Consider the following 72,089-nt stretch of genomic DNA (forward strand, 5'->3'; position numbering starts at 1 on the left):
CCTTAAAACTTTATTTACTGCCATTCCTGGCGCCTGATACCTTCTCCTGCGTCTGTGGCCACTTACTTTTTAATATTTCAATACCTGTAAGTTGTAATTGCAGCGAGTTCTTAAACGTCCTTAATTTATTGCCATTCTTGGCGTGTAAGGCCTTCAGCCGTGATCACAGTGGCTTGTTTTTTTAAGCATTATCTGTATCTGTATTTTATGGTGATTTACTAAATTGTAACGCACTGAAAACACTATTATTAATACAGTTGTTTATTCGTTCATTAATAACGTGTGGTACTTTTATAGTTATTGTTTGTGGAATTACTGTTTTAAAAATAAATATGAGTAACTGTAAAAGGCAAGCAACAGTAACTGATTACAGCCCCGTCCACAATCGTAACCGAATGCTGCCTTCCTTTAACTATGAGTTTCACTATGTTTATATTATGTGATGTATGTTTTCAGACACAATTAAATTAAATAAAACTGTGGCACATACGTTGCTGGGGTAGTTATTATTTTATTTATCTATTTCACACGCTTTATTACATCGTAATATTACATGCGTATCTGGAATGATCATCAGTGCCGGTGAACGGTTGAGAACTTTGTACAAATTTATCAGTTCAAGAGAAGAGTTCTTCTGGTTATCTCAAATAAATGTGAAATAATGACATTTTTTTCTTATTATCAAGACGATAGTACCCCAGTATGGCAGTGAAATAGTCAGCCTCAGGTACAAGCAAAATATTTCCAGTCAACAAGTGTCACTTCTGAGGGGACAAAGGGTGCCAAAGTGAGTGGTAATTATGTACCAGACGGGCGCCAGCTCGGAGTGCAGGACGAGTAAGTACTTTATCCAAACAGTACCGTGACGTATCCTTTAGTGTAACTTTATGGAGGCGCCAGCACAGCCTAGAGGTAAAGGTGTAGGTCAGATTTATGACAGACCACGGAAGTAGCGCGCAGAATTCTTCCAATAACGCAAGTTTTTAACGTGATAACTGCGTTCACACACTTCTGGGTCCTACAGCGAAGGGCACGTGCCAGACGGGAGCAGCCCCTGAAAATTTAGTCTCGTTTGGAAACTTTATTTTTGGTCATTACAGCGGGAACATGCCTAATCGTTCTCAACAGCAGCCGGAGTATCACAGAGACACTAAAGAGAAGTATAACTGTAACTAGAATAATAGCACCAACAACATCTAGTAAGAGCAGCTGGAACCACGAGAGATCAAGAGCTCCTGAACGCATATGTTGAGCTCCTTTGTGTCTTATGACGTATTCTACCCAGTAAACTGCTTCTTCCAGAGGAGTCCTTGGACTGTCATGGAACAGCCGAGATCTGTACTGCGCTGCTTCTCGATAACTGGAATCAGTACAGACATATCATTACCAAATCCAGAAAATTAATTCCATATGTTCAATACTAAAACTAGGGAACACTTTATTACATTACAGATCGAACAAAGGAAATTTAAAAGAGACAAACGCTGTTCGTACCTGGAAGTTTCCAGTACTTCACTGACGGCCCAAGTAATTGACTCCAGAGATATGTTTGCAAATGTGATTTTAATCCCAAATCCAAGTTCCTCAGCTCTGTTCATATTGTGGAATTGGTCTGCGAAGACAGGGAATCCTATGACCGGTATTGCATGGTATATTGCCTCTTGAATACTCATGAGACCGCCGTGAGTCATAAATAAACGAACATTCTTATGAGCTGTAACAAAGTTAAGGAAAATTAGTCGCCGGCTCAAACTAAAGTCAATGGCATATAATATAAAAAATTCAGACCCCCGCTAGGCTTATTTATATGATGATTTTTTAAAATAATTTATCGTTGGCATTTGAGACACACACACAGATCAACAAAAAATCTGCAAAGATGTGAAGGAGTCGTTCTTCATGATTAGGAGTAAAATACAAAAATAGACCAGTTTGCAGTAAGAGGGCAACTTAATAACTGAAATGTTCAAATATGTGTGAAACCTTATGGGACTTAAGTGCTAAACTGCTAAGGTCATCAGTCCCTAAGCTTACACACTACTTAACCTAAATTACCCTAAGGACAAACACACACACCCACGCCCGAGGGAGGACTCGAACCTCCGCCGGGACCAGCCGCACAGTCCATGACTGCAGCGTCTGAGACCGTTCGGCTGATAGCGCGCGGCACTTAATACCTGACACAGATATAATATTCTCAAGATGTTGCGTGGTTGGCAGCTCAAGAAATAAAATAGAATAACGTTCAAAAGGAGAAACACGAGTTTTCAAGTTGAAAGGCGTCTGCTATTGAAGATTTCCATCTCATGTATTCGTACAGGACTTGCTAAGCACTTGTATGACTCAAAGACCGTCTAAGCAATATTTCTTTGAATTTTATCGATGTCCGCCGTGAATCCTATGTAGTAAAGATCAAACACCACGCACCAGTACTCTGGAAGAGAACGGACAAGTGTAGGGTGGATAGAGTCTTTAGTATATTAGCTGCATCTTCTAAAGGTGCTGCTAATAAAACGCAATCTTTGTTTCGCATTCCCACGAGATTTTACATATGATGCTTCCAGTTTGGTTCCCTAGGTATTTAACTTTGTTGATTTATTGTGTAATCAAAATCTGACGGAAGCTTTTTAGTATTCATGTAGTCGACCGTACACTTTTTAATGTTTAGTATCATTCGCCACTTTTCGTACAGTATAGATGTCTTGTGGAAATCATTTTGTAAATGGTACTACTCCATTAATGACTTTGGCAGACGGTAAACGACAACATAATCTGTAAACAATCGAGGAAGGCTGCTCGGATTGTCTTCTATATTGTTTTTGTGGAATATAAACAGCAGAGGGTCTATAACAATTCGCTGGGCAACGCCAGCTACCAGTTTTGTTTCACTCAATGACTTTCTGTCAGTTACTACGGACTATGACTTTTATGACAAGAAATCGTGAATCCAGTAGTATAATTGCGATGATACTCTACTCGATTACAAGTCGCTTGTGAAAACGGTCTTGATAGCCTTCTTGAAATCTAGAAATATGGAATCAATCTGAGATACCTTGTCGATAGCTCTCAGTTCTTTGTGTGAACAAAAAGCCTATTGTATTTCACAAGAACGATATTTTCTGAATCCGTGATGATGTGTCAAAAGATCGCATTCTTCGAGGTATTTCATGTGTTCTAACGGACCTATAATTCAGTGGATTACTCCTATTTCCAGTGTATTGGCTTGACCTGTGCGACTTTCCATTGTTTCCTACTGAAAACTGACGTGAAAAATTTGCGTCTATAATTCAGCGGATTACTTCTATTTCATTTCCTGAGTATTGGTGTGGCCTGGACAACTCTCCCGTCCTTAGATACAGATATAAGTCGAGTGGGTAGTTGTATAGGATTGCTAATATGAAGCTGTTACATCAGCATACCTTGAAAGGAACCGAGTCTGGACCGGGAGACTTGCCTCTGTTAAATGAATTATGTTGTTTTCTACACCGCGAGTATCTACTTATAATGATGAAGCACAGATTAAGTGCAACATGGCAGTAAAACCTCTAAAAGTTTTAGACCAATTAACTAAAAAATTTTTCGTTGGTCTAATAAGCATTCAGACGGCTACAGGATACGTTTTTTAAGTATATACAATGTATAAATATATAAATAAATGGGAAATGTTACTAACAAATGTTATGAAAAGTTCTTGACCGACACGCTTCAGATTATTACATGACATAGGCTATATGCTTTTTTAAACAAAAATGTACAGGTTTCCTGTTAAAACATACTACAAGGGAAATGCTGACCTAAGGAGGGATGCAAAAATGTGCGATTTAATTTTCTTTCTCGCAGTCCGTTTAACTACTATAGTAGGACTATCACTAGAAAATTTGTTTTTCCCATATATATTCTTTCTCCTTGAACATAATTGTAAACAAAAATTTTATGCACAACAGTATGTTGCTTTGTTTCTTTCCTCACAGTCGGTTTTAACGGAAAACGGGAAAAGAAAATTGCATTTACGGTTTATCAGTTTGTGATTACGAGACTACGGAATCTGCATCGTCCGAAACTTTCTAATCCTACGCGTTCGCAGATTGAAACCATGTGAAATACTGTCTCTGGAGCTACTAACCTCAGAAATCCAGCAGCTAGAGATGTCTCTCTAATACTCCATATGCCAATGAGCCCAGACGATTTATAAAATCATTTTAAGCGACTACAGTCCCCAGTCAAAGTTTCTCTTGCAGTATCAATGAACATAGCACAAGGTGAGAGAGGGGTGGGAGACGATATAGAGAGAGACGGGGGGGGGGGGAGGGAGAGGAAATTGAATAGAGGGAGGAAAGGAGGAAATGGTCAGGGAGGCGGACGAGACTGAGATGAAGAGACAGAAGGGATCGAAAAGATGGAGAGAGAGGGTAGGAGGAGGTGGAGAGGGTAAAGGGAAAGGAGGAGATGGGTGGAAAGAGGGAGAGGAGAAGGAGGAGATGGACAGAGGGAGCGGGAGAAGCAGATTAGCACGTATATCCAATTACAATACATATTTAGCAAATGCGGAGTGTTGCTGCAATTCGTGGGTAATGTTCTGCGCACATATACACTCTAAGAAAAAAAAGTCGCGCCAAGAAGGAATTATCCGAATGGGATCGAAATCAGTAGATGTGATAAACATGAACAGACAAACAAATGATTACAATTTCAGAAAAATTGGATGATACATTCAAGAGAAAGGGCTTCACAAACTGAGCTAGCCAACGGCGCGTTCTTCCTCCTCTGGCCGTTGTGGAAGTAGTTACTCAACTTGGCACTGACTGAGAGTTGTTGGTTGTCATCTGGGGAGATATCGTGCCAAATTCTGAACAACTGGCGTGTAAGATGGTCAAAATCTTGAGCTGGTTGGACGGCCCCGTCCATAATATTCCAAATGTGCCCAATTGGGGAGAGAGTGGGTGACTTTCCTGGCTAAGGTAGTGTTTGATAAGCACGAAGAAAAGCAGTAGTAACTCTCGCCGTGTGCGAGCGGGCGTTAGCTTTCAGGAATGTAGGCCCAGAATGGCCTGCTATGAAGGCAACAAAACGAGGCGTAGAATATCGTCGACGTACCAGGGCCCTCCAACCAGCAACTGGATTTTTGACGATCTAACGCGCCAGTTGGACAGAATTTCGTACAATATCCCTCACGAGGACATCAAATCAACGCTGTCAATCAATGCCAAGTCGAATAACCACTTTGATAAGGGACAGAGGTGGACCAATGTGTTTTTGACTTTTACCATTTGTGAAGCTCTTCCTGTTGAGTAAATCATTGATTTTTTTTCTGAAATTGTAATCATTGGTTTGTCTGAACATGTACATCACATCTACCGATTTCCAGACCATTCGGTTAGCTCCTTCGTGGTGATTCGTTTTCTTTTTTTATCTTTTTTTGGAGTACTTCAAGCCGAGCTGCGTGGAACGGAAGAAGAAGGAAACACCACCATGCATCCCTACTGCTACAGAGTCAAATGTGTTGCGGTGTAGCCACTACACGCAAGTTATGTGAGCTTTTCATCCATAGAAAAGAACACTTATAGCACCTGATATGGATCAGAAATCACTGCTTCAAGCACAAACAGACAGATCACAGCAACCAAAAATCTAACACAGCACTCAAAATTGTCTATTGAAGTGCTGCTGCAGACAACGTTCTTCGTTCACCGAGGCAGTGAACCGAAAGAAAACACTTATTGTCAGTATGGCTAAATCAGAACTATTGGCCCCAGTGAGAGAAAAGTTTCCCATCTTGTGATACATGATCATCTCAGGATAAAGGAATACATTAACCAGATCGCCTTCGAACTGCGAGCTAACATCCCAACGATGTTCGGGCTCACATGTCAAATGTCTTGGCTCAAACTCATCTAGGGGTTGAACTGCACGTGTCGCATTACACGCCCTAAATTAGACACTTGTGACGATTTGGTTAAATTGTCTGGCTGATGGCAAGTTTGCGAAATACAAAGTTAACATATAATAACAGTAATAATAATATCGGGAACTAAATCAACGACCCGTAAATGATGTAGGTTACACAGTTGCGATTTGGTTAGAATAATGTTTATTCAGAAAGCAAACTAATAGCGAAAGTGGTCGTATTTAGCGTTACTGTTACACTCGAGCACATATACATTTGACGCAGTTTGATCATTCACATTCTCATCGCGGAATACAAGTTATCTACGTGAAAAGTTGGAGTTCACACCAGGCGCGCGGCTGCACACCGCTCAGAGACGAAGTCCCGCGATACCACACAACACGAAAATTTCAAGTCGTTTCACTTCCTAGCTGCCTAAAGACCGACTGTCCACTTTCGCGTCTCAATCCGAACTGTCCCCTTTGGTGTCTCTAGCCGAACTGTGCCCTTTGGTGTCTAGACCAGAACTCCCTCTGCCCGTCCCCAGTCGCGCTTCCCGCGCGCCGAACATACTCTCTCAACCGACTAGGGCAGTTCCCCTTCCTGAAGATGTCCATCTGATTGGCTACAAGTTATTCTAGATTATATTACATTGTAACATTTTAAATAATCAACGCTTGACCACTTTCACGTTCTAAATAAAGTAACAATATATTCATTGTTAAATTCTTTTACATAAAACCAATGCAATTTCCTTCTTAACTTTGAATATCACGGCCAGTAGCCTTGCGCCAGTGTGCTTTCTGATAATTAAATTAAGAACAAAAGTAACTATTATGCACTAAACTTTACAACAAATGTTCTATTACCTAATGATTCAATAAGGTGTCATGCTGTCATCGTTCAGTGTGTTTTGTGTGGAGGAAATGACGATCTGATGCTTAACTGAAAATTTAAATTTACTATATATTTTAAACAAATAAAGTCACAGAGTTTATATTTACAATGTCTGTCTTTTTACTTATGCTCTTCTATATGAAATATCGATCGTTCAGATCGATCAAAGCATTCAGACTTCAGCATTCAGGTCTTTGTTGCAAACCTTGTTAATTTCAATTTAACAGTAAATATTATAGATATGATCAATATTAAAATTTTATTGGGATCACCATGAAAATTTATGGAGGAGGGCAGATTAAAATTACTGTGGCTTGTTTCCCTGCATTACTACAGAATTAAATAGTTTTCATAAATGTTTCCCTTTATGGCCGATCTTAGGTCCGCCATATTTAACGCTGCTACATCTCCTTGGCCACAAACGGCTGCTACTGGGTTTCCCTATAACGTAGGTTCTCATCTGTCTCACTCGCACACTACATCGCTTAGGCCTCAATAGACAACAGACGCCTGTGAGTTTCCCATCTCGTGGTGAATCTGCGTCCTTTGTGGCACGCGGTCCTGGACCGCAGGGTTCATTTCCCAATTCCTGTAGGCTCACTCTTTTGGCCATATATTTAAATGAGAGAGCAATGCTCGTTAACTCACAGAACCCAGTAACAGATTTATTGGCTACAACCCACACCAAGACAACTAATGTACATCCAATGAGATGAATACAATCCAACAGAAATATGTTTCTTCAGCGTAGATACAAAATTATGACAACGATTACCAATACATGTTCGAAAAAAAGGATATGTCACAGGTTTCGAGACAGTGGTAATGTAGAAAATGCTGCATTTTTCTTACCTAATATATCTTGCTGTGGTAACCATTTGGATGTCATAACATTACTTGGTTGTTTTGGCAGCTCGTCCTCATCGACCTTCCACAATACTCTCTGCTTCAGACGCGAGAAAGCCTCAGCGAAGGCCAATTTCGTCTCGTTTTTCATGTCTGTACTTTTAACATTGGTGCCAAGACTGAAATATATAGCTCCATTCTCTGCGTCATCAAGAAACTTCTGTATATTCTGTGGAAATACAATTTCAGCGGGTTTTACTTTATAAGTCTTTAGACAGACAGCACACAGTACAAGTATATAGAAAAGAAGTCAGTCGAATGAAACAACTGTCTTACTGTTGAAGATAAAATCTTCTAGGATATTAGGCTACGCCATGGCCCTCTATAGTTTCTTCCTGGCGAAGAACGTTTCGACCCCTTTGCTGGGATCCGCTTCAGAATCTACTGACAGTGTTCACCTAACTGTGAACACTAGTATGTCCGGAAGAAACTGAAGAGGACCATGATGCGGCCTAATGTTCTAGAAGATTTGATCTTCAATAACAGCAGCTGCGAAAGTCTACATACTTAGACAAGGTTACTGTTACCAGTCACTATGTGTTTGTTTCCAGGACTCGTTTCGCAAGTATAAACATCCATCACGAGGTAGATTTACGTGTATTAATATGGCGTGAATGTGTTGTTACGACTTTGGGGAACTTGTGAAGCTGTGTGGTAGAGAAAAAAAAAATTAATTTGATAACGGTTCCTATAGTTTTGTGGAAGTCTTTGTCTGAAAGGATAAACGAAAATATAGATGTAAACATAAGAGAAAAGAAATAAAAATACCTCTAGTGGTCACAAGATCCGATTCCTATTGTTTCACATCATTTACACTATTAAATTTTGTAAATACTGAAGGGAGTAGAGATGGAATGTAGCAGTTCAAAGACAGATGGCAAAGCAAACCACTATAGTCTCATAGCATTGTGAAAGTCTTCGGCTGCACAGATGAACATAAATGTATGTATAAATATCTCTAGCGGTCACAGATTCTGATCTGTTGACATAAGTTAATACCTCGTACAAATTTAAGCAATCAGGATGACATGTTAGAAACGTCAATTGTAATAATTATTTTGCCAAGAGTGACAAAATTACTATATAAGGAATAATTTACTTATTATTACTATTTTACATGTTTGTGTATGCGTGTAATGAGTATGTATGTGTGTGTGGGAGGGTGGGATTGAGGAGCAGAAAGTGAAAGGTATGAGAAGGAGAGTGCAGGTTTAGCTATGACAGAGTTGTGGGTTGTTAAGAGTACATGTGTCGGTATGTCTAAGTGATGGTTGAAGTAATAGATGGGCTATGATTTTAAAAATATTTACATATTCCTGACCTAGGTAGAAACAGTCACGATCAATACAAAGTTTTGCATACAACTTTATAATGTAGTGGATGTCTTATTCTGTTGATATACGGGAAATTTCTGACCAGTATTGTCAGTGGTAAAATATTTTTTATGCCCTTATTATATATATTGTTCTCGTGGTCTTCAGCCCAAAGACTGGTTTGATGCAGCTCTATGTGCTACACTATCGTGTGCAACCCTCTCGCTTGGTCTCCCTCTGCGATTCCCTCCCCTCCCCCCCCCTCCCATTCTTCCCCCCAGTACTAAATTGCTGATCTCGTGATGCCTCAGAATGTATCCCACCAATCGATTCCTTCTTTTAGTCAGGTTGTACCACAAAGTTCTGTTCTCCCCAATTCTATTCTGTTCCTCCTCATTAAATACATGATCTACCAATTTTATCTTCAGCTTTCTGCTGTAGCACCACATTTCAAAAGCTTCTATTCTCTCCTTCTCTAAACTGTTTATCGTCCATGTTTCACATCCATACATGGCTACGCTCCATACAAATACATTCAGAAAAGATTTCGTGACACTTAAATCTATACTCGATGATAACAAATTCCTCTTCTTAAGAAACGCTTTCCTTGCCATCGCCAGTGTACATTTTATTTTCTCTCTACTTCGACCATTATCAGTTATTTTGCTGCCCAAATAGCAAAACTCATCTACTTCTTTGAGAGTCTCATTTACTAACCTAATTCCCTCATCATCACCTGATTTCATTCGACTACATTCCATTACCCTCGTTTTGCTTTTGTCGGTGTTCGTCTTATATGCTCCTTGAAAGACACTGTCCATTCTGTTCAACTGTTCTTCCAAGTCGTTTGCTGTCTCTGGCAGAATTACAATGTCATCTTCCCCCTGGATTTTAATTCCTACTCCAAATTTGTCTCTTTTTTCCTTAACTGCTTGTTCAATGTACAGATTGAATAACACCGGGGATAGCCTACAACCCTGTCTCACTTCCTTCTCAACCACTGCTTCCCTTTCATGCCCTCGAATCTTATAACTGCCATCTCATCTCTGTACAAATTGTATATCGCCATTCGCTTCCTGTATTTTATCCCTGCCATGTTTAGAATTTGAGAGTATTCCAGTTAACATTGTCAGAAGCTTTCTCTAAATCTAAAAATGCTATAAAAGTAGGTTAGCTTATCCTTAATCTAGCTTCTAAGATAAATCTTAGGGTCAGTATTGCCTCGCGCGTTTCTTCACCTCTACGGAATCCAAAATGATCTTCTCCGAGGTCGGCTTCTACCAGTTTTTCCATTCGTCTGTATAGAAGTCGTGTTAGCATTTTGAAACCGTGTCTTGTTAAACTGATAGTTAGGTGATTTTCACACCTGTAAGCATCTCCTTGCTTTGGAATTAGAATTATTATTTTCTTCTTGAAGTCTAAGGCTATTTCGCCTGTCTCATACATTTTGACCACCAGATTGAAGAGTTTGGTCATAGCTGGCTCTCCCAGGGCTATCAGTAGTTCTAACGGAATGTTTTCTACTCCCGGACCCTTATTTCTACTTAGGTCTTTCAGTGCTCTGTCAAATTCTTGACGCAGTATCATATCTCACGTCTCGTCTACATCTACGTCCTTCTCCATTTCCATAATATTGTCCTCAAGTACATCGCCCTTGTATAGACCCTCTATATATCCTTCCACCTTTTGGCTTCTCCCTGTTTGCTTAGGACCGGCTTACAATCTGAGCTCTTGATATTCATATAGATCTCTTTTCTCCGAAGGTCTCTCTATTTTTTCTGTAGGCGGAATCTCTCTTATCTCTAGTGATATGTGCTTCTACATCCTTACATTTGTCCTCTAGCCATTCCTGCTTAGCCTTTTTGCACTTCCTGTCTATCTCATTTTTGAGACGTTTGTATTCCTTTTTGCCTGCTTCATTTACTGTATTTTTATATTTTCTCCTAACATCTATTAAATTCAATATGTCTTGTGTTAACCAAGGATTTCTACCAGCCCTCTTCTTTTTACCTACTTGATCCTCTGCTGCCTTCACTATTTCATCTCTCAAAGCTACCCATTCTTCTTCTGCTCTATTCTTTTCCCCCGTTCTTGTGAATCGTTCCCGAATACTCCCTCATAAAGTCTCTACAACCTTTAGTTCTTTCAGTTTACCAGGTCCCATCTCCTTAAAATCCTGCCTTTTTGCAGTTTCTTCAGTTTTAATCTACAGTTCAAAACCAAGAGATTGTGATCATAGTCCACATCTGTCTCTGGAAATGTCTTACAGTTTAAAACCTGGTTCCTGAATCCCTCTATCTTACCATTATATAATCATTCTGAAACCTTCCGGTATCTCCATGTCTTTGTTTCCTTTTATAGTTAATATAATTCTTTCTTTGTAACAAATTGGAATGTAATGCTCTGTTATTTGAACACTGTACATGTCGTCATTTTTGTATATTTATATCCGTGTAAATACTGTCTGCGTAAGTCGCCCCCCCCTTTTTATCTCCGTTTGAAATAAATGCAAATTTGCAGATAATGTGATGTACGCCGAAGGTGCGATTGTCACGGAGCCAGATATCGATTGCGAGAATCGACACGTAATGTGCGGCGAAGCAAGCAACTTTTCCAATACGACATGAAACTAGTATCTCGTGTTATGTTAATATGAAGATATGATAGTAATTGCGTCGATTTGATGTATTTAAAAACGGCCTGGAGTTTTACAGTGTTGTCGGTATTTTTATTACCTCTACCAAAGTACAGCGGCATAATAAACTCCGAAAGACGAGTTCATTTACGTTTGATAATGGGGCTATGTTGGTGGATGGATGAATGTAAGTGGATTCGTTTTTATTGTCAAAAGTAATAACACATTCGGAGAAGAAGCAAGGCTGTAAATATGATCACAGCTCGTTTCAGTCACAGCAATTAAATATGTGCTATTAGGTTCCTGCCTAACTATGTCCTCGAAAATCGTGGCATATTGCTGCGACATAATCAAGCAGTAATAATATTTACTGTCCTGCTTCTCCTCTAAATGTGTTATCACTTTTGGCAATAGAAACTGATCCACTTACCTTACCTTGCATATCCACCCACCCACCTGGCCCCATCATTTAATTAAAAAAAAAAAACACTGATCATTTTAAATGGAGACTGCTTGGCTGGCTATACACAAAATCCTTGTTGTTCATGTTTTGTCGTTAGAGTTGTAATCGCTGTAAACAAAATCGATTTCTGACTCCGTACCTTGGATATAGTAGGTGTAGAAGTATGAACAGGAATTTCCCTATAGATGGTGCTAACCACCAGTGTAGGGCCTGTGAGGCCGTGTCTACAGCGCCATCTGCCTCCTGAAACAGCTGACGACAAATGTCAACACACAGTAACCCGAGTTCCATACATCACTATCTGCTCAAAGCCCGTAAACATGTCGAGTCTTGTGCCTACAAACTACGACTGGCGGACAGATCGGCTTTTATTATCATTTGAAGAAATGATAACAGAAACCACCAAAAAAGTTGAAAGACAACGAATTGCAGGCCTTATTGGGTGAAGATAATACTCAAACTCAACAGGAACTCAAAGAACATTTCGCTTGAAAGCTATGGGAACGGTGCAAAAAGTGGGAAAATGGGTTCCGCATGAACTGAACGAAAGACAGCAAGCAGATCGAAAGACCACTAGTGAAACGCTGCTCGCCAGGTACAAAAGGAAGTTGTTTCTCCATCGAGTAGTTACAGGTGATGAAAACTGGATATATTCTGAGAATCCTAAGAGTCGTAAACCATGGGTGAATCCAGGCAAACCATCCACATACAAGACCAAATCGCTTGGGAAAGAAGACAATGCTCTGTGTTTGGTGGGATCAGAAGGATGTCATTTATTATGAGCTGCTGAAACCTGGTGAAGCCGTTAACACTGATCGCTACCAACAGCAAATGATCGATTAAAATCGAGCATTATGTGAAAAACGACCGGAATATGGAAAAACGCAGCACAGTCATATTGCTCCATAATAACGCCCCATCACACACAGATAAACACGTCAGGGAAACGATCGAGGCGTTCAGTTGGCGGCCTATTCTCCAGACCTGGCTCCATACGATTATCATCTATTTGCATCACTGGGACACACTCTCGCTGAACAACAATTCAATTCGTATGAAAGTGTACGAAAATGGCTCGCTGACTGGTTCTCTTCAAAAGAAGAACTGTTATGTTGGCATGGCATTCATAGCCTGTCGGAGAGGTGAAATGAAATGATCGTATGGCGTTGTTGGCCGGGATATCCCAGTCGTGTCCGGCCGCCAAGTGAAAGTCTTAATTCGGTCGGCGCCATATTTGGCGACTTGCAGCCCTGGTGAGGGTGAAATGATGATGAGGGCAACACAACACACAGTCCCCGAGCGGAGAAAATCTTCAACCCGGCTGGGAATCGAACCCAGGCGCAGTGCATGGGAGGCAAGCAGGTTGCCACCCAGCTAAGCAGGAGGACTGTCGGAGAGGTTGGAGAAAAGTGTGAATGGCAATGAAGGTTATTTTGAATAAAATATTGTTTATCAGTTACAAACAACAGACGTGAAATTATTGAAACGAAATTTTGATTTCATACTTCTGCACCTGGTATGTCTCGCGAGCTTTCTTCCAAATTACCGTTTTGCTGAACATTTGGAAGAGTTTAAACATTTCGTTTCTGGCGAACCAGTCATTGTTGAAGTAATGCAAAGAGGGTAATCTGTACAAAGAATCGACAGCAAACAGTTTTGTAAGTTTCTGTATGAACCTTAAGGGAAGACGTGTTTGATTTTCGGTTCAGCGAGCCAATCACAGCGCTGCCCGTCAAGCGAGGAACTCTTGGTGGAGTTTCGATATAGTCTGTCGTATGCTGGTCGCTGTTTAGGTGAGACGTTGCCGAACTGAATGGGGCCGGTCGCTGGTTTCCGTGTTTGATAACGTTTCTTATTTATTGGAGTTATCCACGGGTATTGCTTATCATCAAAGTGAGTTTGTTAGGCATTCGTGGACATTTCCATCTCGTGGGAAAATTTTCGCTGATTTACGGAGCAAAGTTGGAATGAACGCGCCGAATGAAATTTTGCTCCGCCTGTCGTTGCTAAGTGTTTGTTTTACGAGATCAGTAAACAAAATACAAATTCAATCATTTAGTAGTCTGAAGAGTAGTTCAATGAACTCATTCACTCTTCCACTCAGATGAGATTGTTGATGTTGTAAACCGTGTATAGAATTACGCTAATATGATGTTTACTAATCGGGCCCACTTGCAAATGTCTTTGTATGTATGAGGGTCGTACGTCAGTCTGTTCAGCTGCATTTTGAATTAATTGTATAACGTGAAAACAAATATTTTCTCTCGATTAAAGATCCTGGTCAGTGACTTTCAAGTGCGTTGTCATAACTTCTACCCTCCTATCATTACTTGATCGCGGTTTCTGAAACGCAACCTTATCTCTGATAACTGACGCATCTGCTAATTTCGTGTAACATTTCATGTGAAAGATAGCATCCTGTATTCCAGACATTACGTATTCCCGTTTTACTGCCTGCATTTTACAGCAAATAAGGTAGGCTGCTACTTGGAGGGACGCCGTACGTGGTTCTTCAGAAGTGCTCATGGCCAGTGTTTCATGTTTGGCTGCTATAACCACAGAAACGAGGTTAACATCTCCACTGCACCGCAATTGACAAGTCGGGTTGCCAACGCACATTCATTATTACTGAAATATTAGAGACGATTTGCAGATTCACTTGTGTTTAATTTGTCGATGCTATGCCTACTGTTTTCAATCAGTACGATTTACATAGGTGAGTTCTGCTCAGTAAACTTTTATTGGTTGCGTTTATAAAGTAATTAGCTGGGTCATTATTTGTTTTGTTATAAGGAATAGGTCATTTAAATCAAGGCACTTCTAAAAGCGGAGACATTTTACGTCTTTAGCTCTCAGGACTAAATAATATTTAATTAAATTATTCATTTTTAAGAAGTAGAACCGCCACATGCTTGTACAGGGTCTCCCAACAGGGATGGTCCATATTCAGAGATATGACAGGAACGATCATTCTAAGTAAAAAATAGTCTAGTAAACATGGGCTCTAAAATGCATGCCTTAGGACCTATGAGCACTTGTTCATCTTCACTACTGTGAAACTGTGAACAAGTGCTCATAGCTCTTACGGGTGCGTTCTAAAAACTATGTTTACTAGACAGTTTTTTCATGTTTTTGTCCATACGACATCCTATAGTAATATGGAAATCGATGAGCTCACTTTAAAAGAGATTTATTTCATAGCACCGAAGATAAAGTGTTCATACTCTTAAGGTATGCATTTTAGAGCCCCTGTTTACTATTCGAGGATCACTGCAAAATAAATGAACCCTATTTTCGTAAAAATACAGTTTTCATCCTGCATGTGTGAAAGTTTTACAGTGTGTAGATACATCCTTCCCGCTTGCTTTCAAACTTAGTTCAACCTGTTCCCGTGAGTGGCGCTGTCACAACATATCTTCAAGGTGGCTGCTACACTTGACGTTCGTCAGAAGCAACGTGCTGTCATAGAATTCCTGTGCTGTGAAAACGAGACAGTGGGAAATATCCACAAGAGATTGAAAAAGGTATATGGAGATGCTGCTGTCGATCGCAGTACAGTTAGTCGGTGGGCAAGCAGCTTACTTGATGAAAGCGGGCACGGCAATATTGAGGATTGTCCTCGCAGCAGCAGGCCTCATACTGCACACACTCCAGACGATGTGCAGAGAGTTAACGAATTGGTGACTGCTGACAGACGCGTCACGGTGAACGAATTGTCACGCTACGTTGGAATAGGGGAAGGAAGTGTTTGCAGAATATTGAAAGTGTTGGCGTTAAAAAAGGTTTGTGCCAGGGGGTTCCCAGGATGTTGACAGTGGCTCACAAAGAAACAAGAAAAACGGTATAGAGCGAACTTTTGGAACAGTATGAGAATGGTGGAGATGAATTTCTTGGAAGAATTGTGACAGGTGATGGAACAGGGCTTCATCATTTTTCACCAGAGACGAAGAAGCAATCAATGGAGCGGTATCATGCAAATTCACCCAAGAAAAAAAAAATCAAAACTACACCATCTGCTGGAAAAGTTATGGCTACGGTTTTTTTCGATTCCGAAGGACTCTTGCTTGTGGACATCATGTCAAGTGGAACAACCATAAATTCCGATGCATATGTGACGACACTGAAGAAACTTCAAGCTCGACTGAGTCGTGTTCGACCACATCGTCAAAAGCAGGATGTTTTGCTGTTGCACGACAATACATGGCCACATGTCAGTCAAGAAACCACAGAAGCGATCACAAAACTCGGATGGACAACACTGAAACACCCGCCTTACAGTCCTGACCTGGCTCCATGCGACTATCATCTCTTTGGGAAACTGAAAGACTCTCTTCGTGGAACAAGGTTTGAAGATGATGACTCCCTTTTGCACGCTGCCAAACAGTGGTCCAGAATTTTACCTGTTGTGGCGTAGCAAGACAGCCACGCCACGGAAGTAGCCGAAAGGCACGCGTTTAGCAGGCAAGAGATAGGTCTGTAACAGGATACGTAATGAATGCTATAAAGAAAAGTACGTAGCTTCTGGAATACTTAACTTTAATCCATCCTTAGTACATCGCTATTGACGATATAAGTGAGACTCCATAGATACATGCAATGTTACTAATGGCGCCTTGCTAGGTCGTAGCCATTGACTTAGCTGAAGGCTATTCTAACTATCTGCTCTGCAAATGAGCGAGGCTTCGTCAGTGTGCATCGCTAGCTACGTCGTCCGTACAACTGGGGCGAGTGCTAGTCCGTATCTCGAGACCTGCCTTGTGGTGGCGCTCGGTCTGCGATCACACAGTGGCGACACGCGGGTCCGACATGTACTAATGGACCACGGCTGATTTAAAACTACCACCTAGCAAGTGTGGTGTCTGGCGGTGACACCACATTACCGTGCGGGTGTACAGGCACTGGTTCCAAGATGGCGTAAGGCAGTTGAGAGGGATAGAAATTATGTGGAGAAATGAAAATATTGTTCATAAAGGATGTATCTATACGCTGTAAGACTTTCAAACATGTAAAATGAAAGATGGATTTAAAAAAAAAAATAATGTGCATTTCTTTTGGAGTGGCCCTCGTACATTTCTGATTCGAGTGATGGTTCCTGTCGTATCCACGAATACTGACCGTTCCTCCTGGGACACCCCGTGAACTTCGCTTACTGTTTTAGGTGCCTTCAGTGCCGCCAGCTGTAATTCATTCTCGAGGCGTCATTGCGTTTTGGTTCATCAGTGTGTGATGAACGTAGGGTACACACCATCAAAAGAAACTTTTAGTGCATTACCTGTGGGAGAGCCTTAGGAGCCTTTATGTGCATTCCTCCATAACCAACAACGTTGGGAAGCATGGGCCGCGGGCGGTTGAAGCTGAGATGCCAGTTGATCATGATCAGGGACGTGGTGCGCTCGAGAGCGGACAGCGGCGGAGCGCCGGGCACGTACTTCTGCACGACGGCGTCGACGGCGGGCAGGTAGACGTGGCGGCGGTACGCCCTCACCAGGGCGCCGTAGGCCGCGTTGAGCGCGCGGTCCAGCAGCGAGTCGAGCCGGCCGTAGTCCAGCAAGGCGTAGGGCACGGAGGCGGGTGGCTGCGGGTTGGCCACCATGTCGTCCATCCAGGGCGCGCCCTCGAAGGGGCAGGTCCCCACTATGGGCACACGGAACTTGTGGGCCAGCACCAGCAGGCAGTCGTTGAAAAACAGCTCCGTGATGAGCAGGTCGAAGCTATCGTCCGGCGACGCCAGCAGTCGCTGCACCTCGGGCTCTTCCATCAGCCTCGGACACGAACGCTCGCCGTACCGCATCAAGCGCCTTATCATACCGATCTTGTCCGCCCCGAAGGAGAAAACATCTATGTATGTGCCTACAAGGGAAGGGCGTTAGTGAGGAGGGCGCAAGTGCACTTCTAGGATTCGTACCTGTGGTGGAGGGTGGAGCGCGTAACAGTTTGTTGTTGTCTCGCAACAGAAATATAAAATATTTCACTGTATTATATATACACTACTGGCCATTAAAATTGCTACACCAAGAAGAAGCGCAGATGATTTACGGATATTCATTGGACAAATATATTATACTAGAACTGACATGTGATTACATTTTCACGCAATGTGGGTGCCTAGATCATGAGAAATCAGTACCCAGAACCACCACCTCTGGCTGTATTAACGGCCTTGATACGCCTGGGCATTGAGTCAAACAGAGCTTCGATTGTGCGTACAGGTACAGCTGCCCATGCAGCTTCAACACGATACCACAGTTCATCAAGAGTAGTGACTGGAGTATTGTGACCAGTCAGTTGCTCGGCCACCTTTGTCCAGACATTTTCACTTGGTGAGAGATCTGGAGAATGTGCTGGCCAGGGCAGCAGTCCAACATTTTCTGTATCCAGAAAGGCCCGTACAGGACCTGCAACATGCGGTCGAGCATTATCCTGCTGAAATGTAGGGTTTAGCAGGGACCGAATGAAGGGTAGAGCCATGGGTCATAACACATCTGAAATGTCCACTGTTCAAAGTGCCGTCAATGTGAACAAGAGGTGACCGAGACGTGTAACCAATGGCACCCCAAACCATCACGCCGGGTGATACGCCAGTATGGCGATGGGGAATACACGCTTCCAATGTGCGTTCACCGCGATGTCGCCAAACACGAATGCGAGCACCATGATGCTGTAAACAGAACCTGGATTCATCCGAAAAAATGACTTTTCGTCATTCGTGGACCCAGGTTCGTCCTTGAGTACACCATCGCTGGCGCTCCTGTCTGTGATGCTGCGTCGAGGGTAACCACAGCCATGGTCTCCGAGCTGATAGTCCATGCTGCTGCAAACGTCATCTAACTGTTCGTGCAGATGTTTGTTGTCTTGCAAACGCCCCCATCTGTTCCATCTGTTAACTCAGGGATCGAGACGTGGCTGCACGATCCGTTACAACCATGCGGATAAGATGCCTGTCATCTCGACTGCTAGTGATACGAGGCCGTTTGGATCCAGGACGGCGTTCCATATAACCTTCCTGAACTCACCGAGTCCATATTCTGCTAACAGTCATTGGATCTCGACCAACGCGAGCAGCAACGTCGCGATACGATAACCCGCAATCGCGATAGGCTACAATCCGACCTTTATCAAAGTCGGAAACGTGATGGTACTTATTTCTCCTCCTTACACGAGGCATCACAACAACGTTTCACCAGTCAACGACGGTCAACTGCTGTTTGTGTATGAGAAATCGGTTGGAAATTTTCCTCATGTCAGCACGTTGTAGGTGTCACCACCGGCGCCAACCTTGTGTGAATGTTCTGAAAAGCTAATCATTTGCATATCACAACATCTAATTCCTGTCGGTTAAATTTCGCGTCTGTAGTACGTCATCTTCGTGGTGTAACAAACTTTAATGGTCAGTGGTGCACTAATTTGTTGATGTCAGTTTTCAGTTCATCTCTTTAGGTCATACACAGACAGAAAAAATCGCAACACCAGCAAGGAGTTGTGACACATAAAGGAAAGTTGTTGGGCGTGTTTCTGCATGTGAAAGATAATGTCTCTTCTGATTTCGTGCTATTCGCGTAAAAGTGGCGTTAGTAGCATCACTATGAGGATACGAATCAGGTTTGATTTAAATACAACTCTTAAGGGCCGTGAGAATTAGTTACCTTTGAGATTGGACGTGATCAGTTGATGTTCGTCAAGAATGCCTTTAAGGCGACAAAGACGCCACTATCACCTCACTGAGTTTAAACGAGGTCGTGTAATAGGGTTACGAGAAGCTGGACGTTCCTTCTGGGATATTGTGGAAAAACTTGTCAGGAATGTAGCCAAAGTACACGATTGCTTCAAATGTTCAAATGTGTTTGAAATCTTATGGACTTAACTGCTAAGGTCATCAGTCCCTGAGCTTATGCACTACTTAACCTAAATTATCCTAAGGACAAACACACACACCCCTGCCCGAGGGAGGACTCTAACCTCCGCCGGGACCAGCCGCACAGTCCATGACTGCAGCGCCGGAGACTGCTCGGCTAATTCCGCGCGGCTACACGATTGCTGGCAGCGTTGGTAGCGAGAATGTACGGTCGCAAGAAGAGCGGTCTTCGGACGTTCACATGGTACTACTGTGCATCATACATCATCTGCCCAGCAATTTAAGTAGCAGTTGGCACCGCAGTGACACAACGAACTGTTGCAAATAGATTACTTCAAAGACAGCTCCGAGCCAGACGGTCTGTACCGTGCGTTCCACTGACCCCAAACCATCACCGTTTGCGGCTTCAGTGGTGTCAAGCCACAGCTCGTTGGAGAGCAAGGTGCAGGACTGTTGTGTTTTCCGATGGCTGTGTGTTTGATAGGACGGCAGTTCAGGGCTTGCAACCAACCTGTTTGCGTGCTAGATTCAAATGGTTCAAATAGCTCTGAGCACTATGGGACTTAACATCTGAGGACATCAGTCCCCTAGATTTACAACTACTTAAACCTAACTAACCCGCACGACCGCTACGGTCGCAGGTTCGAATCCTGCCTCGGGCATGGATGTGTGTGATGTCCTTAGGTTAGTTAGGTTTAAGTAGTTCTAAATTCTAGGGGACTTATGACCACAGCAGTTGAGTCCCATAGTGCTCAGCCATTTGAACCATTTGAACCTAACTAACCCAAGGACATCACACACATCCATGCCCGAGGCAGGATTCAAACCTGCGACCGTAACCCCAGCGCGGTCCCGGACTGAAGCGCCTAGAACCGCTCGGTCACAGCGGCCGGCGTTTGCGTGCTAGAAACACTGGTGCTACACCTGAAGTTTTGGACTGGAATCCGACTTCGTACGACATCAGGATCATTCTCATGGTTGTCACACGCACCTCGACTCCAAAATTGTACGTCAATCTGATGATTCGACCTCTTGTGCTACCATTCATGACTGCATTCCAGGATTTCTTTCCAACGGAATAACGCTCGCCCACATACCGGTGTTGTAACCCAACAAACTGTACATAGTATCGACGTGTTACCTTGGCCTGCTGGACTACCAGATGTGTCTCCAATCGAGAACATATGGGACATAAACATAAAAGTTTTCTGGTTATGGTACCGCGTCATAATGTAAAAACTACTGCAGCAGTAGTTTTTACATTATGACGTGGTACCATACCCAGAAAACTTTTATGTCGACTGACTCTGGCCGCGGAAGCATACGCAATTATATGGGACATCATCGGACGCTACTCCAGCGTCACCCACATACAAAATTAACTGTCCCTGTAGCTGGCCGTTGTGGCCGAGCGGTTCTAAGCGCTTCAGTCCGGAACCGCGCTGCTGCTACCGTCGCAGGTTCGAATCCAGCCTCGGACATGGATGTGTGTGCTGTCCTTAGGTTAGTTAGGTTTAAGTAGTTCTAAGTTCTAGGGGACTGATGACCTCAGATGTTAAGTCCCATAGTGCTCAGAGGTAGTCGAACCATTTTTGAACTGTCCCTGTGCTGTACAGCCAAGTGCTACAAGCAAGGAACTCCATCTCGCAAATTGACATCCGGCGTTTGTACAAAACAACGCATGCGCGTTTGCAATCAACATTCTGTCGGTTACACTGGTCATTAATATGCCTGCGTTTCATATTTCCAATGCCTTATCTCTCGCTTATGTTAACCTGTGATCTTGCCACGTTAATCACTTTAATATGTTATCCAGACAAATGTATTCACGAAATTTCATTACTATATATGAATTAGTTTTTGGTGTTGCGATTTTTTTCAGTTATTACCAGGAATTGCAGCTCAAATAAATACAGTACTTGGGAAGGATTCGGTGGTGGTGTGTTGGGGCTTATGGGCGCTCAACATCGAGGTCATCAGCGCCCTAGGGAAGGATTCGGCCAAACTTTTAGAAGTAGATGTGTTATGCAACTGAGTGCACACAGGTCTGCATAGTACGGCTGTGCAGGTGTGTAAATGAAGCGAACTCTGTTTATCTGGAACTTTTCCACCTACGTTTTCCGACAGTCGTCTCTTTCCTTAGGGGAGAGTCGCTTCCTTTCTGCCTTCTTTTACACAACTTCCCGCGGTTTTTGCATGCTCTAACTGTGGACTCGCAAACCGTGTCGGTTTCTTGTTGACAGCACTTACGGTCAGCCTGTAAACTTCTGTGTTTCCTGTCTGAGTGTTGTCAGTATACGGTCTCCTTGTAAGGCCGTCCACCAGCGTAGGTACCCTAGCAACGAACAGAAAAATATCCTCTGTTAATCGTAGCTTTCAATTTATAGAATTTCTTGGAATTTTCGAGACTCTAAGTTTCCATTGCACTTTGTTGTCCAAACGTTAGCTGAGAAATCTGAAAATTTATATACGTAAAATTATAAAGTCACATATTAATGGCCGGCCGCGGTGGTCTAGCGGTTCTAGGCGCTCAGTCCGGAACCGCGAGACTGCTACGGTCGCAGGTTCGAATCCTGCCTCGGGCATGGATGTGTGTGATGTCCTTAGGTTAGTTAGGTTTAAGTAGTTCTAAGTTCTAGGGGACTGATGACCACAGCTGTTAAGTCCCATAGTGCTCAGAGCCATTTGAACCATTTGAACATATTAATGTTTTTGGGTGGAGGGGTTCACGGGGTTAGCGGAAAGTTTCATTATACGTCTCGTTCTTTAGCACCGGCCACACTGGAATTAATAATCTCTAAAAATATATTAATTCATTAGAAAATTGTGTTTGGTGGGTTGGGAAGCGGAGATGTATATCAGAAACGGGAACCACAAAAAGAGTTACATCAGACAATGTACACTGGTTGATCAAGTGTCAGGATACCTACTGGTCATTAATATGGGATGTGCCAATCCTTCGGTTTTATGACATCTTGTACTCTGCATGGGACACTTTCCATGAGGTGTCTCATTGTGTGTGGAGAAATGACAGACCGTTCTGCCTCAAGAGCCGAAACCAGAGAAAGCATCGTAGTAGCATTGTACACTAGCGTCTGGAGCAAAGCCGACGTTGTAACTCATTCTAAAGGTGTTCCATTGGGTTTAGTTCACGATCTGTGCAGACCAGTCCATTTCGGGAATATTACTGTGCACAAACCATTGCTGACAGATATTGCCTCTTGAGAACGTGTATTGTTCTGCTGATACAACCACTCATCAGCTCTTTAGTGTTCCTCTACTGTACGCAGGACACAGTTTTGTAAAATGTGTCATATCCTTCAACATCGAGTGTATTCTTAAGCTCAACGATGGGAGCACAACGTTACCTCGAAAATATCCCTGTACCAAAACACACTTCATTGTTGCCCCAACACAGATGCCAGTTAACGTTATGCAGGCATTCGCCAAACTCAAGCCCTTTCATCGGACTGCCGCAGGGTACAACGTGATTCATCACTCGTTTATAGTCATCTACTGCCCAGTGGCACCTCTCTTTACGCCACCTTAAGCGTGGATTAGCATTGGCTACAAAAATGTGTGGATTATCCATATCACCATATGGGCCGAATTAGGACGACTGGAATGCCCCTGATAGATTTGTTGCTCATGTGGCATCCAGTGGCTAGGTACGTTAGAAGTCAACTCTTCGGTGGTCATCGGAACTCAACTCGATCACTGAAGACAATTCTACTCCAGTCAACTAGATTACAGGCCGAAGACGTGTCTGGAGAGGCCCAGAACAGAGGTGGGATACCAGACTGATTGTCGCCCACAATATCTCCTGACAAGCGAGAGCGATGGTCTGGGCTGCCATTTCTTTTCATAGCACCAATCCTTCGGCTGCCATCAGCACAGCGGTATGTCGACGATACTCTACGCCCCGTTTTGTTGCCCTTGATGCCAAGCCACCCTGGACTTACATTTGGGCAAGATAATGGTAGGCCGCACACGGCAAGAGTTTTTACTGCCAGTCTGCGTACTTTGGCCAGCAAGATCATCGGATTTCCCACCATTCGAGAACGTTTGGGGCATTACGATCAGACATTCCCAACCATCTCCGGATTTTGACGATCTAGTGAATCCGTTGGACAGAATTTGGCACGATACTCCAAAGAACGGCATCAGTCAATGTCAAGTCAAATAACTGCTTTCACAGGATGCAGAGATAAAGCAACGCGTTATTGACTTAAGAAATGATAATTAATCGAAACCCTCTGCTGCCAACTGGTGTTGTTGATATTCCTTAATGGGGACAGCTGAAAATGTGTGCCCCGACCGGGACTCGAACCCGGGATCTCCTACTTACATGGCAGACGCTCTATCCATCTAAGCCACCGAGGGCACAGAGGATAGTGCGACTGCAAGGACTTAACCCTTCGGCACTTCCCGTGAGACCCAAATTCCCAACTGTCCACAACCTACATTCGTAATGTTCCTAAAGGATATTTGCCCTTTCACACATTACTCGCGCCACCTAAGGTGACGATACCCGTAAGAGTTCGGGCAAAATGTGCGCATTTGTACAGAAGAAGGTCAATGGCCGGGTAGCCTTTAACTATAGAGAATATGCATGGTCATCATTGGTATCTATTCTTTCGGGAAGAGATACCATCTTCATATAGTTAAAGGCTACCTGGCCATTGACCTTCTTCTGTGCAAATGCGCACATTTTGCCCGAACTCTTACGGGAATCGTCACCTTAGTTGGCGCGAGTAATGAATGAATGGGCAAATATCTATTAGGAACATTACGAATGTAGGTTGTGGACAGTTGGGAATGTGGGACTCACGGGAAGCGCGCAAGGGATAAGTCCCTGCAGTTGCGCTGTCCTCTGTGCCCTCGCTGGCTTAGATGGACAGCCGGCACGGTAGCTCAGCGTGTTCGGTCAGAGGGTTAGCTGCCCTCTGTAATAAAAAAAAACTGAGTTAATCGAGCAACAACGAAATTAAAACGGATGTCTTACAACGTCCGCCCCCAGCAGATCCAACGAACAAAATGAAGAAAGAAAAAGAAATATGGATAGCAGGAGATCCCGGGTTCGAGTCCCAGTAGGGGAACAAGTTTTTAGCTTTCCCCATTGAGGTATATCAGCAACACCTGTTAGCAGCTGAGGGTTTCGATTAATTATCATTTCTTTCTAGAGAAGCTGCATGGACAACATTGGTATGTGTTCTTTCGGAACAGTTACTATCTTCATATCGTTATTGACTTGCTTAGTTTCTTTCTCTTGAATTAATCATCTAATTTTTCTGTAAGTATAATCATTTGTTTGTGTGCATATTTACGTCATATCAGCCTATTTCCGTCAGCCGGAAAGTTCCTTTGGAGTTAATCTTTTTTTTTCTCTTGGAATGCATATTATTAAGCGTCAACTGTTCTCTAAGCACGTCCTACGTTACCGGAATGACATCATTCCAGGTCGATGGACTGGAAGAGGAGGAGCAGATGATGAACTTCATCGCCGGTGTCCCCCCAGGTCTCCAGACCTCACACCTGGCGTCTTTTATCTGTGCAGTTACGTAAAAGACAGCTTTTTTATCCCCCCTATACCTGTCAGTGTTGACAGTCTGCGACATCGCATTGCTGAAGCTGTGAATTCGATAACGAGGGACCATCTACTTCGTATGTGGCAGGAAATGAGCCACCATTCTGATGCATGTCGTGTAACTCATAGTGTTCACGTTACATGCATACAAATTTGATCTTTTTTCTTTCCAGGAAAGTTGCAACTGTGTTTGAAATATGTACATTATTGACAAGGTTTTCTCTATTGCAACGCTGTTAAATTTCGATAAGTATTTGTTACTAGCTACAAGCCCACGTTGTGTCTGATGACATTTTTTTCTCAAGTGAAATAACCTTCTTTACCCCGAGTACTTTTCGTAATTTCACCGAAAGACTGCAGGATAAACAAAATGAATGCCACCATTTGAAAATGGAATAAGAAAATATATTAAATTTCTATTGCAGAACTGGCTACAGGCGTAAATCAGAAAGCCTTCCAAGATACAACACTCTTGTCTACTGACAGGCAGGGATCGTCGAGTATTGCAGAGGGTGGCTGTAAAAAATCGCTTGACGTCAGCAGAAGGAATCACTCGTGAGTTCCAAAAATGCTACCAGCTGTCCAGCTAGCATGATTACTGTGCGTAGGGAGTTAAAAGGAATGGGATTCAATGATGAGCAGGTACTCATAAGTCACCCACTTCTGTGCTAAACGATGCTTGAGGTGATGTAGAGATCGGCGCCACGGGACAGTAGATGACTGGAAATGAGTGATTTGGAGTGAAGGATCACGCTGTATCCTGTGGGAATCCGATGTAAGTACTTGGTTGTAGCGGATGTCTGGAGAACTTTAGCTGTCATTATGTGTAATACTGCCAGTGAACACGAAGGGGGTGGTGGTACGGCACGGGGATGTTTTTCATGGGTACAGTGTAGTTCACTTATTGCGCTGAAGGAAAAGCTAAATGCAGAAGAGCATGAATGCATCTTACAACATTGTATGTTGCATATGGTTGAGCAAAAGATCGCAGACGAAGACTGTTTCTATCAGCGTGACAAATCACCCTATCATAAAGCACTATCTGTGACGCAACAGTTTGTGGACAATAACTTTTGTGCAATGACTTGACCTCCCCAGAATTCCGACCTGAACCCAATGGAACATTTTCTGGATGAGATAGTTCGAGGGGCGTTTGAAAAGTCCGTGCAAAGTGCGAGAGATGGCACCACCGGCGTGTATCGAGGTCATGTTTAGTTAGTAGCATCTTTGGAAAGAACGCACATCAAGTTTCAGCCATATTGGTCTACTTATTTGTGTTTGATATTTGTGTGAATCAAGAAAGTTAAGTTTTTGTCAAAAAATGGACGAAAAAGAATTTCGTGTGGTAATTAAACATTACTTTATGAAAGGCAAAACGTCTCAGGAGACTAAAGAGAAGCTTGATAAACAGTACGGTGACTCCGCACCTTCGATTAGAACAGTTTATAAGTGGTTTAAAAATTTTCTGAGTGGCCATTTGGGCAAAAGTGATGCTGAACGTTCTGAACGCCCTGTGGAGGTTACGACTCCATAAATCATTGACAAAATCCGCCGGCCGCTGTGGGCTTCAGTCTGGAACCGCGCGACCACCACGGTCGCAGGTTCGAATCCTGCCTCGGGCATGGATGTCTGTGATGTCCTTAGGTTAGTTAGGTTTAAGTAGTTCTAAGATCTAGGGGACTGATGACCTCAGATGTTAAGTCCCATAGTGCTCAGAGCCATTTGAACCATTTGATAAAATCCATAATATGGTGATGGATGGCAGAAGGGTTAAGGTGCGTGAGATTGCTAGTGCTGTGGGCATCTCGAATGAATGGGTGCATAATACTTTGCATAAACATTTGGACATGAGAAAGCTATCCGCAAGATTGGTTCCGCCATTGCTCACGCTTGACCAAAAACGGAATCGTGTGAAGTGTTGCAAGGATGGTTTGCAGCTGTTCAGGAAGAATCCTCAGGACTTTAAGCGTCGTTTCGTCACTGTGGATAAAACATGGATACATTACTAAACTCCTGAGACCAAACAATAATCTAAACAATGGGTTACCAAGCGAGAATCTGCACCCAAAAAAGGCGAAGACCATTCCTTCGGCCGGAAAGGTTATGGCGACTGCCTTTTAGGATTCGACAGGGATAATACTCATCGACTATCTGGAAAAGGGTAATACTATTATAAGTGAATATTATTTATCGTTATTGGACCGGTTGAAAACAGAACTGCAATAAAAACGCCGGCGATTGGACCGCAAAAAACTCCTTTTCCATCACGACAATGCATCAGCACACACCTCAGCAGTTGTGGTCGCAAAATTCTATTCTCCAGATTTGACCCCCTCGGGCGACTATTTGTTCCCCAATTTGGAGAAATGGCTGGCAGGACGAAGATTTAATTCAAACGAGGAGGCGATTGCACCAACTAATAGCTATTTTGTAGACTTGGACAATCCTATTATTCGGAAGGGATCAACAAATTAGAACAGCGTTGCATAAAGTGTGTAAGTCTAAAAGGAGACTATGTCGAAAAATAAAAAAAGGTTTACCCCAAACACGTAAGTAGTTTTTATTTTTGCGTGGACTTTTCGAACACCCTTCGTATGTGGACTTCCCTCTGGACTCCAGCGTCCAACTTCACTAACTCTTCTGATTTCATCACTTGAGGAAGAGTGGGCTTCCCTTTCTGCACAGACATTTAGACAGCTCATTGAAAGCGTCTCCAGTAGAGATCAAACCGTCACACAAGTGAAGGGTGGACATACCTCATATTAGTGTCCACTAACAAGTCTCTGGATACTGTTGACCAGCTATTGTATATGTTGTTGGAACAACATTGCTCCAGAAAAAATGTAATATCCTAGTAAAAGTGACTGCAGCTGTTTGCGTATGCGGAGAATGAAGTCGATGCTCTTTTCCACATGTTTTATATCTAGCTGCAAGTGTGTTACCTCACTTAAGAAGACTAGAAGTAGGTTTATATGATAGTCACAGCACAGATATGTGTACGACTGATGGCGGTGTCGGCAAGTGGTTGTGTTGTGACTCACCCGGCATCAGATCGAGGTGCTCGCCAACTGGCGCAACGGTCCAGTTAGGGTGCGGCTGGTTCTCGCGGTTGGAGGTGAGGATGGTGACGTGGTGCCCCCTCTCAGCCAGCTCCCATAGCAGCGGCCGGAACACGTTCCAGTGGCTCCAGGCCGGCACGCTGTACACGGCCAGTATTCGGGCCGCCGTCGACGCCGACAGGCAAGCGGCCGCCACCAGCAGCTGCCTCCACGGGGCACCCATCTGTGGCTCCAACACATGATGTGTCTCTTCAGTCTCACTGTCCTGCACTTCCGGCTAGCCGGCTAATGATAGCTGAAAGGCTCTGCAGAAGAAAGTGAACCACGAATTTACACTACTGGCCATTAAAATTGCTACACCAAGAAGAAATGCAGATGATAAACGGGTATTCATTGGACAAATATATTATACTAGAACTGACATGTGATTACATTTTCACGCAATTTGGGTGCATAGATCCTGAGAAATCAGTACCCAGAACAACCACCTCTGGCCGTAATAACGGCCTTGATACGCCTGGATATTGAGTCAAACAGAGCTTGATTGGCGTGTACAGGTACAGCTGCCCATGCGGCTTCAACACGCCCTACCACAGTTCATCGAGAGTAGTGACTGGCATATTGTGACGAGCCAGTTGTTCGACCACCATTGACCAGACATTTCCAGTTGGTGAGAGATCTGGAGAATGTGCTGGCCAGGGCAGCAGTCGAACATTTTCTGTATCCAGAAAGGCCCGTACAGGACCTGCAAATGCGGTCGTGCATTATCCTGCTGAAATGTAGGATTTCGCATGGAGATCGAATGAAGGGTAGAGCCACGGGCCGTAACACATCTGAAATGCAACGTCCACTGTTCAAAGTGCCGTCAACGCGAACAAGAGGTGACCGAGACGTGTAACCAATGGCACCCCATACCATCACGCCGGGTGATACGCCAGAATGGCGATGACGAATACACGCTTCCAATGTGCGTTCACCGCGATGTCGCCAAAGACGGATGCAGCCACCATGATGCTGTAAACAGAACCTGGATTCACCCGAAAAAATGACGTTTCGCCATTCGTGCACCCAGGATCGTCGTTAAGTGCATCGTCACAGGCGCTCCTGTCTCTGATGCAGCATCAAGGGTAACCACAGCCATGGTCTCCAAGCCGATAGTCCTTGCTGCTGCAAACATCATCGAACTGTTCGTGTAGATGGTTGTTGTCTTGCAAACGTCCCCATCTGTTTACTCAGGGATCGAGACGTGGCTGCACGATCCGTTACAGCCATGCGGATAAGATACCTGTCATCTCGACTGCTAGTGATACGAGGCCGTTGGGATCCAGCACGGCGTTCCGTATTACCCTCCTGAACCCACCGATTCCATATTCTGCAAACAGTCATCGGATCTCAACCAACGCGAGCAGCAATGTCGCGATACGATAAACCGCAATCGCGATAGGCTACAATCCGTCCTTTATCAAAGTCGCCACCGGTGCTAACTTGCTCTGAAAAGATAATCATTTGCATATCACAGCATCTTCTTCCTGTCGGTTAAGATTCGCGTCTGTAGCACGGCATCTTCGTTGTGTAGCAATTTTAATGGCCAGTAGTGTAGTTAGCATTAGGGTGACTACACTACCGATTTTTCCATATGAATCACTAGGAAAAGTATATAATTCGATTTGTCTTTCTTTATTTACACTCTTGTCTTTGAATTTCACCAAAGAAATAACATGCATAACTCAAAACACATTTTAGCGACTTAATAGCTACTTTCACCGTTTCCTTCAATTCTAGAATGACCAGGTTCAAACGTTCATCGAAATTGGAGTATCAAAAGTAGCACTGACAAGTACCATGGACATTCGTCGAGAATGGGAGGACTTTATTAAGAAATCAGATGAAGTTGTCGATTTCGCAAGCCTATTTGGTACAAGATGTCGAGAGTAAATACTATAGAGATCGATTGTACGTCAACTGAATATCAAAATAAATTGGGTGATACAGCTGTATGGTGAATTTGCATTGCTAGTGCAGTGAAATAACACCTGAAGGTTACAAATGAGTCCATCGTCCATGAATCGCGGACCTTTCGGCGGAGGAGTGGCTTGTGGACCTCTACGGTACATACGCTCACGCCGTAGGTGCAACCACAGCGGAAGGGCATCTGTTGAGAGGCCAGACAAACGTGTGATTCCTGCACAGTGGCAGCATTCTTGTCAGTATTTGCGGGGACAACAGTCTGGGTGACTGACTGGGCTGGCCTTGTAACATCAACCAAGAGAGCCTTGCTGAAAGTAGGTGGAAACTACAGCCGTAATTTTTACCGAGAGCATGCAGCTCTATTGTATGATTAAATGATGACGGCATCCTCTTACGTAAGATATTCCAGAGGTAAAATAGTCCCCCATTCGGATCTCCTGCCGGGCACTACTCTGGAGGATGTCATCATCAGGGGAAACAAACTGGTGTTCTACGGATCGGAGGGTGGAATGATAGATGCCTTAATCGGGTTGGTAGTTTAGAAAATTTAAAAAGGGAAATGAATAGGATGAAGTTAGATATAGTAGGAATTAGTGCAGTGTGGTGGCAGGAGGAACAGAACTTCTGGTCAGTTGAATACAGGTTTATAAATACAAAATGAAGCAGGGGAACAGCAGGTGTAGATTTAGTAGTGAATAAGAAAGTAGGGATGCGGGTAAAGGACTGTGAACAGCATAGTAAACAGATTATCATAACCAAGATAGATACAAAGCCAACATGCAACACAATAATGCAAGTTTATATGCCAACTAACTCTGCAGATGGTGAAGAGATTGAAGAAATGTATTGTGAGGTGAAACAAAATTGTCAGCTCGTTAAAGCAGACGAAAATTTAACTGCGATGGGGCCCTGGTATTCGATACTAGGAAATGAAACAGAAGGAAAAATTGTATGTGAATATTGTCTTGGGGAAAGGAATGAGAGAGAAAGTCACCTGGTAGAGATTTGCACAGAGCATAATGTAATCATAACTAACACTTGGTTTAAGGATCATGAAAGAAGGTTGTACACGTGGAAGAGACCTGGAGACACCGGAAGATTTCAGATTGATTATATAAATATAAGATAGTGATTTCGGAACCACATTTTGAATTGTAATACATTTCCAGGGGGAGATGTGGATTCTGACCACAATTTATTGGTTATGAACTGTAAATTAGAACTACAGAAACTACAAAAGGTAGTATACTAGGAAGATGGGACCTGGATAGCTTGAAAGAACCTCAGGTTGTTGAGAGACTTTCAGAGAGACTACTAGGCAACGATTGACTAGAACAGGGGGATAAAAACAGTAGAAGACGAATGGGTAGCTTTGAGAGATGAAATAGGTAAAGTAGCAGGGGATCAAATGGGTAAAAATCCAAGGCCTGGTAGGAATTCTAGGATAACACTGAAGATGTTGAATTTAACTGATGAAAGGGAATAATACATAAGTGAAGTCAATAGAGCAGGTGAAAGGGAATACGAATGTCTAAATAGTGAGACTGACAGTAAGTGCAAAATGGCTAAGCAGGAATGAAGAAAGGAAGGAAGATTGTCTTTAATGTCCCGTCGACATCGAGGTCAATAGAAACGGAGCACATGCTCGAATTGCGTCAAGGGTGGGGAAGAAAATCCGCCGTGCCCCTTCGAAGGAACTACGCCGTAATTTGACCAGAAAGATTTAGAGAAATCACAGAAAACCCAAATCTGGATGGCCGGACGTCGGTTTGAATCATCTTCTTCCCGAAAGTGATTCCAATGTGCTAACCAGTACGCCAACTCGCTCGGTCTAAGCAGGAATGGCTAAAGGGCAAATGTAAGGATTTAGAAGCATAGTTCCGTAGGAGAAACCTAGGTATTGCCGGTAGGAAAATTAATGACGTCTTTGAAGAAAAGACAAACAAGTGTGTGAATATAGAGAGCTCAAATGCAAAAACCATTCGTATGCAAAGAATGGAAAGATGGAAGGTGAAAGAAGAACGTAGAGCGTCTATGCAAGGGAGATGAACTTGAAGGGAAAGTTATGGAAATGGAAGAGGACGTAGATGAAGACGAGATCCACAACGCCGTAAAAAATGTCGTTCAGGTTGATGTCGTGTTCCTCGACTTCAGGAAGGCATCGGACACCGTCCCGCACTGAAAAAGTATGAGCTTATCGAGTATCGGTGCAGATTTGCGACTGGATTCAAGACTTGCTTGCAGACAGAATCCAGCACGTCGCTCTTAATAGAACAACATAGACAGATGTAAAGGTAATTTCCAGGGTACTCCAAGGAAGTGTTATAGGATCGTTACTGTTTACAATGTATATAAATGATCTAGTAGAAAGAGTCGGATGCTGTCTAAGGCTGTTCGCATATGATGCGGTTATCTATAACAAAGTAGTAGCGACAGAAATAGTAACGATTTGTAGAACGACTTCAGAGAATTGATGAATGGTGCAGGCTCTGACAGTTGACCCTGAACGTAAATAAATGTAACATATTGCGTATACACAGGAAGTAACTATCCAGAGCGACCTTAAATGGAATGACCACATATAACAAATAAAGGGAAAAGCAGATGCCAGGCTCAGATCCATAGGAAGAATCTCAAGGAAATATACCTCATCCACGAAGGAAGTGGCCGGCACTTGTTCGACGTATTCGTGAGTATTGTTCATCTATCTGGGATCCCTAGCAGATAGGACTGATAGAAGAGAGAGAGAGAGAGAGAGAGAAGATGCAATGAAGAGCGTCACATTTCGTCACAGGATTGCTTAGTCGACACGAGAGTGTTAAGGAGATGCTCAACAAACTCCATTGGAAGATCTTACAAGAGAGGCATTGTGCATAACTGAGGAAATTTCTGTCGAAATTTCTAGAGAACACTCTCTGGGGAGAGTTGGACAATTAATTACTCCCCCTTCCCCCACGTAAGTCTGACGTAATGAATATGAGGGGAAAATTCGAGAAATTACAGTTAATGCATTCTTCCCACGCGCTATTCGCCATAGGAATAGGGTTGGAGGGCTTAGTTAGAGGTACAAAAAATATCCTCCGCCACAAAGCCTTAGGTGGCTTAAAAAGTATGATGTAGATGTGATACTGCGAGTAGAATATGACTGAGCATTGAAACATCTGAGTCGAAACAAGGCCCCGGGAGTAGACAGCATTGCGTCGGAGCTACTGAGAGCCTTGGCAGAGCCAACCATGACAAAACCCTTCCATCTGATGTGCAATGTGTATAAGACAGCCGACATATTCTCAGATTTCGAGAATAATGTAGTAATTCAAATTCCAAAGAAAGTAGGTGTCAATAATATCCAACTATCTGTTTAATAAACCTTGGTTGCAAAATACTAATACGAATTCTTAATAGAAGAATGGAAAGATTGGTAGAAGTCGGATCATGTAGGAACATGCATGGCAGTACTGACCCTACGACTTTACTTAGAAGATAGGTTAAGGAAAGGCAAACCTACTTTGATAGCATGTGTAGACTTTGAGAAAACTTTTGACAATGTTAACTGGAATACTGTCTTTGAAATTCTGAACGTATCAGGGGTTTTAAAACACAGAGAGAGAAGGCTATTTACAACTTTCACAGTAACCAGAAGGCCGTTACAAAAGTCGAGGGGCATGAAAGAGGCTGAGAAGGGAGTGAGGCAGCATTGTAGCCTATCACCAATGTTATTCAATCTGTGCATTCAGCAAGCAGTAAAGAAAACAAAAGAAGAATTTCGACTGGAAGCATAGATCAGGGAGAAGAAATGAAAACTTTGACGTTTGCCAATGACATTGTAATTCTTTCAGAGATAGCAAAAGGACTTGGAAGAGCAGCTGAACAGAATGGACAGTGTCTTGAAAGGTGTGTTTACGTGCTGTCCTGTGACATATTCAAACATTATTTTATTCATAGCTGTTATGTTCTCAGCAGCTGCAATATAGTGTATATTTCAGTTGCAGAGCTATTTTTATTTTGCTTTATCGGTTTCAATAGATTAGTATGTCAGTTTCAGAAGCTTAACGTTGATTTAGCAGATGTCATCTTCACAGAATCATAATGGCCGGCCGTTGTGGCCGTGCGGTTCTATGCGCTGCAGTCCGGAACCGCGGGACTGCTACGGTCCCAGGTTCGAATCATGCCTCGGGCATTGATGTGTGTGATGTCCTTAGGTTAGTTAGGTTTAAGTAGTTCTAAGTTCTAGGGGACTGATGACCTAAGATGTTAAGTCCCATAGTGCTCAGAGCCATTTGAACCATTTGAGCCAATCATAATGTCATGACAGGTCCAAAAATGTACATATTGGATGCTGTAATTATAATCACAGATTGTGAAATTACGGTAAATGTATCACATTTGTGCACATAGTCAAAATTATTAGAGTGGACGCATTAAAAAACCCAGTTATTAACTTATTCAGTGCCACGATATCATAACTAAAATGATCTATTGACAAAAATCAAAATTATGTCGGCAGAAGAAATAAAAGGCCTTATGAAGTATGGAATATCGTAAGTTTTTCGTTGTTACACTATACAGTACTGGAACTAGTGAGAAGGTTACTGATACAGAAGTTTTCTAGGATTTCCTTATTCATTTTCGATCTGGTTGGTTGTAGCACTGCCACAGAATAGTTGAGCTGGCTTCCAGCGAGATTTGAAGCAAGAGCCAATGCAGCTTTCACATTATAGCGTGACTCCATTACTCAGAGCTATCGATGGGCTACAGCACTCATTTCTCGCCTTATTTCCATCATCATGGCTAGGAAAGATAAACCATAAAGTAAAGGACAACATTAGCTGCAGTTTCTGTGTGGAACTATTTTTATGAACTCAACACAATAAATTATAACTATTACTTTAAAGTTCTGGCACTTGACTTATTGTCGTTTCCCTTCATGATTCCCAATACGATGTTATTCAGTCTGCATTACAATCACTTAATTTTTTACCCTATTTTAAATGTTCTTTGATCGTGATCGAACCTTTTCTGTGACACAGAACACCTTCCGCAAACGGCAGGATGGATATCTTATGCAGACGGGCGGGGCAGCCGAACATTCATGTTCAGCATCCAAGCGGAACGTGACTGATGCTGTTCTCCTTGATCCATCGGGTACTGCTGGGACACCCACGAGGTTTCTCCAGATCTTGCTCTTTCATGAAAACAGACAGAGAGAATGCGAGGAAGAAAGTGGATTCAATGAGAGATCAAAGGTATGTGGTAGAATGACGAAAGATAACATCAAATTTAAAAACACCATAAGTGAATGAAGAAGTACTTTCAACAAATTCATTGAAAACTTAGACGAAAGAAGAGATAGTGACAATGTTTATAAACTCATTGTAAAACTGTAAAACTGATGTACAGGGTGGTCCATTGATAGTGACCGGGCCAAATATCTCACGAAATAAGCATCAAACGAAAAACTACAAAGAACGAAACTAGTCTAGCTTGAAGGACGAAACCAGATGGCGCTATGGTTGGCCCGCTAGATGGCGCTGCCATAGGTCAAACGGATATCAACTGCGTTTTTTTAAATAGGAACTTCCTTTTTTATTACATATTCGTGTAGTACGTAAAGAAATATGAATGTTCTAGTTGGACCACTTTTTTCGCTTTGTGACAGATGGCGCTGTAATAGTCACAAACATATGGCTCACAATTTTAGACGAACAGTTGCTAACAGGTAGGATTTTAAAATTAAAATACAGAACGTAGGTACGTTTGAATATTTTATTTCGGTTGTTCCTATGTGACACAAGTACCTTTATGAACTTATCATTTCTGAGCACGAATGCTGTTACAGCGTGATTACCTGTAAATACCACATTAATGCAATAAATGCTCAAAATGATGTCCGTCAATCTCAATGCATTTGACTACGTTAATTTAAATTACTACTGTTACTGAGTTGCTGCTTTGCCTGACTGTGACGGGCGCTAGCAGCGCGTATCGATATATCCCCTTTCATAGTATCTTTGCTTGACTGCTATTACTTCCAGGGCGTTGTCTGTCGTAAGCCAGTTCAGGTCGCGAGTTCGGACTGCCAGTCAGTTGGAACGTGTCTGGAGCGCAGTCAGGACCTGCCAGTCGGGGAGATGCAATGCGGTACAAGTGGAGTCGGATTGAAGCAGCAGTGAGGTCTGCGTCGACGTGGCTCGCATTGCCGCCACGCATCACTTGCGCCGAGCCACAATCTTGGTGGATCGTCGGTCGGTCGTCCTACCGGACGACGCGATTTGGCTCGCCGATCGTTCATGAGTCGGCTGTGTGTGTGCATCGACTCCCGATTTGTCTTCGTGCGTGCTTAGTTACTGTTGGGTATCGTTCAGGTCTTCCTGCAAGTGTTTGTCTGGTTGTGTGTGTCGTTTGTGTTATTTCCACTGAGGACTATTTTAGATGTTGTCGGCACTCTGAGAGGAGTCGGTCGGTTGCTGCTGACCAGGGAAGTTATCTCCGCGCGGTGCAGTCGGCTGGGTCCGCTGGCACTTCCTGCGCAGTGTTGCAGCTTGTGTGGAGCTTTCCGATCGCTACGAGCTTCGTGGTTCACCGACCCAGGACGTCAAACTTGAGTGGTTTTTTAAGTACCCAAGCCACGTCCATTCATGTTGTGTGGTTCGTTTTGGTGGTTCGCTGTTGGGGAAGTTTTCCTGGGCGCAACATCGAGTGTTTGTATTGCTGAAATTTAGTCGCCATGCGGTGGAATTAACTATACTTGTTGACTACAATTTAAGTGCACCAGCGAAATTTTCTGCCTTGTGGCCGTTAGTGTTCCGATTCCCTGCCCTGGCCACTAACGTAATTTCAGGCAGCGTCCTTTCCTCACCTGTTGTCTCTGTCCAACACGTTGTGTAGTTTTGACAGCTTAATTCATGTACATATTACATTGTGGATAATCACGCCCGTAACATTTTGTGTTTGAATTCTAATGTACCGATTGGTGGCAATCAAGTCGTTTGTCGGTCGGTCCATGGCTGTCCCTTGGTTGGGTTCCGACGGATCAGGTGCAGTTGGGCTCACCACCTGTCTCACCTAAGTGAACGAGGGCAGACCGACCCCCTGGAGGCTTCTGAGTGCTGTTGTCCTTACCGTCTTACTCATCGGTGTTCAACTGTCTGGTTATAATCTATGATAGCCAAGGATTAAAAACAACATTCTTGGTTTTACTGTGTTTTATGTAAGTAAGTTTGAATTCCGGCAAGTGGATATTTGCTGAAAGGTTGTTGCCGTTGTGTTGTCTTTTCTTTTAGTCCAGTTTCAGCTACGTAAAACTTACGGCTTATGGCTATATTTTCTTAAAATTCTGGATAATTAATTGTGGGTCTTCAACTTTGTAACCTTATTCTTAAAATTACCTTCCAATCTTAAACATTGCGGCCTTCTGCCTTTGAAAGTTTATCGTAATTAATTTTATAATATTGAAAATTTTATTTTGGGCCTTCAGCCGTTTGTATTGTACTTCATTTAATGTTTGTCTATCTACCCTTGCCTTGAGGCTTTCAGCCTAGCTGTGATATATAGATTTTTTAGTTATTTTTGTATGTAACTGTAATTGCGTGTTTTCACTCACTTGAAATTTACCTTGTTGATTTTTAAGATTTCTTGTTTGGAGGCCTTCAGCCGTGAAAAATTTGAAGTTTGAAACTCGTAGTTGTAAAAGTTCGGCTATGTGCCGCTTTGGTTGTAAATGTGTTACTCAATAAAAAGTTTAAGGTGAAACTGACCCCAACCTTATTTGGCCCTTTCCACAATTCTAATCACCTGTTCTGCCCAGCTGGTTTAGCGGGCGTATCAAGCGGATTCTCCATTGTGATAGTAAAGCTTCACTAACAATGCTTTTTCTGTTAAAGCCAAAATGCCGCGACTGCTGGCGCATTTTTCTCCTCTCACTACAGCTCATACACAATTCTCATCCAGCGTCACTGACGTGTTGCTTTCCAGCACCATATTTTGAACGGTTTTTGCATTCGTTTTTGGTTTCAATAAAACTCCGTGGCATTTCAGGCATGTGAGTCAAGTTTTACCTCTCTATGTACATTATTCCGTGATTTGATCGTTTCAAATGTTAACGGACTCTGGGTGTCCCTGTACAACGTTCAAACTATGTTCGCAAGATTTAAAATGAGCAAAATCCAATTCGCAACTGGAAGACTAGTACTAGTACTTCAAATAAGAAAATGACAATTGTTGAACACACTTTTAGTGACATACGCGTCTTGTGTAACTGCACGGTGTTCATTCGGTTTATCGAAGTTATTTTGCGCGAAAGGCCAAACTCGAACAAGAAACAATTTCAGGCTTACCTATGTGAGAGCAGAAACGCGCCGCGCTCACCTGGTGAGACGGTGGTCGCCGTCAAGTGGCTGGTGGTCGGTGGCCACTGCTGGACCAGCAAACTCTCGAGCATAAACTGTGTTGATGTTGACGCAACTACGAGCTCTCTCGCCAAATCGAGGTTCCATCAGACTGACGCCCTTAGCAGACAGCCGAGAAGGGGTAAAAAAAAAAAAAAAGAAACCACAGAAAGAGTGGATTCGAACTCGGTGCTCTGTATCTACACTGCGTGACGTATACTACTAAAAGGCGAGCATTTTAACACCCCGAGCGAAATACAGCACTGCCTGCAGATTCGGTCCCTCAGCTGACGCACTACTTAATCTACCTTAAACTAACTTACGCTAAGGACAACACAAACAGCCATGCCCAAGGGGGACTCGAACCTCTGACGGGGGTAGCCTCGCGGTCCGTGATAAAGCGCCCTAGACCACGCGACTATCCCGTGCGGCGCAGCTGTATCTCTTCCACCACTGAAAACTGTGGCCGAGCGGTTCTAGGCACTACAGTCTGGAACCGCGTGACCGCTGCGGTCGCAGGTTCGAATCCTGCTTCGGGCATGGTTGTGTGTGATGTCCTTGGTTAGGTTTAAGTAGTTCTAAGTTCTAGGGGACTGATGACCTCACATGTTAAGTCCCATAGTGCTCAGAGCCATTTTGAAATGAAAACTGGAAGCTGTTTTATATGAACTTCTGAATTCAAAATTGCGCAATGTCCATGCAAGATCCTCATCAAATAAGACGAAATTTTTGGAAGCAAGTGTCATGATAAAATAAAATACAAATAAAAAAATTGTTACAACAACTTAATTTTTAGACGAAAAGCAGGACTTTAATCTTCTTTTCAACATAATTTTTATCCTTGTTCAGGTGCTTATAGTATCGTATGACCAGCTTCCGAAGTCCATCCTCAGAGAACTCTGCCGCCTGCAGTTTCAACCAGTCCTGTACTGACCTAGTAACAACATCTTCTTCATTCTAGCGCTAACCAGAAAGGCGCTTCTTTTAGTGCAAGAACAAGTTACAGCCACTGAGCGCTACGTCAGGGCTTTGCGGAGGGTGCTCACATTGTTCCCTCACAAGGAGATGTTATCTCAAGTGCAGAAAAACTATCACTCTATGGAGGATGCCCTGCCTTTTGTTTTGTATTCGACGGCGCAGTTTATTTAAGATCTCAAAATAACCGCTCCACTGCATGTGGCACGCTGCGGCAAAAACTAGGCAACCAAAATACCCTGCATATCTCAAAACACAGTGCACATAATTTTACAGGCTGAAACTGATTGCTGGAACTTCAGTTTCTTGGGGATACTGAACGACTCCATTGAAAGAACCGTTGTTTTGATTCTGGTGTAACATAAGCAATTTTTCTTTGTCACGAGTGAATGAAAGCTGGAATTTTGGAAATTTGTGGTAAGTCCGTATGGCAGCAAACTGCTAAGGTCACCGCTCCCTAGGTTTTCACACTACTTAATGTAACTTAAACTAATTTAGGCTAAGGACAACACACACACCCATGCCCGATGGAGGACTTGAATCTCCGATGGGGGTAGCCGCGCGAACCGGGTCAAGGCGACCTAGACAGCGCGGCTACCCCTAGGGCTATGAAAGCTGCGTCCATTGAAATTCGCGCCCAAACAATAATCTGTGAAATTTGCGCCCAATATTCCTGGCAATTAGTTGCTCACTAAATGACTATCTATTTACACCCCGAGTCCTCGTCCAACGAAGACGGTTCCTACTCTCGCAGTGGGCTATTCAGGTGCCCTCAAGGTAGGTAGACATTTACCAGCCACCTTGTCCGAGCCGCGTTGACTCCGCCATCCAAATGCTCAGGGACGTAAACAAGCTTCTGATGGAAGAAGAGCAGTCCCAATGGCCGACATGGATACTATTTCCTACTATGGAAAATCATTGTGCATTGTCATCATAGAAAATGTTTGTTATTACGTAATTTTATGATTCACACTTCGTTTTTTAAAAGGTTACCTTAGCTAAGTTCAGCGATGTAGTACGTATACAGGGTGCAAAGTATTTAAACCGACAAGCTCTGGGAGGTTGTAGGGGACATAAAAACAAATATTTTTCCCTAATGTCATTTTTTCCTATGAGGATTATTTAAACCGGTGGAGGCTGTATTACGCTCTTCAGTTGTTAGAGGCCGTATTACGATCTTTAGTTGTTAGAGGGCGTATTACGCTCTTCAGTTGTAGGCGACTGCTGCCCACCAGTGTAGTAGTGCATTGTCTCTGTTTACTAATGGAGCGACACACCTGGAGTGAGTACACTGATGCGGTTGGTGCGTACTACGTAGCGCACCACAATGGACGAGCCGCACAGCGGATTGATCAACAAGTGCGGTTCTTCGTTAATGTGTGAATCGGTGTTGTTGGGGACTGTTTAATTGGGCCATATCTGCTACATAGGCCATTAAATGGCAGGCACTATTACAATTTTCTCGCCAGAGCATTTCCAGACTTGCTGGAAGACGTCCTGCTCCCTACAAGACAACGCATGTGGTTCCAACATGACGGGACGCCAGCACATTTCAGTCGTCGTGTGCGTAGATTCCCGGACCGACGGTACCCAAAAACGTGGATTGGCAGAAATTATCCTGTACCATGACCTGCTCGATCCCTAGATATGTCCCCTCTGGACTTTTTTGTGTGGGGAGAGATGCGTAACCTTGTTTACACAACTCCTGTTGCATCAGAAGAGGATCTGGTAGCCCGGATAGTAGCAGCAGGAACAATTCAAGATACTCCTGGGGTTTTTGCCCGTGTCAGACAGAACATGATCCGACGCTGTAAACTTTGTTTACATGTTAATGGAGGCATTTTTGAAAATCTACTGTAATTCAAATTGGGTTGTGTTAATGTGTTGTCTCTTGGTCATAAAAAAATGGAAAAGTGTTTGTTGGTTAAATTAATTTGCCGCAAGAGAAATCTTCCTCTACTGGTTTAAATACTCATCATAGGAAAAAAATGACATTAGGGAAAATATTTGCTTTGATGTCCCCTACAACCTCCCAGAGTTTGTCGGTTTAAATACTTTTCACCCTGTATATCTTCCACTTAGCAATACTGACGACGCAAAACTATAAAGATAATTGTTTTCATGTTTGTAAGTCACTTGTAGGAGATGCTCAAATTAGCGTTAGGAGTGAGAAGAGAAACTGTATTCAGATTATTTCACCCATACATGTACGTACTACTGGTCTTTTACGTAGTTTGAAAACGAATTTCATGCATTGAATGGAATGGACAGTGTCTTGAAAGGAGGGTATAATATGAACATCAACAAAAACAAAACAAGGATAATAGAATGTAGTCGAATTAAGTCGGGTGATGCTGAGGGAATTAGATTAGGAAATGAGACACTTAAAGTAGTAAATGAGCTTTGCTATTTGAGGAGCAAAATAACTGATGATGATCGAAGTAGAGAGAATACAAAATGTAGACGGGCAATGGCAAGGAAAGCGTTTCTGAAGAAGAGAAATTTGTTAACATCGAGTATAGACGTAAGTGTCAGGAAGTCGTTTCTGAAAGTATCTGTATGGAGTGTAGCCATGTATGGAAGTGAAACATGGACAAGAAATAGTTTGGACAAGAAGAGAATAGAAGCTTTCGAAATGTGGTGCTACAGAAGAATGTTGAAGATTAGGTGGGTAGATCACGTAACTAATGAGGAGGCATTGAATAGAATTGGGGAGAAGTTTGTGGCACAACTTGACTAGAAGAAGGGATCGGTTGGTAGGACATGTCCTGAGGCATCAAGCGATCACAAATTTAGCATTGGAGGGCAGCGTGGAGGGTAAAAATCGTAGAGGGAGACCAAGAGATGAATACACTAAGCAGATTCAGAAGGATGTAGGTTGCAGTAGGTACTGGGAGATGAAGAAGCTTGCACAATATAGATTAGCATGGAGAGCTGCATCAAACCAGTCTCAGGACTGTAGAGCACAACAACAACAACAACAACAACAACAACAACACACATGCTGCTCTAGGAGTATGGACAATACTTCCTGTTATATTTATTTGAAAGGATGCTTTGTCAAATAGAAGATATTCTAGTTTTAAATTCCATGTTCCTATTTTGATTTTGATGCTTTCCATTGTAATTTCTGAAGGTCTAGTCTTAATAAGAAATTTTATGATTGTGTTCCACAGAAAATAAAGTAAACTATGATCAACTCCAAGTGTAAAAAATTGGCATTATACAATTAGTTCTTGTTCGAGCATCTCCATTCAATTTCATTAGTATTTGCAGCTCTTCTGCACAGTCCAGTCACATTAATGTGACCACTGCCTATGTTCAGTGTCAACGTGCAATAACCACTCACAGACACCAGATGGTAGCTCTAGCAGGGGGGAGCGGGAGGGGAGGATAGGGTATATAAAGCGTGTCGGTAGGAGGTGCAAAACGGTGCAGTCATCGCTGTAATGCGGAAACTGACGTCCTAAAGGGCACGAACATTGGCTTTCGGACGAAGGGTGGAAACGTTTCCGAAGCGTCTGAGTTTATAAACTGTTCGTCTGCTTCCATGATTAATGTGTACTGTATATTGCAAAATGACGCTATCGAAAGCCGATGCCGAGGCAACAGTTATGCTCCACGACCTTTTAGATGAGGGGGGTGAACGGCGGCCGCGGAGTTGAATACGGTCAAACAGACGTGCAACTGTTGAGCCAAAAATGAACCGAGTACCGTCCAGCGAACGTTGCTGTATTTGGACCTCTGTGGCGGGTGCCTGGTTCATGCACCCATGCTGACAGCTGTTCATCAGCAACAATGGCTGGAAAATGCACGTCAGTACCGCAACTGGGCGTCCACTGAGTGGCGACAGATGGCGTCTTCAAATGAAACGCGTTTTACGGTCCATCTGACAAATGGCCATTGGCGCGTACGGCGTGAAACGTCTGAAAGCGGAGCGGCCTCGGCCGCAGAGGATGCGTTACGGTCTAGGGAATGTTTTCGTGGCATTCGCTGTTCGATCTCGTCATTCTGGAAGGCACAATATATCAACACAAGTATGCCTCTATTCTATTCCATCCCTACGTGTAATTTATTTCTTCTCTGCATGATGTCATCTACCAGCAGGACAATGCAACCTGTCACACAGCTCGCATGTATGTGCGTTGGTTCGAAGAGCACCAGGATGAATTTAACGTACTTTCCCGGTCACCAAACACCCCAGAATTAATCCCAACCCAGAATCATGGCTCCTCAACTGAGCTGGCCATAGCACTGGAGTTGTCATGTCTCCACATCCCTATCGGTATGTTCCAGGGCCTCATTGATTCTCTTCCTGCACGTGTTGCAGCTACCCACACTGCAAGAAGTAATTATTCGGACTTTTGAGCGGTAGTCACATTAATGTGGTAGGGTAGCATACCTACCGGGAAAGTTGTGGAGTTTGGACAGGGGGATTAGTGGATCTTTCCTCGACGTTTTCTATGGACAAATTGCGCTGGGCATTCTTTACAGAAAGCCGTTTATATCAGAGACAATGTGCCATACAAATTTTTTTCCCTTTGATGCAGCTATTTTTTTTTTCTTTACTGTAATTTCATGCCTTGTATGAGGTGGGCCGGCAGTGGCCTGCATACATCTACATCTACATCCATACTCCGGAAGTCACCTGACGGTGTGTGGCGGAGGGTACGCTGCTCTTCGGCCAAAAGAAGTACAGATAGTGAAGATGGAGAGAGAAAAACATACATACACGAATGGTAAAAACAGGAGACATACATAAGAAATAAAATGAAGGCATTCGTGTAAGGCACCGGTTTTACAAGCAAGTTCAACAGTGCACACAAACATGGACAAACAGTTTTACATGTGAACGAAGGAGCACACCGAAGAAAACACTGATGCACATAGAGGAAGAGAGCACTGTAGCACATTGGTGACGATCCTCAGCACACTGAACAGACTGATGAGATGGGGCGCCTGCCACTGTGTGCAGGGGACGGGCAGGGGGGAAAGAGGAGGGTGAAGAAGCCACTGGGAGAAAGGAAGGGTGAGGGGAGGGGGGAGGGAGTGGCAGAACTGGGAGAGAGGAGGGGAGAGGAGAGGAGAGGGAGAAAGGAAGGGGAGGAAGGAGAGAGGGAGCCCTGGAGGGAAAAGGGGAAGAAAGGAAAGGAAGTGGATACAGCCAAAGTCAATGCGTTTGTTTTGTACAACTCAGTAAGATTTTCCTAAGCAAGCGTGCACGCAACTTCCAATACTGTAAGTATCTTGTCACAGCTTCGTACAGAACACTTCCTGAAACGTGAAGAGAGGCATGAGATAATGATGACATCATGACATCCATTTTTTATGGACTTTCTGCACCAGGTCATGAGTAGTGACGAAAGCTTGCCTACCAGCCTGGTTTGAAATGTTCTCGGAATCACGATGAGAGGTCAGCGCTAGCGTGACGAGTTGTTCCCGTGATACTCATTGGACTGTTGCCTGTAAACATGTGCCACGTCAGTGTTCTTGGAAGAGAGCTGTGGCGGTGACTTAGCTCTGTTGTTTTTCCCGCATAGTGATTTGACAAGACGGAAAAAAATTGAGATTCCTTCATATTCAACTGTTAAATTGAGTCGGGAGAGCTTAGAAGATGATCCGCGCAGTGGTCAACCAAGATGTGTAACTACTCCAGATATCACTGCAAAAGGGCACAAAATGGTCATGGGGGATCACCGATTGAAATTACATGAAATTGCTCATGCTTGCCAGATGTCATCTGAAAGGGTACACCACATTTTAACTGAAAAATTTATCTACAAGATGGGCGCCGCGACTTTTGACGCTGGATCAAAAACTCGCCCGCACACATGTGCCGTCGCATGGCGAAATTACACGAAGTAAGGTATGAATTTTTACCACACCCGCCTTATTCACCTCATATGGCTCCATCAGACTTCCATATTTTCCCAAAATTGAAAATTTTTCTTGGTGGAGAAAGATTCACTTCAAACGAAGAAATGATAGCTGGAGTTGACAAATATTTTTCAGGCCTGGAGGAAACTCAGTTTCGAGGTGGGATCAGGGCACTGGAACATCGTTGGACCAAGTGCATTAATCTACAAGGAGTCTACATTGAAAAATAAAAAAGTTTCAGTGATGTAAGTACTTTTTTATATTCCGTTTCGAGAACTTTTCAAACCACCATCGTACTTCGTTTCATATCGTGTACATTTCTGCAACTATTTTAAAATGCTCTTCGCCATTTTATATCTCTTCCACCGCTCACAGCGTGATCACCACACGTTTAATTAAATCGAAAGCTATTGCATATGTGTTTGAGTAACAGTTGGAGATACTTTACGAGCATGTGCAGTACGGCAGCTGCAGAGCTCCAGTGGCAATATATCAAAACGGTACTTATTTCAAAAATGCGCCTCGTATATACTATTTCCCCTGAAACACACTGTGTGGATAAACGGTCAGACGTCGATGACGTGGTTGGCAGATATCGGGGGAGTGACTATGATGTGTTTACGGTTACATGACAAAACTAGGGCAACTGTTACTTGTAAGATGACCTCACCTGGTCCCAAGTGGCTCGTGTGGTTGCTCTTGCACAGACTGGTGATCGGCGACTGCTCCATGACGGCTACAGATAGGTCCACAAGAGCGTCCTTGTCTCGCGTTTATCGCGCCTGATAAATGGGTCACGACCACTGTGAAGCTGGAAAGGCATCAAGTTATCTCTGCTGCTTGTCGCCTGTCAACAAAATCCTCGTGCTGAGGACGATAACCATGCAAGATTGATTTATGCCTTTTGAAGTAATACTGCAACCTTTTTTTGGGAAATATTTTCCGTGTAACAGAAAACAAGTTGATGCACTAGGCTAATACGGGAACCGCATGACAATCGAATTTTTGTACACATATTAGGTCTACAACTTTGCTTCAGTCGTTTTGCAATAGACGGCAGTAGCGGCAAAGGGGTTCAGGTGACTAGTTGTAGGTGTAATACAATAAGCTTAGGCATCTGTAAACATAATGCCATAAAAATATTAGTCGATTTGTGATTGCATAATAAGGTTATTCTCGGTTAAATATGTCAACTTTCGTATCGATTTCTCGTCATTTGCGGGAGGTTTTAATTTTCTTCTTTAACATGAAGTTATCTCCGGCTGTGGCTCTTAAACGTGCAGAGAATGTTTTCAACGCCTTAAGAACGGTGATTTTGATGTTGAAGACCGGCATGTTAGTGGAAGACAGAACGTTTTCGTAGCTACTGAAACAGACGAAGACAGTCACAGGACATCATTATCGAAAGCAACTGATGCGTTGGAGTCCAGCACTGATACACTAACGGTCACAATACAGCGATGGACACGTAAAAGTAATTTTGCATCAGGTCAGTGCTCGACCCCATGTCGCAAAACCCGTCAAAATATACATTGAAACGTTCAAATGAGAAGCCCTATTCCTCCCGCCGTATTCTCAATACCTTGCTCTCTGTGACTACCACCTTTTTAGATCAGTGACATACAGTCTGCTGACCAGCATTTCCTATCGTATTAACAAGTGCAAAATTGAATCGATTCTTAGATCCCCACAAAAAACATCCAGTTCTTCCGCCACGGGATTCGTATGCTATCCGAAAGATGGGAGAATGTGGTGGACAGCGATTGGCAATATTATGTATCATAATTTTTTTGTAAGTTTTTCAGAATAAAGCCCCGAACTTCGAGAAAAAACGTCGGAAGCAAAGTTGTAGACCTAGTATATATTTTTTTTATATTTGCGGTACATCAAGATCGGAACTCAAATATCGATCAGCGAAAGCAGTTCATTGCAACTTTCATAAATTCTCGAGAAAATTGGCTCTGAAGTTTTTCGACCGTCTTCAGTATGCTAAAGCAACGCCGATTATTCTCGATGTCCCCCCTACAAACCAGATTAAACACAAAGACTTAAATTGGAAGACGGTCTGATCATATTTTGCAGGCAAATCCTTAAGCAAATGTTGCGCTCAGCAGCTTACATGTTCATAAATGATTTGATGCCGACAGCTGCACGACATCACAGGGACGTTGCTCCACAGTCGCAGGTCTGTGGAAACGAATAAAATTTAAGTCAGAAGGATTGCTATCAGCGACTGTTGGCAAAATAAACAGCAAGAAAATAGTGTATATGAACGTCGTTTCCAACATCCACGACAAGACCATCCACTTGGTTCATATGTTGTTTTATAAACTGCGTCCGCAACGGGGTAGGAGAGTCTACGTACGAATGACATGAAACAATACTTGAAGAACGATAAACACGAAACCCTCAACAATAAACGGAAAAGACAAAAGTTGTAACCATTTATACATTTTATTTAAATGCTGTATTTAAAGTTAATGTAAATGTTTTGTGATTGCCGTTGCTCAAGCAGCGGTGCATCTTCCATGAAAATTTATCTGTGGCGTAAAATCCATCAGCACGCAAAAGAATTTAATGTGTAATTTTTTAAAAAATTTAAACAATGTTTTACAAAAGATCAGTGATACAGGATTTTTATATGCAATGAAAACTGTATACTTGTGTGTGATACGCAGTTAGAAATAAGACACGCAAGTTTCACAATAACAGCAATTAGATATGTGTTAGTTAGCATATATTTAACGAATTTTGTATTGAAATGACATAGTTATTCGAATTGAACGGAAGAAAAAAAATAATCGAAACAATACTCGAGCCATCGATTACGTGTCTCTAACGCTATTTTTTTCCATTTGTAAGTATTTTAAACTTCACGGAATTGCTAGTAGAAAATGCCTCTCTGTTTAAAAATTTTCATCAGCGAGCAATCGAAACTAAAACTCCTAGGTCGCAGGCAAACATTCTGCCTCGTAGGCGCACTGGATGTAGGTGAACAACAACGTTGCTTTAGCATATTACGAACGGTCGGCAAATTTCAAAGCCGATTTCCTCGAGGATTTTTGAGAATTGTCTCGAACCATTTTGTGGGATGAATCTTTGAGTTCTGAACTTCGTGTACCATAGGTATACAAAAATTTAAAAAAAAATCAGGTTCTCGCGTTGTCCTCTTGCGGAAATGTTCTCACTTCACGTATCACGTCAAATCTGGATAAAATCTTGAGCATTCGACGAAATCCTCCAATGGGTTTCATCAGGAACAACTGACTGTCGTGGCTGCTATTGTAATGAACATATGTAGCTCATAGGCAGACTGTGACAGGTCGTCGTACGTCATCACTACGTCATTCTGTCACAGAGATGGTGCCGGCGGAGCCGAGGAGACTGCATATAAGTTTCGTCAGCTTGAGAAGCTGCCCGAAAGATTCGCAGTTACGGAGCAAATTAGCGCTACTGTAACGTTGTCGAGGTGAAGAGACTGTACCAAAGTTTGCTGTGGTTAAACATCACATAAAATGGCTCAATATCTCAGCGCACACAATTTTCACCATCCAGTCCAAAAGAGTGGTGTTTTAAATACATTAAGCGAAGTGTCGACGCTGGAGAAGACACAGAGAATTGTTTACGTTCCTCCGAGAGTGCTCGCACCAGCAATGCAGGCGTGGAGGCGGAAGTGGGGGCAGTTTCTTTGAACTGCCTCATCAGCCTCCAAGACGAATTTGTGCATCTCTCACTTTTTAAACAGTGTAGGCTGTTTCACGAACTACCGTCACATTGGAGGTTTGTATTTTGCTCCTGGTGGTCATGTAACCGCTGAGTGCCTGAGTACGTCCGCTACAACACCAAAACTATATTTATTCATCCATTGGTTCTTCTGAACAGTTATGTCGACAAATCACTTCGAAAGAGATGTACAATATACAGAATGTAGATAATATAATATGGAACTTTGCGTCGCAATTATGTACAAAACAATGAAAATCGTATGTTGTAATTCTTCCATACATCTCATCCCTCATCACTACCCCTCTCACACTACTTCACGCACTTAACTTCGCGCAAACAGCTATTGTGGCACTTCAACATATTTCTGGTATCTGACTGCGTGAAACAATCAAAATAGAGAAGAGTGTGTGTGTGTGTGTGTGTGTGTGTGTGTGTGTGTGTGTTTGTATGTGTGACCTAATATGAGATCGAGCATCTGTGGATTAACAGTCAGAGGTGTTACGCCTAGACTAAGGGTGAGTCCTGTATTCATCTGTCGAACGTGTAATAAAAGCAACCTTAGGACATGGATGCGAAAAGGGGAAACCCAGAATGTTTAGAAATAACACGATGCGGTTGGAATTACTAAAGGATCTCGAGATTCCGCTTTTAGTGTTAACTGCGATCAGGCTGTAAAAAAGATACCGGATGCGGTCGTAAAGTTAAGGAATGCCAGACGTAATGACGCTGTTTACGTCATTCGATGCCCCACATATTGCCTACCATGCAACCACAATGTTGATTGCTAGTGGCAACAGGGTTTTTTTTGTAACCTTCAGACCGAACCCTGCTTTGATGCAGATCTCCACGCTAGTCTATAATGAGCTAGACTCTTCCTCTAAACTATCTTTGTTTCACAGTTAGGTACATAAAAGAGCTCTGCCTATGATATTACAACCACTCCCGGCTCTGACGTAAACGGATTTCCTTAGATTTGTGTTTTCGAGTACAATAACATTTACATTGTTCATTCTTGGCGTATTTTCCTATCGATTGAGGGGTCGATTGGGCATTATATCACATCTTTACCTGTCATCAAAAGAGGAAGAAGGGTACACGTGAAAGCGATGAAAGCAAAGTTTAAAACGCCTCTGGCCTAGTGTCAATCCCGGCTAGAAGTTGGACGACATTGTAAGAAGCTGTGTAGCGCTTATGAGACAATTCTGAAGAAGCTAATGAAAGATTGGTTAACAAAAGCTTTTCCGATTCGCTTTTGTCATTTCACGCAATATCTAATATTCTCACTCTACGTCCAGATTCGCAGTGCAGCAACTGCATATCGAATATGAAGAATTCAGAGGAAAGACCAAAATGCTTTTTTGTTATTAAGAGGAAGTAATTCCAGCAAAAAGTATATTATAGAGTTTTTTTGCCAATGAGAACGGCTGTAACACATTATTTGTACGAGAAGACTAACCATATCAAATACACCAATTTTGGTTAATACCGGACGTTGGTGTCTCAGATATCTTTGAATTTTTTTGTATTTGGCAGTAGCTGTGTAGTTCAAAACTACTGAAAATTCTAACAGGTATTGACCATGCATGTTGTCTGCTTGATGGTTTCAAACTATTGAAGCTGTAACCTTGACTTTTGTGTACTTTTAAAGCTCTTAAATTGTATTCGCAACGCAACAGTGCCGTGAGATTTATCTGATTCTGCAAAAATACCAAAAATATTGGTTTTTCCAAGTATCAAAAACACTACTTTATTTTTTTGACAGAAAATATGTTTGTTTCTTCCGGATGTGTCTGTTTACATCAAATACAAACACAGGAAAAAAATGATGGGTTGGAAGGGAAATCAGTTTTTGAATAGAGTACTGCACCGCAGTGATTTCTTTGCAGTTCATATTATAAGAAATGGTCAACAACTAACAAGTAGAGAATCATTGTGTTAGTTTTTCCTTTCTATTAGATGACGGTTACACCACTGTATATTTTACAAACATCTGTGCATTTACCATATGTGACCGATACTCTTCACCTCTCAAGTGTGAATTAATTCGTTTAGTTACTTCGGGGCCAACTGATGAAAAAATTATACGTAAACGAAAGTGCGTTTGTAAGTAGTTAACCACAGCTTCCGTTGTTAGAAAATGTTTAAAAAGTGAGGTAAACCAGTTTTCTTGTTACACAAAGTAACACATAAGAGGTAGAAATTTTTCTGTATATAATTCGTATTTTCATCATTGTCCATTAATAATGGAAGTTTCAGCCTCAGTTGAAAATAGACTTGATTTAAAGCGCTAAATTGGTCGTGGGCTTACATAAAGCACATATCAGGAACTAGAGAGGTTTTTCATTATTACCTTGTTAGCGCCTCAACACAAAATCCAATTCTAGCATTGCATCTTCAGCCAAATCATGTTGCATCTTTCTGTTTTGTACTAAAATGACGGAAGTAATGAACTGAAACATCTGAATTATCTCTCAGGATCAAAGGAAAAACTGTCTAACATCAAAAATATATTCTATTTTTCTGGGGGCAGTGCAGTACAACACATAAAACGGATCCTGACAAATGCCTTCAAATGATTCATTATATGTGAAGTGTAACACAATTTTCGCACAACACATGGTAAGTGTGGTTAGATTGCATTTGGAGGTGCTGTCAAAAGACTTTCTGCTAAACCAAGTCTACAACGCTATTCGAAATAAAATCATGGCCCCAGACAACTGTATGACTTTGCTAAAAAAAACATTTCTGACATTGATTTTGAATGATGAATGATGATGGGGAATACAAACATTAATAAACATACAATTCTATTAAAATCTGCATAATACTTCAAGTTGACTTTCAAAGAAGATTACTTGCGTTTGTTACTACCATCTCTTAATTCCTTTATGTAGTATAATATTCTTAACTGAACGTCTCACAAGGAACATCTTGGGTGTGAGGTTGCAAGTTCAGTCTTGAAAGTGTTGTGTTAACAATTTTGTCAGGAAAATATTAGCTTCTAATGACTGATCACGAGCATCAGGAGGGTGACAGAAAATGAGTGTTCGTGAGGTGCAGACATCAACTTTCTGTAGGATGTACGTACTACCCTTGAGAGCATGGACACCGTCGACATTCAAGAAATGTTCAAACAAACCATTAACTCGCTCCGTGAACATCGAATTCAAAATGGCGTGCAACAGTCATCACAAAGGTTCGTACCATCGAAATCGAAGGCGAACACCTAGACAGGGAAAAAACAAACACGTAGAGTCTGAATTTGTCCAACAGTTTCAGGTGGCGTGAATTGCGATGTCACACACTTTTCAGGAAGGAAAAGATTGTGTAGCGTTGAAGGCCTCAACTGAGGAAGTTCGGCCTCCAGGTTGCAAGACTTATTTCAGATGATGCCACATTGGGCGATTTGCATGTCAGTGATGATGAGAGTATGATGAGGACAACACGAAACAAATCTCTAACCTGGCTGATAATCGAATCCGGACCTCCTAATGGTAGGCAGGCATGCTACCTCTGAGCTAAGCAGGCGGACTTTCAGAAACGATAGTTCCCTCTAAAGGAGTATGAATTTTGTACGCAGACCAGGAATCAAGAAAAAGTAAGTTTGTTTATCTCATATACAAATTTTCGGACAGATTCCACAGTTTTCTGTGCATCGTCTAGTTGTTCGTTTTCCAATTCTGTAGCACTGTATGAAATGATGCAACCATCTACTGGTTCGCTTGAAATCACTGTAATCTACGTCGTCTGAACGTAGTAGGTCACTATAATGCACATCCCGTAAATTGTATCGAGCATCCTTGAAACGCACAAACACTAGTTTTTGTAGTAAGTGTGTCTTGTCCTCCTTTGAACATCCGTAGTTTTTCTTATGCACTAACCGGTCATGTTGCTGCTGACCTATTCGAAATCTGTTAATAACTGCTGCGTATGATCTTCCATGTACGTAATTATGTTTAGCACCCATTCCTTGGACAACGGTTGTCCTTTATTGCGTGTCACTGGAGACGTGATTTGTGGCTCTCTGTCCGATAAGGATGAGAACTACATGGCTTGACACCTGTTTTAACATCACTTTGACTTGTGAAGTATGTATCGTCATCATTGTACTCATGTGTATCATCTTCACAGTCGAGCATATACATCACACTAACTCATATTGCACAGACGGTAATATCTCATCTGCCACTTCTATCTTACCCTATAAAATTCCTTGAGTTTCTATCTGATGAAATGTCAACTTCGGTAACTGTTGTAGATATACTGCTGATGTTTGTTTTGCTTAGCGTTGCCATTGTTCTGCTTTGTATCAACACCACTAGCACTGTAGCTAAGTTGCCAGTTACTCGTCGACTAAGCTGATCAACTATGCTCCGTATAGCCTCATGCTGTGCTCACCAACGCATACCTTCAGCCTCTTGGGCCATTAGCAGCCACTATTGTGGTTGCAAGATAGACAATATGTGGGGCATAGAATGCTGTAAACATCATTGGCCTTTTGCGACCTCACTACCCGTCCTTTCCCCATTATCGAATTTAAACCACTGTTTATGAACACACATATGACTACCAGAATTTTTTAAAATACGAAAGGGGGATTTTCTTAAGTAACGTATATTTTTCGGAATTTAGTAAAAATGAAGTGAATGGTACAGTCTTATTGTGTTCCATAAGAAATCGAAGCTTAAACTGAAACGTTTTTAATGCAATAAGTTTCAGCTTCTTAGGATTAAATTTTGAAGTTGTAGACGGATTCGTTTACGGAAACCTAAAAATAAGAGCAATTTTTATTTCTAGAAATTAGAAAAACAAATGATCTGTGCCTCGACAGAGCACGAAATTTTAAACTTGATGGATACGAGAAGCAGACAAATATCTGCGTCTACGAAGCGCAAACCTTTGATTGAATTGTTATAGACAGTCCCCGAAATGAGAATATACTACATCTACATCTACATCTATACTCCGCGAGACACCTTACGGTGTGTGGCGGAGGGTACTTATTGTACCACTATCTGATCCCCCCTTCCCTGTTCCATTCACGAATTGTGCGTGGGAAGAACGACTGCTTGTAAGTCTCCGTATTTGCTCTAATTTCTCGGATCTTTTCGTTGTGATCATTACGCGAGATATATGTGGGCGGTAGTAATATGTTGCCCATCTCTTCCCGGAATGTGCTCTCTCGTAATTTCGATAATAAACCTCTCCGTATTGCGTAACGCCTTTCTTGAAGTGTCCGCCACTGGAGCTTGTTCAGCATCTCCGTAACGCTCTCGCGCTGACTAAATGTCCCCATGACGAATCGCGCTGCTTTTCGCTGGATCATGTCTATCTCTTCTATTAATCCAACCTGGTAAGGGTCCCATACTGATGAGCAGTACTCAAGAATCGGACGAACAAGCGTTTTGTAAGCTACTTCTTTCGTCGATGAGTCACATTTTCTTAGAATTCTTCCTATGAATCTCAACCTGGCGCCTGCTTTTCCCACTATTTGTTTTATGTGATCATTCCACTTCAGATCGCTCCGGATAGTAACTCCTAAGTATTTTACGGTCGTTACCGCTTCCAATGATTTACCACCTATGGCATAATCGTACTGGAATGGATTTCTGCCCCTATGTATGCGCATTATATTACATTTATCTACGTTTAGGGAAAGCTGCCAGCTGTCGCACCATGCATTAATCCTCTGCAGGTCCTCCTGGAGTACGTACGAGTCTTCTGATGTTGCTACTTTCTTGTAGACAACCGTGTCATCTGCAAATAGCCTCACGGAGCTACCGATGTTGTCAACTAAGTCATTTATGTATATTGTAAACAATAAAGGTCCTATCACGCTTCCCTGCGGTACTCCCGAAATTACCTCTACATCTGCAGATTTTGAACCGTTAAGAATGACATGTTGTGTTCTTTCTTCTAGGAAATCCTGAATCCAATCACAAACCTGGTCCGATATTCCGTAAGCTCGTATTTTTTTCACTAAACGTAAGTGCGGAACCGTATCAAATGCCTTCCTGAAGTCCAGGAATACGGCATCAATCTGCTCGCCAGTGTCTACGGCACTGTGAATTTCTTGGGCAAATAGGGCGAGCTGAGTTTCACATAATCTCTGTTTGCGGAATCCATGTTGGTTATGATGAAGGAGATTTGTATTATCTAAGAACGTCATAATACGAGAACACAAAACATGTTCCATTATTCTACAACAGATTGACGTAAGCGAAATAGGCCTATAATTGTTCGCATCTGATTTATGACCCTTCTTGAAAATGGGAACGACCTGCGCTTTCTTCCAGTCGCTAGGTACTTTACGTTCTTCCAGCGATCTACGATAAATTGCTGATAGAAAGGGGGCAAGTTCTTTAGCATAATCACTGTAGAATCTTAAGGGTATCTCGTCTGGTCCGGATGCTTTTCCGCTACTAAGTGATAGCAGTTGTTTTTCAATTCCGATATCGTTTATTTCAATATTTTCCATTTTGGCGTCCGTGCGACGGCTGAAGTCAGGGACCGTGTTACGATTTTCCGCAGTGAAACAGTTTCGGAACACTGAATTCAGTATTTCTGCCTTTCTTCGGTCGTCCTCTGTTTCGGTGCCATCGTGGTCAACGAGTGACTGAATAGGGGATTTAGATCCGCTTACCGATTTTACATATGACCAAAACTTTTTAGGGTTCTTGTTTAGATTGTTTGCCAATGTTTTATGTTCGAATTCGTTGAATGCTTCTCTCATTGCTCTCTTTACGCTCTTTTTCGCTTCGTTCAGCTTTTCCTTATCAGCTATGATTCGACTACTCTTAAACCTATGATGAAGCTTTCTTTGTTTCCGTAGTACCTTTCGTACATGATTGTTATACCACGGTGGATCTTTCCCCTCGCTTTGGACCTTAGTCGGTACGAACTTATCTAAGGCGTACTGGACGATGTTTCTGAATTTTTTCCATTTTTGTTCCACATCCTCTTCCTCAGAAATGAACGTTTGATGGTGGTCACTCAGATATTCTGCGATTTGTGCCCTATCACTCTTGTTAAGCAAATATATTTTCCTTCCTTTCTTGGCATTTCTTATTACACTTGTAGTCATTGATGCAACCACTGACTTATGATCACTGATACCCTCTTCTACATTCACGGAGTCGAAAAGTTCCGGTCTATTTGTTGCTATGAGGTCTAAAACGTTAGCTTCACGAGTTGGTTCTCTAACTATCTGCTCGAAGTAATTCTCGGACAAGGCAGTCAGGATAATGTCACAAGAGTCTCTGTCCCTGGCTCCAGTTCTGATTGTGTGACTATCCCATTCTATACCTGGTAGATTGAAGTCTCCCCCTATTACAATAGTATGATCACGAAACTTCTTCACGACGTTCTGCAGGTTCTCTCTGAGGCGCTCAACTACTACGGTTGCTGATGCAGGTGGTCTATAGAAGCATCCGACTATCATATCTGACCCACCATTGATACTTAACTTAACCCAGATTATTTCACATTCGCATTCGCTAATAACTTCACTGGATATTATTGAATTCTTTACTGCTATAAATACTCCTCCACCATTGGAGTTTATCCTATCCTTGCGGTATATATTCCATTCTGTGTCTAGGATTTCGTTACTGTTCACTTCCAGTTTTAACCAACTTTCCGTTCCTAATACTATATGCGCACTATTTCCTTCAATAAGAGATACTAATTCAGGAACCTTGCCCTGGATACTCCTGCAGTTTACCAATATTACGTTAACTTTTCCTGTTTTTGGTCTCTGAGGACGGACGTTCTTTATCAACGATGATAATGTCCTCTCTGGTAAGCCGTCAGGTATTTTATCGTTTCGCCCAAGGGTGGGGGGGGGGTCCCTCTAACCTAAAAAACCCCCGTGTGCACGCCACACGTACTCTGCTACCCTAGTAGCTGCTTCCGGTGTGTAGTGCACTACATGATAAAGCATATGAATATAACTTAGAAGGCTAAAAATAATTATTTGTGAAGTCAGCAGATTATTTTCAATGAGTATAGGTCATTAAAAAAACAAGTAACAAACTTCAAAAATGCCACGATCACTTTTTTAGAGCATTTATTCAGATAACCAGTTTTGGCGAACTGCTGATCTTATGTGCTACACTTCAAGGAATCTTATACATCGGTATAATCATTTGCCTCACATAATAAAACGATATATCAAGAACATGCATGGCATAGTACATTGCCATCTCAAATGTAAAACAGTCATTACTTAATATATCATAGACAGTGCATCGAATATGCTGTATATGATCCATTGTGTATGGTATTTTATATAATGATTGTTCTACGTTTGACATTCTGATATACTATGCCATACATGTTCTTGCTATGTATTTTTATTATGTGGCACAAATGATGGTACACATGAATGACATCATTCAGTACTAGTTGGAGGCGCCTTTAATCTGCCGACATAGATTGGGATCTCTATGGATTCATTGTGGGGGGTACAGACAGAAAGTCATGCGAAATACTATGATCAAAATGTTCAAATGTGTTTGAAATCTTATGGGACTCAACTGCTAAGGTCATCAGTCCTTAAGATTACACACTACTTAACCTAAATTATCCTAAGGACAAATACACACACCCATGCCCGAGGGAGGACTCGAACCTCCGCCGGGACCAGCCGCACAGTCCATGACTGCAGCACCCCATGCGAAATACTTTTGAACGTTTTCTGAAAACTGTCTTGAGCAGCTATCTCGGCAGTCCATACACCACGGAAATATCTTAGACCTTCTGGCTACAAATACACTGGACCTTATCGGCACTGTTAGTATACTAACGAGGATTAGCGATCATGACGTCATTATAGCAACAACTGTTCCGGCGTAACGACGAGCGCTGGCATGAAGATCGACAACAATACACCAGAGAGGGCTGTGAAACGATGTCAGCCAATAGCATGCTGACTGGGATAATTATTTTTAGCCTTCTAAGTTATAGTCATTTCGGGGACTGTCTGTAACAATTCAACCAAATGTTTGCGCTTCGTAGAGGCGACATACAAATAATCAGTGTTCTTCGAAATGTACAATTTACATGCAAGTAATTGATATGGATCACAAACCACGGCTCTTCTAGTGCGGCCGAGTATAGGCGGTGCATCGCTTTTATTTTCTTCGTGTGGAGGCCGGTGAAAACTGAGTTCAGGCAAAAATGCATACTCTGCATGAAGCTCCATCAGACTGTGCACGAAAACAGCCAAAGTCATCGTTTGTTGCAGATCAAAGAGAGGTAGGAAATCTGAGCTGAGTGCAGAAGCATCCGAAGTCCAGGACTTCGGTTATTTTTCTTTTCAACTGATGGCATTACAGTAATGTGCGGTACAACTGTACGGAAGAAATTGGCATCGTTGATTTTTAGTATAGTTGCTAAAATAGATGAAGTGGCGTGTATCAACAGTTATGAGAAGAAAAGGGTGAAATGTTCTTCGGAATATCAAAGAAATATTATGGAGAAAGCTAAAATTCATGAAGCGGAACATGTGAATTATAGAGGCAAAGTAATTCCGAAAAAGGTGACATGAGAAGACTGCAAGTCTCAAAGAAGCTGTTTTAGTGTTATTGCAGAAGACAACAGAACTCACGCTTTAGCATGTTTTCTGAACATGGACTCCAAGAATGATCAGGACCTTTATCTGCAAGGTCTGACCACAGTTAGTGATGTTAAAAGACACCGCCCAAGGAATGAGAAGGGGTGCAGGAATGAAAAATCTTTTAGCTACTGTGTCCTCGTTGGAGACAAAGGATTTGAGGTATGTAGAAAACCTTTTATACGTATTTGTGCACTAACTGATGTGAGAGTTAAGAGAATTGGCGAAATACTGTGTAGTGGGCAGACACCGAAAGACGGAAGAGGGAAATGTAAGAGTGTTAATGCCATACCGACTACTTGCAAAATTTTCAACTTCCTCGTGTCCCGGTGCAAGGGCTGTTCTACTGTTGCAGTATTTTGTTTACATAATCTACATACAAAGTGATCTGTTTTTCGTCTCTGTCACGAAGGGAATGCGAAGAAAGGACACAATAAAGTTTGTAGTTTTCTATTAAGCTGCATCAGTGAATATATAGTCCTGATGTGAAAAACTTACTTTTGTTTTCCGATAACTGCCCGGGACAGAACAAACACATCACAATGATCCGCCTGCATTTAGCTCTTGTGGGATTAGACCGATTTGAAAAGATCGAATATTTTTACCCTGTCCACTGTCGTTCATTCCTACCATGTGACAGGGCATTTGGGGTAATAAAGAGAGCTCTCAAGAAAGTAGAGACGATGTACTAAATTCACGAATTAATGGAGCTTATAATAACTGCAAACTGTAATTTCATCGTGTATTTGATGGATTGAGATGAGATAGTAGACGTCAAGAAGTGGTGGCCATCACTTGCTTTTCTATTCAAACATCGAAACGAGGCTGATAAAGTACCACTAAATATTTCAAAGTTTCGTCATTTCCATTATAAATCATCAATGCCAGGAATTATGGAAGCATTAATGGGCTTCGGACCAATAACTTCTGCTTGAAATTTGACCAAAGGAAGAAGGCACAGTTTCCAGATGAAAAGTGTTGCTAGGATACGAAAGTACCTATTGGGATGAAGAAAATGGAAGATATCACACAATGAGCACGATTTGTTCCTGACACTGAAAGTGTGTCAATCTTCTGGAATGAAATACTAACGTGGCCTACAGCAAATATGCAATAAGCGTTGGGTGGACTTACCCATTGTATACATTAAAAACTATTTTGTTTTGTTACTTGTTTTTCCTTTTGTAAACAGCGTTGATTAGCGAAAGCATTCAAAATGTCGTATTACAGCTCTGCAATAAATAAAAGAACAGTGTACTGTAATGTAAATAAAAATAGTTAATTTGTTACTGTATTTTTTTGAATTTTTTATCATCAAATGCATTGATTGCAAAAACAACAGAAATCCACAGCATAAAAAGATTTTTGCAATCCAAATGGATTAGAATGTACGTATGAGATGTTGACAATAAACCTGTTGAGCGCTATTCAATTTTCAGCTTAAGTTTCACCTTATTCTAATAATTGGTGTAGTACCCATATTGCTTTTCTCACTTTCCTTAAAAGTAGGTGAATGTGACTTAGGTTGTTTTTGTAATCAGCGATTCATTTACAATTAGACGTGAAATTATCGGTGCAATTAAGGCCTAGGCGTTGACTGATAATGTGGTCAACATGATAACTTTAACCACACGTACTCCCACGTTTCCAAACAAGACACTGTACAAAAATATCCGAGTCTCATTTCAAATGACAACATACGTTCATATTATTGAACTATGGGAAAGTTGGGGTTTCAAGCGGGGACACACAATTTCGTAATTAGGCAAAAAATATGACAAACACGATGTCATACAATCAAAATTAACCTAAGTGATAATAAGTACAGAGCCATATTAGCAAGCAAATCCACTTTCTTAACATACAATACGTAGAACCAAAGAACCAGGATAGCAGATGATACAATTAAGATTAATCTAATTTGAACTATTTCCTCTCAATCTAGCCACAACTGCAAAACACATTACATATCCAAAAAGAAGAGAGATCAGATAAAGATGGCAGATGTTTCACAAACGAAACTGAAAGGAAACAATATACAGCAAATTACAGCTACAAAGTTTAATTGTAGAATGCAATATAATCTGATTAATGTTGGTTAACGAATCATATCCCGAGAGTAATATGACCTTTATTTGTGAAGGGGGTTTGGCTCAGTGGTTCAGTGATAGATAACCGAATTTGATTAACTATCAGTACTAAATTTTCATGTGTCAGTTGTCGCTTATGTAGCTTCTGGCAGTGTTTATTATTATGAAAAATGCCGAGCTACACAGTGTTTTGGAGCTGACACATTAAAGTATAGATCCTGAGTAAGTCAGTTTAAAGGTAAGAGGAGGGCAATAGTTGAGTTGGTGTGAGCTGATCTCTGGCAGTTGCAGAAGTCTGGGCGCAGTAGCTTCGTACACCTGCCTCAACCAATAACCTGACTTGATTTTGTAAACGTGCCTTTGGCAACGTCACAGTATTGTCACAGCTCCGTAGACAGTTACTGTTTTCGCTTCCAGCAGTTAGCGCTTCGCAGTTGAAAACTGGCAACAGTGCTGCGAGCTGTCAGGGATCTACTTACGCCATCTCGTCTACAGGATTGATTGGTTGATTTTGGGAAGAGGACCAAACATCGGTCCCATCGGATTAGGGAAGGATGGGAATGGAAATCGGCTGTGCCATTGCAATGGAAGCATTATGGCATTTGCCTGAAGCGATTTAGGGAAATCATGGAAAACGTAAATAAAGATGGCCAGCCGCGGGTTTGAACCGCCGTCCTCCCGAATTCGAATCCAGTGTGCTAACCACTGCGCTACCTCGTTAGGTCGTCTATAGGATCATACCTGCTTGGCGATGATCGGACTATGGATGTGTGAGAGCTTTACTTTTTCAAGTGTTGGGTGTAGAAGAAATGAAATAAATGGTGGCAGCTATCCCACAATAATTTTATTATTTTGATAATAGTTTGTATTGCATTTCTTGAAAATATGTTCAATGTAAGTACGATATAATTAGCTAATGAATAAATCAAAACTTCATATAAATAATTCTTCATTCACTATTTTCTTTGTTACGCCTACAACCCTCACGTATTAAGTTCGAGTGTACCTTTATTACACACTTTCTGCCACAATTACAGACGTGCGCCATATGTCAGTGCACCTTTGTGCGCTGTGTAGGAAAATACGACGTTGTAATCACCATGTCCATCTTATAAACAGCCAAAGTCGACAACTGATGTATTATGCATAAATTTCCCGGTGTCAAATATTCTGGGATTTTCAAAATCCCATTATGGAAACGGACAAAGAAACCTACGAAAAAAGAAAAACACTGATCCTTACGAAACAGAGTGTTATCAGAGTACTGGGTGACCTCTAAAGAGAACTAACGCTGAACACTATGTGATCAAAACTATATGGGCACCCCAGAAACATACATCTTTCATGTTAGGTGCATTGTGCTGCCATCTACTGCCAGGTACGCCATATCGGCGACCTCAGTAGTCATCAGACATCGTGAGAGAGCAGAATGGGGCGCTCCGCGGAACTCATGGACTTCGAACGTGGTCAGGTGATTGGGTGTGACTTGTGTCATACATATGTGCGTGAGCTTTCCACACTCCTAAACATCCCTACGTCCACAGTTTTCGATGTGATAGTGAAGTGGAAACGTGATGGGACACGTAAGCACAAAAGCGTACAGGCCGACCTCGTCTGTTGACTGACAGAGGATGCTGACAGTGGAAAAGGGTCGTAAAGTGTCGTCGGCTGATACTCGTATCCGAGTTTTCACTTCTCTCCTGAGATTTCCTTTGTCACGGTTCAGGCGTGGAAGTGTCGTTGATGGCTTAGCAATCCAATCCTAGCGTGGAACAGGCGGCCACAGACATTACAGCTGATGGAAGGTGGAGGACGTGGCTGAGCCTGGAGGAGTTTACGTCTCTGGCGTTTGTCATTCTCCATTCTTCGACGTTCCAGCTCAAAGTTTTGAAGAGCATTTGAGGTAACTGAGCGCCAGCGACTTCGGTCTTCTGCTATTGTGGACCAGTTACTCGAATCGATGTTCAAGTTTTTCAGATTTTTCTTGTACTGATCCTTATAACGTTTGAGAGGGGCACCTCGTGGCCTTTTACCTGTGCTCACTTCGCTGTACAGCATTTGGCGTGGAAGTCTGTCATTTTTCATCCGCTCGACATGTCCGACCCATCTGAGTTGATGCCCAATGATAAGAGCTTCCATGCTATGCATTTTTGCTTCTCTAGAACAGCCGTGTTGGATATGAAGTCATCCCATTTCAGGTTCATGATATATCTTAGCTTCTGTTGGTTGAAGCGTTCTAGTTTCTTCAGATCGCAGCGATATAACGTCCAGGTTTCGCAACCATATAGCAGGTTGGAAATGACTACAGCTTTGTACACCATCAGTTTGGTGTACAGTGTTAGGTCTTTATTCAGGAAGACACGCTTTGTAAGACGATCAAATGCTACATGTGCAGCACGTAATCTATTCTCCACATCTTTTCCAGATGAGCAGTTGGATGACAGTATGCTTCCCAGGTAGAGGAAATGGTCCACTTGTTCCAAGAGGTTATCATAGATGGATATGCTGAAGTCAGGAACGGAGGAGCCAGGAGTTGGCTGCGCCATCACCTTTGTCTTTGGAATATTGATGGAGAGACCAAATCGTTCGTACGCCCTGCTGAAGGAATCAACTGACAGCTGCAACTCTGCAGGTGAATGAGCTGGAGAGGCATTGTCATCAGCATACTGCAGCTCTGTCACACGAGTGGTACTGGTGAACCTTTTTGAATGGAGTCTGGACTGGTTGAATAATCCTCCATCAAACCTGTACTTTAGTTCTATTCCTGCATTGTTTACGATTGTCTCGTAAAGCATAGCTGCCAGATACAATGCAAATAATGTAGGTGCAAGAACGCATCCTTGTTTAAGCCCACTTGTTATTGGGAATTCACCAGTCATTTCATTCTGGCAGAGGACCTGTCCGGTCATATCAACGTGGAGAGCTTCAATCAGGTCAACAAAATGTTCAGGGCAGCCGAAGCGTTTTAAGACCATCCACATGGCTTCTCTGGGAACTGTATCAAAGGCCTTTTCTAGATCGTAGAAAACAAGTAGTAAAGGCTTTTGCTGTTCTCTGCACTTCTCCTGTAGTTGTCGTGCACAGAAGATCATGTCAATTGTCCCTCTTGAAGGTCGAAACCCGTATTGAGACTCAGGTAGTATAGTCTCTGAAAACGTCTGGAGGCGATTTAAAAGGATTCTTGCAAAAATTTTTCCAGTGACAGAGAGTAGAGATATTCCCCGGTAGTTACCACAGACGCTTCTGTCGCCCTTTTTGAAGATGGTGACAATTGTGGAGTTCTTCAAGTCAGCTGGTACCTTGCGGGTTTCCCACATTAATATAATAAGTGAGAAGAGTCTAGTTTTTAGAGGCAAGCCGCCACCCTCAATAAGCTCCATCGGGATGCTGTCAGGTCCAGGAGCCTTCCCAGGTTTCACACTCTTGAGTGCCTTGCAAAATTCTTGAAAAGTTGGAGGATCAGCCAGCCAGGGTTTTGGAGGGTGCTGTGGGACATTTTTGAGAAAATCTCCAGCGGCAGTAGAAGGGCTGTTCAACAGTGAGCTGAAGTGCTCTTTCCAACGATTTAAGATGTCCTGACTTTCAGTAAGAATGGTGGAGTTGTCAGCAGCTTTCAGTGCTCCTGATGAGGAGCGGATAGGTCCATACAGCTCTTTAATACCAGCGTAAAAGCCACGCAGGTTCCTTGCATCAGAAAGATTTTGGAGTTCTGTGGCTTTCTGTTGCCACCATTTGTTCTTGATTACCCGTATTTCACTTTGACATTTCTGCTTGAGTTCTTGAAAGTGTGCTTTCTTTTCTGCGCAGGATGGATCTTGAGCAAGGGATAGGTAAGCATCCCGCTTTGCATTGATGATGGCTTGGATTTCTCCGTGGTTGTCATCAAACCAGTCACTTCTTTTCCGTGCACTACAACCAACAACATTCTCAGCAGTTTCTTTGATGATGTTCTTTAATGTGGTCCATTCTTGTTCGACGTCATCTGTGGTTGCTGGAGCTTTGTTAAGTTGTTCAGACAGTATGTGTGTGAGCGAACGTTTTTGTTGTTCAGGTTGCTTATGTTGAATTTTCTGCGTGGTGGGTTTGAAAAGTGGGATCGTGGCTTGTGATACTTTGGTACTCTCAAACGGCTGACTAAAAGTCTATGGTCCGTCCAGCACTCATCGATGTTTAGTGCTGCTTTTGTGATGAGAATGTCTTTCTTGTCACGCTGTCGCGTAATAACGTAGTCTATAAGATGCCAATGTTTGGAGCGTGGGTGCATCCATGTGGTCTTATAGCGGTTACGAAAACGGAATTGGGTATTGGAGACGAAAAGCTCGTGCTCAACACATAGACCAAGAAGTAGCAACCCATTTGCATTGCAGTTTCCCACCCCTTGTTTACCCATGACATCTCTCCAAAAACGTTTGTCCCTTCCCACTCTGGCATTGAAATCACCAAGTAAAATTAATTTATCTTGAAATGGTATTTTAGAGAGAGTACTGTTCAGTTGGTGGTAGAACTGATTCTTTGTGTCTTGTGTAATAGGCAGACATCTATCCAGACCATCACACAGGAATTCCGGATTGCATCAGGATCCACTGCAAGTACGATGGGAGTTAGGCGGGGTGCGAGAAAACTTGCACTGCATGGTCGAGCGGCTGGTCATAAGCCTCACATCACGCTGGTAAATACCAAACGACGCCTTGCTTGGTGTAAGGATCTTAGACATTGGACGATTGAACCGTGGAAAAACGTTGTGTGGAGTGACCAATAACGGTACACAATGGGGCGATCCCATGGCAGGGTGTGGGTATGGCGAATGCTCGGTGAACGTCATCTACCGGCGTGTGTAGTACCAACAGTAAAATTTGGAGGCGGCGGTGTTATGGTGTGGTCGTGTTTTCCATGGAGGGGGCTTGCACCCGTTGTTGTTTTGCGTGGCACTGTCAGCACAGGCCTACATTGATGTTTTAAGCATCTTCTTACTTCCCACTGTTGACTGCATCTTTCAACACGTTCGAGCACCTGTTCGTAATGCACGATCTGTGACGGAGTGGTTACACGACAATCACATCCCTGTAGTGGACTGGCCTGCACAGAGTTCTGACCTGAATCCTACAGAAAATCTCTGGGGTGTTTTGCAACGCCGACTTCGTGCCAGGCCTCACCGACCGACATCGATACCTCTCCTCAGTGTAGCATTCTGTGAAGAATGGGCTGCCATTCCCCAAGAAACCTTCCAGCACCTGATTGAATGTATGCCTGCGAGAATGGAAGCTGTCATCAAGGCTAAGGGTGGGCCAACACCATACTGAATTCCAGCGTTACTGATGAAGAGCACCATGAACTTGTAAGTCATTTTCAGCCAAGTGTCCGGATACTTTTCATCACATAGTGTAGCATCAGTTAGGTGGAGATATAATAAGGGGTGGTGGCGCTACAGACAATCGCTGTGCATTGCTTTGAACCCGACGTCTCCATGTTAGCAGCCCGTAAAAATTAGCGGACTAGTGTACAGAACCGCTTCATGTTCTTAATTTCTCTCAGGTCCCCAACTGTTGTTTTAAATAGTAAATGAAAGTGTCAGATAGGGTTTTCAGACGTTTTTCTGGTCTTAAAGCCACATTTGATACAGTAATACGTCGCAGGTGGCCTCATCAGTGTAATATTTTTTTACACGTTTAGAACAATCAAGAAGTGAAACATGTGTGAGCCACGGTTGGCTCATGCTATGCGCTGGAGTAAACCTTCCTTACGATTCTGTTTTTAGTCTCCCGCGATTATCGCGATTGTGTTGTTATCCTCTCCTTCCGTGGGTGGCAGCAGCAGCGTGTATCGATATTCGAACCTTGGACTATCCTTGACCTGGCGCTTATAGTTTCTGGCTGGGCGGTGTGCGACCAGTCAGTCAGTTGGCGTGGAGCAGCGAGGAATTCTCGGTGGGCGTAGTTTGGTCAGGCCCGCTGGCAGTCTCGGAGTGTGTGGCGCTGTTCCCATTGCTACGAGCTCCATGGCTCACCGACCCTGGACACGAAAGTTGAGTTTTGATTTAACCTACCAGCAAGTCAAGACTGTTCACATTGTGTCGATTGTCGATTGGGATTCGTTGTCGGCTGTTGGGATATTCCCGCGAGCAACAACATGGTTTTCAACTTAGAAAACTCTAGCCACCTTCCGGTGGAGTTTCACTGTATTTGGTCATTTGAATTGAAGTGCACCAGCCGACTCTTCTACCTTGTGGCCGTTAACATTCTGGTTACCTGCCCTGGCCGTTGACGTAAATTTCAGGCAGTGTAGTTTCCTCATCGTGTTGTTGCTGTCCAGCACGGTGTGCAGTTTGACAACTCCATGTGTGATTGGTTGTGGGTGCCAATATCTTCTACATTGTTCCGTTGAAATCCCTGTTGTTCCTTGGTCGGGTGAAGTGGAAGTTATCTTGTCGGTGTGTCCGTTGACTGTCGATCGGTTGGGTTGTCGTTGGATCGTGAATGGTTGGCTCGACTGCCTGTCTCACCTAAGCGAGCATTAGTGTTGGAATTACAGGCCGACCCTCGAACATCTGAGCGCCCTTGGGTGTTCTGCCCTATTTTTTTAAAATTTGTTCTTGTTGTTTGTACTTCTGTGGCTTCTAGCCGATTTTTTTAAAAAATTAGAGTTGTTTTGCTCTTAATGCCTTCAGCCTAGTTTAAAGTACTGTTTAACGTAAGCCCTTTGGCATTTTAAAAATTTTAATGTTGTGGAATTTTTCAAGTCTTGGGCCTTCAGCCGATTTTGTGTTTGAGTTGTTATGCTTTTAAGGCCTTCAGCCTAGTTAAAGTACTGTTTAAGCCCTTTGGCATTTTAAAACTTTTAATGTTGTTGAATTTTAAGTCTTGGGACTTCAGCTGATTTTGAGTTTCAGTTGTTTGCTCTTAAGGCCTTTAGCGTAAATTAAAGAACTGTTTCACGTAAGGCCTTTGGTATTTAGAAAAATAATGTTATGGAATTTTAAGCATTGGTCCTTCAGCCGATTTGAATTTAACTTGTTTACTTCAGCTTAACTAAAGAACTGTTTTCAGATAAGGCTTGCCTTTTGAATTTCTATTTATGCTTGCGTTTTAAGTTATTGGCCTTCAGCCGTTTTTAAATTAAGGTGGCTTTCAGCCTGTAATTAAGTCCCAAAGATTAAAGCTGTGTGTTAAAAAAATGTATTGGGTTCTTGTAATGTCTGATCAAATAATAAAGTTGTATGTTCGAGTGTAACTGACGGCCCCTTATTTTGGCCCCTTTCCACAACTTATACTATCTGTCCTGTCCTGTGGGTTAAGCAGGGCGGTTCAGTGTGGTGTGAAAAGGCTTATAACACTACCAGCTACTACTAAATTAGCAATACACCGATAATGTTACTCCTATGGAAGGATACTTACTTGAACGTGATCGTGCGTAATGGAAAGGTATTGGACTATTTTTGTTTCTCTAAAGATTTCTATAGAAGGGAAGCAGCAGCAGAACAAACGGGAATCGAAGCAAGGTTCTATTAGCGGTCAAATACACTATAATTACGTACAAAAAACGACCACCATCCTCTTTGGGCAAAGTTGTGCCAAGTACTAGGTTTAGCAAGAAAGTTAACTATTGAGATTGGCTTTGCTTGATACTGAATTTTTTTTGCTGCAAAGATACAAGACAGTAGCGCAATTTTTGCAAGTAATGTACGATGATCTAACACGAACTACACAGCTCGAGTATTAATGCGTGAGGGCAACAACTGACTCTCAATTACACCTACTATATCTACTTTACAGTAGGAAGCTAATGATCATTGTAGGTAAAAACGGCTACTAATGATGGAGCACTGCTAACATTGACGAGGGGCTCTTTTTTCACATTAATTATTGGAGATTACTACAACTGCAATAGTTACCAAGTAATTGTGTCTTTTCTACCGATTCTTATTTGTATTCTCAAGGAATATTCACTTCCTTGTAGAATTGAACTAAGATGGGACATGTGATAGCTGAATATAGCACAGCCTGAATAGTTGTAACTATTTTCTTACTATGTACACACAAGTTATAATAACGACAGTTGTACTTCTTGAGTACCATTATTGTAGCTGAAATTTAAATCTGGCTTAACATGGGGATCCGGAAACTAGCTCTTGGGAGAGCTTCTGTAGTTTGGAAGGTAGAAGACGAGGTACTGGCAGAAGTAAAGCTGTGAGGACGGGGCGTGAGTCGTGCTTGGGTAGCTCAGTGATAGACCACTTGCTCGCGAAAGGCAAAGTCCACGGGTTCGAGTCTCGGTCGGGCACACAGTTTTAATCTGCCAGGAAGTTTCAATAAACAGTGTTATTTCAATAAAAAGAATCTTTAAACTGATCACTTTTAATCTTCTCTTAGTAATTGTACTCTGATGAAACTTCAAATATCCTTTTATGAAAATTACGGGGAGTATTTCAAAACTTATGCTCACTAAATAATTATGTACTTTAAAACTCCACAAAGTTTATTGATTTATGTTACGAAGGATCATTAGTTTTGAGATCAGTAAAATAGGATACTCGGTATTATCGTAGCAATTGGGTTAGGAGCCTGTCCAGAAAAACGACTAAGGATAAAGTATGGAGGCCGGAGAAACCCCATAACTCGTCTATGCAATTAATCAGTAATCAGCAAATAGTGTCAACTGGTAATTTGAGATGAAATTGGTAGCAGTGTCGATCTGCTGTGGCTATCCAAAAATGAGGCAAAAGTATCCTTAGCTCTCGTTATGTAACCAGCTCTGAAAATTCTCTTCTTAACGTCGGAGTTTCGTAGTACAGAGCCAGCCAAAGTATGTCACGAATAATAAGCCAAATTACTTCCACATCCGAGGCTTTGTTGTATAATCTTGCTGTTCTTCTTGCCTCGTCGAGTTAGCAAGATGCGAACACGTTGCATGCTAGCCACCGGCTGATTCATGGCACAGAGGAACTCTGCTGTTCGCCCCCCAGATTCACCTCTTCTACTACCGCGAAGCCAGTTACGTCGCAGAGGGTCTTCCCTCCATGTTTTACATAATTACAATATGTCCTACGCATAAACAAATGTTCCAAGTAAAGTATTAACATTTCCATTCTTTCACAGTATATTACTTTTGAAATAACATCCATAGATTAATTACAATTACATAAATAGTCATAAAAATGAATAAGACATTTACATAGATGTTAAATGAATCATTTTGGTGATACAGAAGTCACAACGAGTAAAAACAAACTAAAGAAGTTGGACGACAGATGCAGGTATTACCGTTAATAGCGTTACAGGTTCATAATACCGCATTTTCCTTTCATAAGGATTAAAGAAATTGTAGTTCCGTTTGTGCCCTCTTCCCGAAAATACTGAGAACGTATTTTGCTATGTCTGAGCGGTTTGCTGTATCCTTGTACCAGCGCTTAACCAGAGCGCTCTTCGAGTTGCATTCACAGGAAAGTGTAACCATCACCATAAAAGTAAGCAGTGCAACTAAAATTCATATACATAGTAGAGAATATTGGTTGAACGAATGCACTTACGAACGAAACGTGTTTTCTTTACAAATGAGACTATAATGAGAATGACTTGAATCCCTCTAAATGACGCAGACTGGCATTTTTTATCAAACGCTTCTATTAGAAGCTAATGTTTGCGGCTACGCACATGCCGGACGTCAACATCAAATCTGTGACGTCATGGAAACTCTCCTTATCATACCTTTATGATCGTTTAGATTCGATGTGGTCAGAGTGATTATTAAATACTACGGGCCTGTCGTATTCAATTTGTCACGATCACAATTTCTTTCCAGTCTTTCACTAAAAACACCGGTGGGCTTACTAACATATATGTCCCCTCATTCCAAGGCAGATTGTTTGAATCTTAGTCCTCAGGAAGAGCTTTAAAAGTACTGAATTTAGTACTGCGCGGAATGTAAACCGTCCTTCCAAAGAATTTGGAGATTCATTTTATCCCAGACGTAAAAGCGACCTCAGCGCAGTAACTACGCTGTCAGTTTGCACTAACCACTGTAAACAACCAGTTGTGAAGAGAGGACGTGCTATCGTAGTGTATCAACACTGTTGCGTCACAGACTAGAATGGATCAACATCTGTACAGCAAGAGATTCCGCAGAAAGGTTTGGAGAGTAGAAAGGTGTGAAAGTTGTGTGCGAAGTTTGTATTGCAGACCTTGACTTCCGAACAAAAACAATGACGTGTAGGCACCTGCCACGACGGGATTGAAATATAAAATGCGGTCAGTTCTTTACGGCAAAAAATCATAAAAATCATCACAGATGATGATCAACACGAACCTACCACAAAAGTAAGAAGTGCAGGAATTCACATGAATGGTCAATGCTCTGACGATGTAATCGACGTTCAAGCTAGTGCAACGCACGAATTGAGCGAAATGCCGTATTACTCAAGTGGATGGTGGGGAGGGGGGGGGGGGGGGGGGCACCGTGTAGAACATCAAAAGCATTAAAACCACCATTTCAACTATTCTCTATTTTTTATTAATCTATTTTCGAAACCTTAGACTGATGGGGGAAGACTACACTGTAGATGATAATTTCTTTCTTAAAAGACATCATAGTCGCCGTTGACTGTATAAAATATTTATTGTTACTATTGTAATTTCGGACTTATGGCCATTTTCAAGTAACGCTGCAAAGTTACATTCTGTCAGAATATAAAACTATCTGACACGAGAACATGTCGTCGTCAAAATGGCCGAAATTGCAATAGTAACAATAAATATTTTATATAGTCAACGACGACTTTGATGTCTTTTAAGAAATACAGGGTGATTCAAAAAGAATACCACAACTTTAAAAATGTGTATTTAATGAAAGAAACATAAGATAACC

At 42.4% G+C, this 72,089-nt stretch overlaps 1 protein-coding gene and 1 non-coding gene across 2 annotated transcripts; both read right to left on the minus strand.

The window, feature by feature from the left end:
- Positions 1–487: 487 nt before the first annotated feature.
- On the minus strand, positions 488–46,517 carry LOC124711892 (UDP-glycosyltransferase UGT5-like). The gene is made up of 6 exons (XM_047242139.1): positions 46,471–46,517; positions 28,579–28,828; positions 17,371–17,948; positions 7,634–7,856; positions 1,495–1,714; positions 488–1,360 (listed from the first exon to the last, which is right to left on the minus strand). The coding sequence occupies exons 2-6, from the start codon at positions 28,817–28,819 to the stop codon at positions 1,063–1,065; spliced, it is 1,560 nt and encodes a 519-aa protein (XP_047098095.1). The 5' UTR covers positions 28,820–28,828; positions 46,471–46,517; the 3' UTR covers positions 488–1,062.
- Positions 24,260–24,334, minus strand: Trnat-ugu. The gene has a single exon. It is a non-coding gene; the product is annotated as a tRNA-Thr (tRNA).
- Positions 46,518–72,089: the final 25,572 nt, after the last annotated feature.

The sequence above is a fragment of the Schistocerca piceifrons genome, chromosome 8, assembly GCF_021461385.2.
Source record: "Schistocerca piceifrons isolate TAMUIC-IGC-003096 chromosome 8, iqSchPice1.1, whole genome shotgun sequence".
Classification (NCBI taxonomy): Eukaryota; Metazoa; Arthropoda; class Insecta; order Orthoptera; family Acrididae; genus Schistocerca; species Schistocerca piceifrons.

Bases quoted from the DNA above. Each gene is read 5' to 3' on its own strand.
- LOC124711892 (XM_047242139.1), bottom strand. From the start codon at position 28,819: ATGGGTGCCCCGTGGAGGCAGCTGCTGGTGGCGGCCGCTTGCCTGTCG. The intron at 17,949-28,578 runs GTGAGTCACAAC...CTTCCCTTGTAG, and splicing joins GCACCTCGATCTGATGCCGG to GCACATACATAGATGTTTTC. The intron at 1,715-7,633 runs GTAAGAAAAATG...ACTTTGTTACAG, and splicing joins ACCACAGCAAGATATATTAG to CTCATAAGAATGTTCGTTTA.